The sequence below is a fragment of the Sprattus sprattus genome (assembly GCF_963457725.1).
Source record: "Sprattus sprattus genome assembly, chromosome: 7".
Taxonomy (NCBI): domain Eukaryota; kingdom Metazoa; phylum Chordata; class Actinopteri; order Clupeiformes; family Clupeidae; genus Sprattus; species Sprattus sprattus.
The window spans coordinates 13,077,125-13,149,213 of record NC_137926.1 but is presented as its reverse complement, the minus strand read 5'-3'; the positions used below and the strand labels follow the sequence as shown (position 1 = coordinate 13,149,213).

General features: G+C 41.6%; 3 protein-coding genes across 5 annotated transcripts; 2 read left to right on the top strand and 1 right to left on the bottom strand.

The window, feature by feature from the left end:
• The first annotated feature begins 16,201 nt into the window (after nucleotides 1–16,201).
• On the top strand, nucleotides 16,202–24,405 carry polg (polymerase (DNA directed), gamma). The gene is made up of 22 exons (XM_080842791.1): nucleotides 16,202–16,809; nucleotides 16,945–17,140; nucleotides 17,300–17,467; nucleotides 17,736–17,882; nucleotides 17,972–18,051; nucleotides 18,358–18,540; nucleotides 18,775–18,917; nucleotides 19,101–19,224; nucleotides 19,379–19,603; nucleotides 19,728–19,845; nucleotides 19,945–20,025; nucleotides 20,110–20,226; nucleotides 20,338–20,498; nucleotides 20,671–20,724; nucleotides 20,837–20,954; nucleotides 21,274–21,409; nucleotides 21,523–21,769; nucleotides 22,472–22,594; nucleotides 22,710–22,878; nucleotides 23,178–23,386; nucleotides 23,854–24,014; nucleotides 24,278–24,405. The coding sequence occupies exons 1-22, from the start codon at nucleotides 16,238–16,240 to the stop codon at nucleotides 24,367–24,369; spliced, it is 3,624 nt and encodes a 1,207-aa protein (XP_080698917.1). The 5' UTR covers nucleotides 16,202–16,237; the 3' UTR covers nucleotides 24,370–24,405.
• A 16-nt stretch (nucleotides 24,406–24,421) lies between these two features.
• Nucleotides 24,422–40,750, bottom strand: fanci (FA complementation group I; the record flags this gene model as incomplete). The annotated part of the gene is made up of 37 exons (XM_080842792.1): nucleotides 40,653–40,750; nucleotides 40,465–40,537; nucleotides 40,239–40,369; nucleotides 39,998–40,151; nucleotides 39,723–39,780; nucleotides 39,564–39,605; nucleotides 39,224–39,347; nucleotides 38,979–39,064; nucleotides 38,501–38,633; nucleotides 38,290–38,379; nucleotides 38,014–38,150; nucleotides 37,367–37,547; nucleotides 37,044–37,131; nucleotides 36,775–36,905; nucleotides 36,509–36,579; nucleotides 36,239–36,353; nucleotides 36,027–36,149; nucleotides 35,834–35,902; nucleotides 35,627–35,728; nucleotides 34,783–34,974; nucleotides 34,554–34,675; nucleotides 34,265–34,423; nucleotides 33,388–33,567; nucleotides 32,836–33,002; nucleotides 32,374–32,450; nucleotides 32,163–32,279; nucleotides 31,663–31,714; nucleotides 31,350–31,477; nucleotides 30,865–30,930; nucleotides 28,887–28,983; nucleotides 28,061–28,242; nucleotides 27,212–27,268; nucleotides 26,882–26,941; nucleotides 25,101–25,172; nucleotides 24,880–24,975; nucleotides 24,596–24,703; nucleotides 24,422–24,484 (listed from the first exon to the last, which is right to left on the bottom strand). Exons 1-37 carry the CDS (start codon nucleotides 40,743–40,745, stop codon nucleotides 24,422–24,424), a joined length of 3,996 nt encoding a protein of 1,331 aa, XP_080698918.1. The 5' UTR covers nucleotides 40,746–40,750.
• Nucleotides 40,751–45,231: 4,481 nt separating this feature from the next.
• Nucleotides 45,232–53,700, top strand: fbxo31 (F-box protein 31). Of its 3 annotated transcripts, none has more exons than XM_080841874.1 (10): nucleotides 45,232–45,710; nucleotides 46,593–46,664; nucleotides 47,452–47,538; nucleotides 48,452–48,528; nucleotides 48,667–48,834; nucleotides 49,208–49,282; nucleotides 51,256–51,365; nucleotides 51,593–51,746; nucleotides 52,061–52,346; nucleotides 52,491–53,700. In XM_080841874.1, exons 1-10 carry the CDS (start codon nucleotides 45,278–45,280, stop codon nucleotides 52,628–52,630), a joined length of 1,602 nt encoding a protein of 533 aa, XP_080698000.1. In that variant the 5' UTR covers nucleotides 45,232–45,277; the 3' UTR covers nucleotides 52,631–53,700. The 3 variants fall into 3 exon arrangements, with proteins under 3 accessions (XP_080698000.1, XP_080697998.1, XP_080697999.1); XM_080841872.1 differs by having other exon boundaries at nucleotides 52,061–52,392; XM_080841873.1 differs by lacking the exon at nucleotides 47,452–47,538 and having other exon boundaries at nucleotides 52,061–52,392.
• The last annotated feature ends 18,389 nt before the right edge of the window (nucleotides 53,701–72,089 follow it).

Genomic DNA, 72,089 nt, shown 5'->3' with positions numbered 1-72,089 from the left:
GTGTGTGTGTGTGTGTGTGTGTGTGTGTGTGTGTGTGTGTGTGTGTGTGTGTGTGTGTGTGCGTGTGCATGAGTGACAAGCTTGTGGAGGGAGGGGGCTGATCGTGCATCTCTTGGATGAGGCCATGAGTGTGAGAAAACAGCCCTCCGAATGGAGGTCCCACAATGAGCATGTTAACGAGGGGGCCAGCCGCACCCTGCCCTCCCAGCCACACACAGCCCTCCCAGCCGCACACCCAGCAGTGCCCAGAGCAGTAGCCATCCTGGGGGGCTTTCCTGGAAAAGAGGGGGAGCCGCTGAGGACATGCAAATGAATGCATGAACAGAAAAGGAATGTTGTCAATATATAGGATTGGAAATGACTTTGTAGAGTATGTTTAAGTTAGAAGAGTGTGCTCTGACATTCAGGCTTTTTGTGATTCTTTGATATGGTAATGCACTAATATGTATTTATTGAATTGTCCATGGAATTGCCATTGATAGGAAAGAATGCAATCATTGCTAGTAAATAGTTTGAACTTCTAATTGAGTTTATTTGCTCTTTTGTACATTTTCAGAAAATACTTCTATTTATATATATTGCTGTTATATGTCTTATGCACCAACTACACTAAGTCAATTTCCTGTATGTGAAAATATACTTCTTATAATTCTGATTCTGATTCTAAATTCTGATCTCTTGCTGGTCCTTACCAACAAGATGGGAAAGGGTGCATATTATAAGTTTGCATTTAAAGCCCTTGGTACCTTCTTCCCTGCTGTTGCTGACATGCTCGTAAATGCTACTGAAGTCTATAAAAAACCTAATGGACTTAAGGACTTTACGTATATGCTACAGAATCTGTTACTCATGTAGACTATTATAGTATGCCACCTAAAGAGAATGCCAGTTGTTTGTATAATTGTTTTGTTTAGCATAAGCTTGGAATTGTTTTTAATTTGTTTAAGTACAGAAGCATTATGTCCCCATCAATGTCTGGGCACAGGTCAGCCAGTGGTCCACTGTAGGCAGGGCTGAAAGTGCCCTTTCGACAGGATTCTGGAGCTCCATCTCTCTGTGGCCTGTAGGGTGTGCTGTGTTCATGCGCTCAGCCTTCCACTCCACCCTTCACTGTCCCCTTCTCTGACCTCCATCTCTCATCTGTCACCCACAGACCCATCATTGCCCAAAGGCTCTTCTGCTCTCTTTTGTACATTACTGGGTAATGGAGAACGTGTTTGCAGATGTTATCTGCTGTATAGTGCATGGTGAAATTCCCTTTCAAGATATGTTCATCCATTAGCTGCAGTGTGAGAAACAATTCTGTGTAAAAATCTAACTAAATCTCTAGTTTGAATGGGAAATGGAACAGCAGGTTTAAGGCATGGGTGCTAGAACATCACGCATTCCAGTCTTTGCAAAACATTTCCATCAGTATCTGTATTCTTAAATTGAAGATTTTATTAGTTATCTTTATTAGAGACTTTTACAGTGAAGCGCCAAAGATATGCTGGTTACACAGTGTAAACAGCTATTTGCAAAGAGTAATGTGTGCTCTATGAAAATAGAGAGAGATGAACCTTTTTTTGAGGCCATGGAGTGGCAAAAAGGGGTTGAAATGTAATTTCTACATAAATTAATACATATGTTGTTGAACATAGTAGTTCTGTGTGAATCAGTATAAGTGTTCCCTTAAAAGAAGTTGCCTATTACAATAATGAGTTAGTCCAAAACTGAACGGCGTAGAAGAGCCTATATCAAAAGGTTTCCGTTGTATTCATCTGTATTTGACATAATTTACAGACTAGACTATGTAATCTGAAGCTCTGTGGTCTGGCCTGAACAGACCCTGTGTGAACATAGATGTCTGGTGTTATTGTTATTTTCTCCAAACAGACATTCTGTTCTATCTGCCTCTGTTCTACTTCTCTCCCCGCCACAGGAGGGGCCAACAGATGACCTTGACCTTCCATCACACAAGGCACCCAGACACCAGGGTCAAAGGTTGTTTTGACACTGAGGAATTCAAATGAGACTGGGTGCGTGTTGGAATGTGATGTCTTTACTAAAATTCCCATAGCTACACAAATACCAACAAACTGACAAAAAATGTGGACAGACAAAAAAGTGTAAACCCTTCATATAATCTCTAGCTGGTCTTTACCAACGAGATGGGGAAGGGTGCATATTAGAAGTTTGCATTTAAACAACTTTCTTCCCTGCTGTTGCTGACATGCTCGTAAATGTTACTGAAGTCTATAAAAAACCTAATGGACTTACTCGTAAGGACTATAATGTTGGATTAAAAGATATAGACAGGTGTCTGATACTATCACTGACCTAAAAGACCTTTTTTTGCGTAAGCTTGGAATTTATTTAGTTTAATGATGACACATACAGTCACAATATTAATCATAAAATTGCACAATGTAATATAGAGTATCTGTGTGTACAGTGTCTGTGAGTATGTGGGTTTGAGCTCTGTGCACTTTTCAAATAGCTGAATACGTTGATGAGGAAAGAGAAAGAAAATAAAACTATTTCTCTTCTGATAATGGTACAGCTTGATAAATGTTGTAATGGAAAAATAATACACATAAACTAATGAAAGTATCTACAGATATTAAAAATAAATATATAAGTAAGCATGGAATGAAAAACTAAAGGAAAAAAGTAGGAAATCCACTATTCCTTCAAAACATCTAAGAAAACAAAGAAAATCTATTTGTATCTTATTGGTAACCTCATTCATAATTAACTCTTCGATATAGAGCTACTGTTACTTTTGTCTTCTTGTATGTTATTATCATAGGCCCTGTAAATCCAATATTTGTGTTCCATAATTTCATTTATCAAATGGATAGTACTTTAGAAGACATTTATCCGTATTCCGTGTATAAATAAATCTGAAAAGATGAATCGATCCACTCGGTCTTTTTAAGACACTTTATGATGTCATTATACGCCAATATTTTCCATTGTAAGTATGACAGGCCGAACTTATTTAGCCAATATACATCAGTCATTCAGGACGAACTCGGAGATACTGATGAACATGTAATTTTGCACAAAACTCGAATTATTGTATGCACCATCAGGTCATAAGGCTACAGTTCGGGTTACAGTAATCGTTACCCTTTTTGATCCTCCGTTCACAAGTTTGCACTCACTGAACAGTTTATTTCAGGATTCCAATAAAGCAGATATAAATAAAGCAGAAAGTATATAACATTCAGAGACTCATCAAAGTGTGGCGTTTTGTTTGTGGCTAGCGAAATATTTGTGGATCATGCTTTGTGGATTGTCTTCTGTGGGTTACAAATACTTAAATCTAATCAAAACTTCCATAGTTTGAGTTGAAGTCCATCGTACTTGATTCTTAACGGAGGGCATGGAGGTCTAGCTCGAATTTCTTAACAACAAGCCTGACTGAACTCTCTATTTTGTTCAATAAACCACCGCACACATACAAATAAATAGTTTTAAGTTCATGAAAAAAGCGGAATAGGCTACGCAGACGCATTTTTCATGCAATACAGAAAGCATCATCAAATAGCATATTTACATAGGCCTTTATACAAGAAACAATTCAAATTGAAATTATTGACGATGTTCATGCTAAAGCCAATGAGTCATAAATTATATTTGAAACATTAACAAATTATTTTGCCATAGACTAAAATAACTAGTACAGGATGAAACACCAAGAAAGACATTTTTCAGTGATAAATACAGTTTTATTACATCACTTCGACACACCGGTGAGAGAAAGAAAGGAAGATGGAAAGAAAAGATATATATATCTTTCTTTATATATAAGATAGATAGGTGGAGAGAGATTCAGAGAGAGAGAGCGAGAAAGAGAGAGAGAGGCGTATATGGTCAAACGGATATCCTTAGCTTTGAATACTAAGCTTCAATAGCCTACTTTACATTATTTTCTCAATAACAAGTTCTTGGCTACACGCAGGGCTCCGTGCAGACACTGGTCATAACGAAGTGTAACGGATTAGCCTACTTATTATAGGATATGCTTGGACAGGACCATACATTTTGAAGCAAAGAAAAAAAAAGATAATCGAATATTTGCGAGTGACTGAAGTTTTTGCCTTCACAGCAAAGGTGCGGACACAAATATCTAATGTTAAAACGAACGAAATAATTAATTAATTTATAAAGAATCTGGTGATTGTTGCCAAGTATTGTGAAAAATAGTTTTACTATTGGCTTTAAAAAGATAGCAAGTAGATGAGTCTATTCAGACATATTGTATAGCTGTAGAATATATGTTGTAGACTATAGCCTACATATAATTGGATTCGACCTAAAACATCATGCTGGTCACGGATTTAGAGGACAGTCACATCCTATTTCATTCATTCAGTGTTTCCCTTAAAAAAAGTTGCCTATATGACAATAATGAGAAAGTCTAAAACTGAACGGCAATGAAGAGACTATTCAAAGGTTTCCGTTGTATTCATCTGTATTTCACATAATTAACAGACTAGACTATGTAATCTGATGACCCAAATTTATTATCCAAAATCAGTTGGTCTAATCCGTAACTTGAGGTCTAGCCTGGAAGTCATTAACGTGGTCAGAAATTAAAGACTGAATCGAGTGGAATAAGATGCTGTGATGAACACCTCGCAAACTAATTTACTCAAAAGATGACTACCAAAACCCTTGAAAAGCGGTCACCGGGGATTAAGAGGGCATTGTCTTTTAATCACTGGCTCTTGACCTATAACTTTGGCCTATGGCCTGATACTCCCTTCGGTTGTTTATTGCGCTTTGACCATCTGTTAAGAGAATGACCTCTCCTCGTCTGTCTTCGAAGGAAGTTGTAGCTACTGTATTTCTCTGGAATTCTTAAGAAATATGACTATTATTACTATTATTATTATTGTCATTATTATTGCATCCTGGCCTTAAAGCGTGAAGCCTATGTGATGCATAGACCATGCATCCAAGATCCAACAATATAAAAAATAGGCCTGGATTATTAAAAATGTTCCACTTCCAGTCTCAAAATATTCCAACAACAACAAGAATATTATTATCATTATTGTTGTGATTATTATAATTGTTGTTGTTTTTATTATTAAAGTACTATTGATGTTATAATTATTACATTTGCATTATTAATACAAATAGGAAGACAAAGAATCACACACATCAAACTTCACCATAGCTATATCATCTTCAGGCATGTGTCATTTGATGGAACTGAGAAATAAGCAGGATACATTTAAGGCCTTTCAGACTTAGAATGATTGATTTTAGACCATTGCTTTCTCTCTCTCGCTCTTTCTCTCCTACTGCCTTTTTTGGAATTATGACCATATTCTATTTCTACGCATTTATCTGTATTTGTTGGCTTAAAGTTTCTTACTCTCAAAAGTATCATTCCCTGCTTATTGGTCTGTGTGGTCATGGGCTGCACACGGATCAAGGGACCCAGGGTCAATTAACTAAATTGTCAAACATCAATGTTTCCACTACCATGAGATAAGACTCTCTGTGATCACCAGAACCACCAGATCACCAGTTTTGCCTCTCTACATTGGCCTATTATAATTCATTTGGGTTGTGACCATATGAATTCAGAACATATAATAAACACAAAACATTTCCATATAAAGTTTAGTAAATTATAGTGTTGCCACAATAATTCTATAATTCCGTCTCCAGAAATGCTTCTTCCGCTGTTTGCTTTGAAGATTGTTATGCTGTAATGTGACCAGGGGTGATTTATATAATAGGCTATGTTAACATTTACCCCATATTTACCCCTGAATAGATTTAGTTGTGTAGCAAAGAAAACCTTTGATTCATGGTTCATAGTTTTTTTGATTCATAGTTTTATTATACTTACATCATTTTATACATGTATACAAGTTTTATATAGGACATTTGTGGCACATTACATACTCCCACCACAGTTGAAATTACACATTTTTAGGACTTCATGTGAAAGGATGGTTAACAAAGTCTCAAATTTCATTTTATTTTTTATTTTCATAAAATATATGCTAAAATTATGCATCAACACATCATAAATTCAAGACATTCAAGACACTGCAAGTCTTTAAAAGGCTATGACAGAAAAGGACAAAGAACTTCAGTTCCCTGCTCTGTTCTTAATACTGTAATCGCCGTGGCTGAGGATGCAGGTGAAGAAACTTGTTGTCCCTTCTTGCCTGTTCGTGTGCACCATACCACACAGCCAGCATTTCCAGTCTCTCTTCAAATGTCATATTCCACCCCATGGAACGCACCTAAGAAAAAACAGCACAAAAACATTAACTGCGTTAGTATAACCGATCACATGAACTGGTTCTTCATGACAAGTACTTTAGAATAGAAGGTTCTTTGGATTGATGAACTGTAACACATTGCAGAAAAAAAAGCAGCTGCAAATGGTGTTAGTTCAGATATTTTTTCTTAACTTTAAGGCTTGAAAAGTAAAGGCAATGAATCTTTTCCTCCCGAAATCGACCCTAAATGGACCCTGTCAGCTCTTTTACACTCAGTGGGCAATATTGGCTTTTATCTCTCTAGGCGATCTGTTGAAAACTCCCTCAATTTCCATCCAGTTCCAAACGCAAAGTTTCCCTTTTCTCCCTTTCAGGGCGCACAAAGCATATTTGTCTCTCTCGCTTTGTTGTTCTCTGATATCTTTAGACTGCATGCAGCTTATGCAAATAGGCAGCCTTTTATTACATACCTCCTCTACAAAGACACTCAGACAACACACACACACTGAGAGAGAGAGAGAGAGAGAGAGAGAGAGAGAGAGAGAGAGAGAGAGAGAGAAAGAGAGACAGAGATAGAGAGAGACAGAGATAGAGAGACAGGCAGAGAGAGAGAGACAGACAGAGAGAGAGAGAGACAGACAGAGCGAGAGAGACAGACAGAGAGAGAGAGAGAGAGAGACAGAGCGAGAGATAGAGACAGAGAGAGAGTGCATGCCAATTCTGTATATTATTTAATACCTAATTACTGCAGGTGCAAATGGGTGTGGGTGCAGCTGTCTGGCACCGCTCCACAGGCCTGCTGTAATTGACAAGTGCTTGCAGGGCTGTAGATGTGCATTAGCATCTGATAGCATTAAACTACTATAAAAGGTGTGCTGCTGGCTGCTGTACGGCCCATTGTGTGGCCTGGATGAGTCTGTGATGGGAACTTGCTGTTTGGAAGTGGTAAGGGGTGCCACGACAGCCTGAGCCGCGGCTAGACAGGCCCCTCTGGGGGGGTGGGGGGGTGGCTAGACTGTGGGTGGGAACCAGAATGGAGACTGATGATTCTAAAAGTGCGCCCCCGAACTGAGGTTCCCACTGGCGGTGGGGGGCTGACGTTCCCCTTCACACAGCTCTGACAGCGTTGCCTTTTCACCCACACATTACTGAGCCGGCTGGCCTCCCCACCCTAGCAACCTCGACGGGGGTCAAAGTTCAACACACCCTCCATAGAGACTGACGGGAGAAACTTCAGTGACAGACCCTGTCTAGACATGTCCACAGCCATGAACTTGAACTTGACTGGAAATGTTGAAATGTTGGATTCTCCACTGCACAGGACGTTTCTCTTCTACTTATGTACATCCACTTTTGGTGATTTCCAACTGCCAAAAATCAAATGATTAAATTAAGTAAATAAGGAGCAACCTCTCTATACCGTTCTCTTTTCTCACTTTCTCATGCTTTCCCACCACCAAACTATTTAGAAGTGGAACTGAATCTGACCTACGTTTACAGTACTCAGGAATTCCTCCATGATTTCACCATAACACACCCCGCAGATTTAATGATACCAGAACTTAACAGAGCAGAAAATTATCAGTTTCTTATCGTTCTTGCTGTAGACTGAACGCAAAGGAACACCGATTGAAAAAATATATTGAGTTAATGTTAACTCTGGAGCTGATTTTAAGCCAGAGGCTCTAAACCTTGCAGTGTAGTCAAACGAAGGCACTTTATTCAACCCCTGGGAAATGTGAAACAATTCAGAGTACATGGATCACACGCCACTGAATCAGCTTAGGAATGGCCCCTCTGAATCTCCATCCAGCCCAGACACACATTACAAACACAGCAGACTAATTAGCATGATCAGGTGGCACTCTGCATTGCTTATTCTTGTACATACGCACACAAAGGGCCTCTCCCACCCAACAGTCACTTTGGCATGCGCGTGCGTCTGCTCAGCCCGGGTTTCCCACCCTGCCCCCTGCCTACCCTGCCCAGCGCTAGCACTCACAATGGTGGGAACACAGGGCCCTAAGTGTGTGAGTTGTGTGTATGGGGAGCGGAGGGGGTGGGGTTGGGGGGGTGGGGGCACCATTGATGGGGAGCCGGCGCGAGTGGGGCAGAATAACAATGTGACACCGTGCTCTGTTCATCGCAGCGCAGGGTGCAGCTGCACATGGCGTGCCTCAGCACAGACAGCCACTCACACGCTCCCTTTCAGAGGGGAGCTCACAGGGAGACCGCCTGGGCCACAGAGCCCCCTTTCAGCCACGCCAGACCTCAGTAATGTCCATGAATCCCATCCCATCTCATCTCATCCAAGACAAGTTGAACAGGCTTGGATTAGGATTTTCATCTGTATGTATGTTACATGCTCCGACTGACACATAGTGGATGCGTGTACATCCTTCTCCATTGGTAATTGAAGTCTAACAGTATCCGACAAAAGCTGTATCGCAGTTAATAATATTACAGTACAGTGGTCTGAAAATAGGCAATGGTGACTGATCATTAGCAGCTAGTTGGTATGTCGGCAGTTTACCTTATATCACATGCCGTAGTGTAAGAGATACAGGGGTACCCACCACCTTAAGAATAGTGAACTTGTACGAGGTTTAGACGTGTTAATGGAACAGTGTTGCTAATCACTAACATACAGTGATAGCCACACTGAGGTCTCCCATGACCACATACTGGCACCCAAGATTAGAAGCTTACCATGAGCAAAATATAAGATAACACTGAGTTATATGCTGTAAATATAAAAGTTTTTTAAGGTAGTTGTGAAACCATTACAAATTTAAATATAGCATTGATATCTCCATAAACACTAAGTATATAAACCTTTTGAACAATGCTGTGTAACAGCCAGGGCATACCTCCTCCTGAGTACATGCATATTTATAATCACTGTCACGAATGATCATCACATAATGATTTTCATGATGATAAAACTTCTGCCGTAAACAATTATTGTGCACAAGTAACAGATAACAGATTTTGGATGCTTTACAATAAGATATATTTCTATGATGCTCTACATTAAGATATATTTCTATGATGCTCTATATTAAGATATATTTCTATGAAGCTCTTCTTGCTGAACCTTGTATATACTCTTCCTCCCACCTTGAATATCTTCATAATTGTCCAAATCATTTGCTGTAGCAGGTTACCTCAGAAAGATGACCAGAAACATGTTGACTGCGTATGTATATGGTGAAGAATTATCTAAACGGCTAACTACTGGAACTCTTGGAGTCAAACAAATGTTTTTCCAACTCTTCTCTTTATCAAAGCCTTGAATAAGGTTTTCTTGGTGAAATAACCAAAAACAGAAAACAAATAATGTAAACGTAACTTCACATGTGTCTCTCTGTCTCTGTCTTTCTGCATAGTGACTGGTGGTAAGACATGTTAAACTACAAAATGCAGGCAATGCAATCAAAATGGAGGTATACACAGGTCAATGTATGGGTAGGTTTGGTAGGCTACTCGTTGCTGGATCATGACAGTTTAAAGATCTTTATATGGAAGTCATATATAGAGAGTTCTGTTGAATATTTGAGCAGTAATACAACAATTCTAACCCACAACAAAAACTGAAATTAAAGAAACCATTGAGATTCTATTTCAGTGTGTAAACTGTTGGTAGTCCTTGTAAACACGCAACGGATTTTCTGCTGTCTTTCTGGAGTCAATCACACACTGACAGTAAAGGACACATGAACAAAGACAGGCATATACAGTATGATACTGGAACAGACATGAGTCTGACATTAACTGGAGGGTTTCATCAAAACACATAGAAGTTGAATCATATTTACATGGCCATCCTTTTTACTTGGCCAACGTCTCAAATCATGTTGCACAAAGGAACTCTTTCAATTCGTACCTCTCTCGGAAGTTTACGTAGCACGTGGCGATGTTGAAAATCTATAAGTATAAGCTACAATCAACATTTCTAACCACTGCCACTACCACAGAATGACCACATTCTAATTTATATTTGGCAGTGTTTGTAGGGTAGTATTCATGTCAACTGTATAAGACTATAAGACCAGAAGCACGAGGCCAGCCAAACAAAGGAAGATGGCTGCCTTCACTGTGATCTGTGCTCTTCCCATTACTTGTCCTCTCCTCCTCAGCACCCTCACGGAGGACTCCTGACGTAATTAGCACCATGAGATAGGGAGGTAATGAAAACGACATATAATGTAATGGCGATTAAATTGAGATTGGGCGCAACCCCCAACAAACACACACACACACACAATTACACCTTGGCAGAGAAGACTATGAAGCCACGCACCTCGGATGCCAGCTCAGCCATCTTAGATGCAGCAGAGACATTCCCGGATAAGATGGCCTCCTTGCCCGCACCCACATGCCCGCGACCCAACAGGCTCTATCTCCAGCCGTTGGCAGTGGCATGGCTTCTCTTCTCTCAGATGGCACCCAGGGTTTTCTGGGTAGGGAGGGGAGAGCTGAGGGCAGACATTTTCTCCTTCTATCTTTCCTAGCACTAACGGTGCCTCTGCCAGGGAACTCCTCTGGGTAACACAGCTGTGAGAAAGGGGAGAAAAAAGCCAAAACATCACAAATACTGCCATTTCTAACAACGTAAGGTCATGGCAACCTCTGCATTTGTTTAGTACAATAATGTACTTAATGTACTGAAGTCAGCTGACTGAATTACTAATAAGCATGGTGTGAATATATAAATACAATGTTTATCTCAGTACACTTTGTGCAAAATCGTATCATTCCTTATACATAAAAATAAATGAAACACATTCATGTGATAAATTAATACATATTTATTGTCCAACAGTAGCATATTTATAAGTGGTAATTTTATCACAAGGACTTTATGCATGTAAGAATGAGGCACTAAAATGCTAAAAAAAAATAAAGCAATAAGCAATGCCCTGAACATAGGTGCTAAATAACTTCTTAATGGACTCAAAAAGAGAATTCGAACCTACATTATTACATTTTGCACATTTAATTGTTTCAAGTATTCGAATATTTCAGATGTTACTGAAGTTTTGTATGAAGTACATATAATTGTAACCTGTAAATATGTGATAGACAAACACCATATGTGGTCACATGGTGGACATTCCCACATCATGTCTGAGTATTTTGTGATTTCCAAATTAGCATTTCATTCTAGTCTTCATTTCTGCAATTCTTGGGTTCTTTCCCATGATTGCAAGCTTCCTTTAATTATCCAAACAATTAGCTTGGTTTGGACAATTAATAGGCAACCTATTGCCTATTATGGTAGAATGTTTTTTGTATACTTGGTTGGTTTGCCTATCTCAGTTTGGAATACACAGCAATAGGTTTTTTATAAATTAAGTCACTTTATGACTTAAAAGAATACTCGAGAACATAGGCCTATTCACTCTAAAAAAAAGTTCGATTTCAGAAGAGAAAATGCTGGTGACCCACGTGAGCAACCTGTTTAGCTCTATCCCTTAATTTTGGGGATCACGTTGTGGATGGAACATATCTGGGATATTTTGACTGCCCAAAATCATTTGGACTATGTTATAGGCTATACTTGGAATATAGCCTACTTCGCGCATAAACGAAGACCTATACAAGACACAATGCAATTAAAAAGAATACAGCTCTGTATGAAATAATTAATCTGAGGTCATGAGCTAAATTGTTTCATTATATTGCTTACGTTACTTTAATCCAAGCTTTCGGCCAAAACCTAACTGAAGTTTTACATGGTTCACAAAGCTTGAATCCGATTTAAAACCCGGTTTCGTCATTACTAATCTGATGTTGTCAATTTTTAAAAGCCATCCTACCTTGAATGTGCAAAGGAGATTTTCGTCGGCTGCATTTCCAGTAGAACAAAGCGAATGTGAGGATCATTCCTACTTTCGGTTGTCTAGCTTTATGAAAGGTTCTTAACACTCATACAGCTAGAAAACCAAAGATAGAAACCACTCTCGGTGCATTTTCTAGCCAGTTCGCTGACACTGGCGACTCCATCCATGGGCCCTCTTAGCCATCTACAAGATACGACAAGGTATGGTATTAATGAATGCAAATAACGACAACATAAGACCTAGACGACGTGTTCTACATTATTAAACTAACGCACTGCATAAGATACAGGATGAAAGCCCACATCGATTATTATATTATCTATTATCCTGTGCTAGCAAACGATGACAATCACCGTTATTCTTTTTGTGTACAACAACACACCTAACCATTAACAAAGTTAACTTGTATGCGCAAGTAACCTTATCTGCTTTAGGCTACTCTGTCTTGTCCAGACATTTTAAATGTCATGGGCCTAGGCCTACATTTCGCACGACATACAGCCTAATGGCCTACAATTAATCGAAAATCCAGCAGCATAACCAGTCTATGTCAGAGAACGATAGCCATGACTTCTTAGATATTAAATTACGGACATGATATAGGAAAGTAGAAAAACTGGAAGAACAATATGGGCATGGTTTACCACTTGTCTAGGCGACCACTATTCCACTGAGCTACTAATAACTAACAACTCTTACTGGTCTACTTCTGGTTTTGCTACAGCAAATAGAACATCAATAATAATCATAATAATAATACATTCGTTATAGCTTTTCTCTTGTTGAGAGAAATGAGGTATGAAGTAGATTAGGCTAGTCCCGCTTAAAGTACACTGATTGTGTTTTATGGCTGCAACTTGTCTGTGCAATTCTGTCTAGTTTGTTTTAGGTTGTCGACAACTGGTACAAGAGGATCTGTTTTCACTGCATGCATCTAATGCCATTAGGCCATGATGAGTAGCTGATCTTTGAGTAATTGTATTGTTGTAGTCTTCCTTTTAGTCTGTATTCAAATGTAAAAATAGCCAACACACATTTTCAATTTCTAAACCATTTTAGAACGTCAGGTAAGCAGGCGCAATATAAAGTGTATCCTAGGATATGACTAACTGACTAAAACAATATGGAAACAAGAAACGTACAGGGCCTTGTTCACAGGCTGTGATTATTGGCTTTCATTTAGACTGGATATTCGTTTTCGCTCGTGTTCATAGGCCTTTTACAATATTTGCACTCGTGAACTCAGATCATCCACCGGTGACTCGCTGTAGGGTTAACATCATTAGACACCAAACAGCTCATAGCCTACCCCTTTCTTTAGCTTTCTTCAAATTATGATATTCGCAGTATTTAAATTGTACCGGTCATCAATGAAAGACCTCCGGTGCCCTTCAAACCTGAATTATTTTAAAGAGCATTATTTTTCTTCCAAGAATAGGATACACTGAACATTTTTTTTTCATAATCCCGTAAAATAAAACATTCTGTATAACGTACCAACTTTGTGCAGGAGGATGTGTATTCCTTGCAGGTGTCCCAACTATAATGAAAATCGTAGGTATGATTAGTGATCGGTGACAGACGCGCTACTGGAATTCGTTCGCGCCCAGCGGAATTGGTGTGTCTCCAGCAGCAGCACGTGGACTTGTCTTGTGAGGTGCAGTCCATCCTCTGTGCACAGGGTGCGTCTCTCCTAGCGGAATTGATGATTAATATTCGTAGGAAAAGGAAATCCTCAGTAACATGCATATACTTGCTACAGGTTTGGAGACAGAGTCAGCACCCTCGCAAAGGGTGCCTCCAGTGTCTTGCCACTCCAAGTTCGTTTGTGTCTCTGCCTTCGGAGTTGCAAGCTCATGGGCTCTTCTGCGGACGACCCCAACCTTCCTCCTCTGATAGTTCTAGCCTGTTGTGACGTCATTTTAGTACAGAGGTTCGTTTTGGCCAATCAGATTCACAGAAATTCAAAGATTAATTCGACTAATGTTACGGGCACAATGTTTAATGAGACGATATCACTTAATTGGGGATATACAGTCTGTGTATAGCCAACCAATGTTATTTCCACTTTCCCCTTTGTCTTAGTCTATTAATTAGGATACACGTTTGCCTAAATATATATTGCACACATAAAATGTAGCTCAAAAGCTATGCACATAGCCTGTGATGCTCTCAGATTACTCAGAGCCTAAAGTTATGTAGGCTATGTGTGTGTATAACAACAGGCTACTATCACTTTTGCTTCCCTTTCATTATTTGTAATAGCAATACAGGTCACAATGCTGTTTCATTTTATGTATTTATTCCATTTGGCTACTGAATGTAAAATCCACCCACCCATTTTCATATTCTGAATGGACCAGTAGCTTTTTTTAATTTTTAGTAGGGTAACCCACACCAGAAGGCTGAAAGAGCCCAAAGCACACTTAATCGATTTAGTCTAAGTTATATCTATGCAAGACTATTCAGTTCAGAAATGAAATGTATGCTATGTAATATAGGCTACTATAATATGCACGTTTTTCCGTTTGTTTGACGACTGAGAATTCCTCAAAAGAAGGCAAGACAGACAGAAATAAAGGAAGCAAGAAAGCAACAGCTGTTTAATGACATTTTGATAAAAAAAATATGTATAGCCTATACGTCGCTCATAATAATATTAGTAACATGCCAACATGCCTGCTTACACCTCAAGACTCATACCCTCCTGATTGTAATGCTATTCTGTTGTAAATTGTGTTTTCTGATGCAATGTCAAGACATAGACCAGCCTAATGACGTGCGTGTAAATATAAGTATTTTTGCTTTTAATTGGTGTGAAATTTGACAGTTCAAATATTTTGTGACTAGGCCTACTCATCTGCTGTCTGATCTATAGGCTATAGGCTACTGAGTTAAAAGAGTCTACTGCAGCAACACAACATCTTCCCCAGTTCAAAACTTCGTTCATATTATCATATAAAAAATACAATATACTTAAAAATAAAGCAAATATACTGGCCGAAAGAGTATTAAAAGATATCTTGCCCTCACGTTTTTAATAACGGTGAATGGTGAACCGCAATGCGATAGAACACTCCCCCCTAGCGACTGACAATGCAATTATGGGCAAATTGTTCATGTTGTAGGGTATAATTGGCGTGGCATCAAGGCAGGAGAGGCTCAGTTAAATCTGAAGATAGACATGAATTAGAACATTATTGTCATAAATATCTCAAGTAGCGTAGCACTTGTCTCTCCATTTACGATTCAACATGAACTGTTCGAATTAAGCCTTGCATTTACTGCCCTCTTGTGGTCGTTTTTACATGTTGACTGTGGTCGTTTTTACATGTTGTTAAAAAATGTGTGGGTTTTGTGGCTGCATTGGCCAAGTCAAATCCTTGTCGATAAAACTGACGTTTTACAAAACATCCCCACGGTGTAGGGGATACAGTAGGCCTAAGATAAAGACGTTTATCTGCGTTTTTGTTCTAAGAATAAACAGTAAACTTTTTCTAAAACACAACTGGCCCATTTTGAAAGAAATTAACATAACTACAAGGTGGACAATAAAAGGGTATGTGCAATCGTGTCGCTGACCAAGAGACTATAATGCCTGTCACAAGATCTGGATGGATTGTGAAAAAATATCGACCACGGCAGGACTCGAACCTGCAATCTTCTGATTCGAAGTCAGACGCCTTATCCATTAGGCCACGCGGCCGGCCAATGGATGAACTAGAAATTAAACTCTATTTATTACTACAAAAATACACAAATGTCATTCTACTGAGAGATATGAAAATATTTAAAGATGCCGCTCGAGTATCTTTTTGTGTTTAAAGATTATTTGACCGAAAGACAATTTCATATTTTTATTTTACAACCTACCAACTTCCTGGTTCAACCAGCTTGAACATCCGCGCCGTAGAGTGTCGCTAGTGAGCTAGGCATACTCTGTAACAAGTGTTTATGGTTATTGACATTTCCAACGTGTTTCTGTAGTGAGCGGAAGCCTTCCCTGTCTCTCATTTGTCCGTGGTGATATTAGTGACAGCGGTTATTCGAGGGTAAATTATAGTTGGACACAACGCATATTTTTAGCGCATGAAGTTCTGAAATGCACGTGGAGGGCGGGCGCTGTTTTATATCAGATAAAACTGAAGCGAAATGTTGCGGTTATGGTTACTCCAGTATCGACCACGACGGTACCCTGCACTGGAGCTCAGGAGGTTGCGAAGTTCCTCGGCAGAGCCTTACCTGGAACAGGCGCCCAAATGTCCACAGAGAAGAATAAACCCACTCAACATCCAGATGATGTCTGCAAACCTGCACAAGCAGATATTCCGCGGATTGGAGCCAGTATACATGCAGGAAAACGTGGAGCGGAGTATCAAGCACCTACAGAAGCATCAGCTTTGGGGCAAAGAAGCCGCGCTTCTCCCCGACGTGGAGCTGAAGTTGCCAGAAATGTATGGCAGCGACATTGACGAACACTTCCGTATACTGGCTCAGACGCAGAGTTTGCCTTACCTGGAGGCGGCCAGTCTGCTTCAGCTTACACAGCTGCCCCCAATGCCCCAGACCTGGGCATGGGAGGTGGGATGGAGTCGCTATGGACCGGACGGGGAATGCAAAAGAGTGGATTTTCCTGAGGAGAAGGCCTTGGTTTTTGACGTGGAGGTGTGCATGGCAGAAGGGCACTGTCCTACGCTCGCCGTAGCTGTGTCCCCCTCTGCGTGGTAAAAAAAAAAAAAAAAACCAATCCATTGCAGTGGCACCTCTTTCTGTATACAGCTTAGGATTTGTTTTTGACTGAACTATATAGATCATTTGTATTATATTATGTCTGATGTGCTGGTCCCTTTGCTTTTCAGGTACTCCTGGTGCAGTAAAAGGCTGATTGAGGATAGGTACACTTGGTCTAAGCAGCTTTCACCAGCTGACCTTATTCCTTTGGAGACCACTGGCAACTCCATCCGGCCCCCAATGGGTACATGGCTGGAACGACTGGTAGTGGGACACAACGTTAGTTTTGACCGTGCTTACATCAAGGAACAGTACATGTTAAAGGCAAGTCTTACTTGTGAGAACCACACTGACTAATGCATGTATGCCTGCTAAGTGCTAACACATTTGCCATCGTACATGAGAAGTTCAGTGTGATTTACTTTTAACCATCCCTACCCTTGATTGAAGTGGATGAATTACGCAATATTTTCAACCACGTAGGGCTCCAAAGTTCGGTTCTTGGATACCATGAGTCTTCACATGGCGATATCTGGACTGACCGGGTTTCAGCGGTCCCTCTGGATGGCCAGCAAGTATGGAAAGCGCAAAGGCCTGCAGGAAGTCAAAGAACATATGAAGAAAATGAAGAGGCGGACTGAGGGGCCGAAGGTTTGTCCACATCCATTTGATCTGATCACATCCACTAACATTTTAGTCCGCTTCTTTCCCGTTAACCCAAAAATAATTAGATAAACTCCTGCCTCATCTGCTTCCTATCTGCAGTACTTAAACATAAATTGAACCTGAGTCATTTGCTGTTTCATACCTGCTTGCACCTTAAAGTACCCTAAAGTTAGTATATTGCGTGTATCAAAAAATGCTGCAATAGAGTGAAGACTGTGTGCCTCACTGGTCTGTGTATATGTCTTACCCTTAGATTGGCTCCTGGGATTGGGTTGATATCAGCAGTATCAATAACCTGGTTGATGTCCATGCACTGTATGTTGGTGGAGAGCCCTTAAAGAAAGAGGCCCGTGAGATATTTGTGAAGGGCAGCATGACAGACGTGCGAGACAACTTTCAGGTAGGTGTCCACTGTCCACATGCAGAATGAATCTCAGACATACAAAACAAAGCCCCTCAGCTAAGACTGTCGTGTCTTGTCCATGGCAGGAGCTCATGCAGTACTGTGCCCTGGATGTGCTGGCGACTCACGAGGTGTTCACTCAACAGCTGCCACTCTTCATGGAGAGGTCAGGACATTTAAACATTACCTGTGTTGTTATGGCATTTCTTGGATCGTTGGGGTGGGGATTGGGTCGAGTCAAATTGTTGTGGTCCCTATATTTTTTCAAAATTACATAAATTCCCATTGATTATATTTGATTCTGCTATCAGATCCCTCTCTCTCTGCCCTTACCAGGTGCCCTTACCCAATCAGATCCCTCTCTCTCTCTCTACCCTCAGGCGCCCTCACCCAATCAGTTCCCTCTCTCTCTCTCTCTCTGCTCTCAGGCGCCCTCACCCAATCAGATCACTCTCTCTCTCTCTGCCCTCAGGTGCCCTCACCCAGTCACGTTTGCAGGGATGCTGGAGATGGGTGTGAGCTACTTGCCTGTCAATCAGAACTGGCAGCGCTATATAGAGGACGCTCAGGACACGTATGACGAACTGAAGCAAGAGATGAAGAAGTCCCTGATAAGGTTGGCAGATGATGCCTGCCAGCTTTTGGAAGGCCAGAGGTGGGGGCCTTTTGGTTTATGTAGTTTGTTTCTCTTACGTAAACTCTACTTACTGCAGTTCTCACTGATATTTTACTGCCCCCTTGTGGTGTATAAGAAGTCCCTCTTTGATGACCAATGTTTTTCTTGTTAATCAATGGTATTCAATGTATATTAAAAAAATCAGTAAAAAATCAATGTACTTAATATTCCTTTTAAAACCCCATGGGGTTTGGTTTAATTTTATCCCGTCAGATACAAGGAAGACCCCTGGCTGTGGGACTTGGACTGGGAGGTTCAAGAGTTCAAAAAGAAGAAGGTGACGCAAAAAAAGAAGGCGGCAGATAAAGCAAAAGAGGACAAACCACCTGCCATTCCATCAGATGACTTAAATGTGGGTAAGTAAGAGATAAATAGAAAATAACAGAAAACGCATCAACTCTAGTTTAACAGCTTCAGCATTGTGCCTGTTTAGAGCACACCTTATGCTCAGTAGAGTGCAGTAGTAATGACACGTAATACATGTTTTAAGAAATTCATTGGGATTGAGATTGAAAATGATCTTGTCTCTGGCCTGGCAGATCCTGGCCCCTTGTCTGAAGAGGAGTTGAATGGTGTGGACCCCAGTAAAGAAGTGCTGGAAAGACTGAAGCAGACAGTCAGCTGCTTACCCAAGAGGAGACAGCACCTGCCTGGTCATCCTAGGTGCGTTCTGCTTGACCTCCTTTTCACACTAACGTATACAAAAATATCATCAATAATAAAGATTTTCCTTGATTTGAACTAAACAGTCTTCATTTCATTGGTTTAAAATGAGATAATTACCTTTTGTCAAATGTCATCTTCTCTTCACACTCAGCTGGTATCGTAAGCTGTGTGTGAAGCTGTCAGAGAGCGAGGACTGGTCACCGGGGGCTAGTCTGATCAGCCTGCAGATGAGGGTGACCCCCAAACTGATGGGGCTGACCTGGGATGGCTTCCCCCTGCACTACACGGAGCTGCACGGCTGGGGCTACCTGGTGCCTGGCCGCAAGGACAACCTGGACTCCGAGGAGGAGGAACTGGGCCCAGTGTGCCCACACAGGTGAGCCATGGGCAAATATTATGTTCAGCAGAAGCTCCTATGTATGGTCATGGCAGGGATTGTTTTGTTTTGGGGATTTTGAAGAGCTGTGGTTCTGACCTTGAAAATAAATGCTGACTCACAGGGCTATCGAAAGCATCTATAGAGAGTACTGTGAGCAGAAAGGCAAGGAGCAGCCACAATGTTTGGACACCCCCTTGCCTGATGACCTCATGCTGAGTAACAGTGCTGTGTGGCAGCAAGTAAGCATTTCTGGACATATACTTAACGTTTCAGGTAGAGACTGTTGTCTCCGTGTCAGCTGTGACGTGGTTTAAGCTACCTTGTGTGTGTCTGAGCAGGCGGAGGAGTTGGGTCGCCTGGACGATGTGGCTGAGGATGATTTTGTAGTCAAAAGCAAGTCAAGGGTCAAGAAAGTCAAGGTACTGCAACCGTTTGCTAAACTCTCTTTAAGTGTGATTTGTTTTGTGGCTTTTTTCATCTAGACACTTCATGTTGTGTTTTAGGAACTCAATGAACATGATGGTCCACCAGAGGAAAGCCAGTGCCCTTATCACCACGGGAACGGTCCATATAATGATGTCAATATCCCAGGGTGCTGGTTTTTCAAACTACCTCATAAGGTATATTTCTGTTAGGCTGAACTGGTGTGTACATAGACATTGTACATTTTACAAATGCAATAACGAGTACCCAGTAGCATGTCCTCAATAATAATGTTTCATCTGTAATAGGATGGGAATGAGAACAATGTGGGCAGTCCTTTCTCCAAGGATTTCTTGAGTAAGATGGAGGACGGGACCCTTCAGGCAGGCAGAGGGGGCACAAATGCCACTCGGGCTCTGGAAATTAATAAAATGATCTCATTCTGGAGAAATGCCCAGAACCGCATCAGGTACCTTCCCGTCAAACCTTGTTAGCTACCCTCTTTAATGTCCTGATTACTCAACTGAAGAGAATATTTAGGCACTAATCCATATTAATTTATGTCTTAAATGATGTAATTAACATGGGTCATCTTTCTTTTCTGTTTTAAATTGATGTCCTCTCTCACGTAACTCCTCTAGTTCCCAGAAGGTGGTTTGGCTGCGTAAGGGAGAGCTTCCTCGCACTGTGAGCAGGTCTGTCAGCAATATCCGTCACGATGTGGCAGTGCAGCAAGCTTGATATTACCTAAATAGTGGTGTGTTTTAATCACAGTCCATGAATAATCCATCTCCCCTCCCTCCACAGACATAATGACTATGATGATGAGGGACAGTATGGTGCCATCTTGCCACAGGTCATCACTGCAGGAACAGTGACTCGTAGGGCTGTGGAGGCAACATGGCTGACGGCTAGCAATGCTCGGGTAATGTCTGCCTACTCGTGTATTGTAAAATATACTTAGCACAGTATATAACCATTCATTTTCAAATGTTCAGTCCAAGCACTAAAATAATCTCTTAATATAAGAACAACCCCAGTCCTAATCCTACCTTGTACGTTACGTTTATGTAAGAACAGTTGCTCTTGATCTATTGCTATAGATGTTGATATGCTATTTCATACAGCAGTTACAATATATCAAGGACCATGTAATAGAAACTGTCGCCTTATCTCTCTGAACTCTGATGGCCATTTAGAGTTCCTTTATTGAGTGTGTGTGGTGTCTTATGTTTACCCATCAGCGTGACCGGGTGGGCAGTGAGCTGAAGGCCATGGTGCAGGTGCCTCCAGGGTATCACTTGGTGGGGGCTGACGTGGATTCCCAGGAACTTTGGATAGCTGCAGTTTTAGGAGAGGCCCACTTTGCTGCCATGCATGGTGAGATATAAGAAGTGGACAGTGTACCTCATCTCCACAAAGTCTAGTTAAGTTGTTTGCTTCCATGTGAGTGAAGTTAAATTATTATTTGTTGTGGTTGGTCATGTTTCCAGGCTGCACAGCATTCGGCTGGATGACCCTCCAAGGCAAGAAGAGTCAGGGCACAGACCTGCACAGCCGCACCGCAGATGCAGTTGGCATCAGCCGCGAGCACGCCAAGGTCTTCAACTATGGCCGCATCTATGGTGCCGGCCAGCCCTTTGCAGAGCGTCTGCTTATACAGTTCAACCACCGGCTCAGTCAGCCCGACGCCGCCAGCAAGGCCCGGCACATGTACTCGCTCACCAAAGGATTACGCAGGTAGGGCTCCATCCTCCATTCCTTATTCGTCCGGAGGCTTTGGAAATGGTCCAGCAAACTATAAGAAACTCATCTACAATGGCTATGAGTGACAAGTGGGGCCAATTTTATTAACTCAAGATAACAAGCCAAATGATTTTCTTGAAATTGAGAAACCATTCTACATTCTATCATATTCGACCCTTCCAGCCTTCCCTTGCTGACTTAGAACAGGTACCATGGTTTGTGGTGTGATCTCTGAGTCATGTGATGACATACATTTTCATTTTGTCACTTAGCAGACGCTTTTATCCAAAGCGACTAACAAAGGATAAAACAATCAAGCTACGAGACCTAGTTTAACAATAAATACTACTTTACGTAAGGTAATGTCAAAGGTAATAAGTAATGACTAAAGTAATGAGATACATTTCTCCATGAGATTTATTAACTCAAGATAACAAGCCAAATGATTTTCTTGAAATTGAGAAACAATTCTAATCTGATCCTTCCAGCCTTCCATTGGTGCCGAGTCATTTGATGAAATACATTTTCAATTACAATTTTTGTCACTTAGCAGACGCTTTTATCCAAAGCAACTAACAAAGGATAAAACAATCAAGCTACGAGACCTAGTGTAACAATAAATGCTACTTTACGTAAGGTAATGTCAAAGGTAATAAGTAATGAGATACATTTCTCCATGGGTGACCCTGTGCTCAGGTGCCAACTGAATGAGGATGGGGAGTGGCTGCTGAAGGAACTGGGCATGGAGGTGGAGAGGGCCGATGACGGAAGTGTCTCCATGCAGGATGTGCGCAGGATACAGCGGACAGCAGCTCAAGGGTGAGGGATCCGCGTCTAACAAGAGACTTGATAGAGAGACCAGACGGTCTTGACTGGTGATTAGCAGGCGGTTTGCTTATGAGAATGTTTACAGGAGTTTCTCTCTGTCCTGCAGTTCCCGCAGGCGCAGGTGGGATATAGCTGGGAAACGTGTTTGGGCAGGCGGCACGGAGTCAGAGATGTTCAACAAGCTGGAGAACATCGCCCTCTCCCCTGAGCCAGCCACCCCTGTGCTGGGGTGCAGGATCTCACGAGCCCTGGAACCTTCCGCAGTGGGGGACGAGGTGAGACCTATTACAATACCAACAGCTTCCTCATTCCGTTCATCTACCTAGAGTTCACTCTACAACAACTATCCTACCAACTGACTAATGAACAAAGAAAACATTGCTTTGAGTCTCTCACTAGCCTTAAGAATATTATACTTATGAGGGGTTTCAGTAATATAGGGTACTTTGCATGTATAATGTATTTCATGTATAATGTAAAACTAATGTATAATACCATGGCCTTATATAGGTCAATTGTATTACATGGTACCCAAGGCTTTTTAAAGTGTTATCAAAACTGATTGTGTGGTCAGTTCATCACCAGCCGAGTGAATTGGGTGGTGCAGAGCTCAGCGGTGGATTATCTGCACCTGATGTTGGTCGCCATGCGCTGGCTGCTAGAGGAGCATGACATTGATGGACGATTCTGCATCAGCATCCATGATGAGGTGCGCTACCTGGTGTGTAGCGAGGACCGCTATCGAGCAGCCCTAGCCCTGCAGATCACCAACCTGTTGACCAGGTCAGACCCTGGCGCACCTCCTCTCCTAACTTGTGCTTCCTCTCCCTCTCCTTATCTTTCCTCTAATGCGTTCTTCTCTAACTAGCACTGAACTCGCACTTACAGTAGTTATATTCCTGCACTTTTTATTCCTTATGTAAAGTAGTATTTTTTGTTACACTAGGTCTCTATTGCTCGTAGCTTGATAGTTTTCTCCTTTAAACGTTGCTTTGGATAAAAGCGTCTGCTAAATGACTAAATGTGAATACGCAATCACAAGCCTTATCCCAAAGTGTGGGAGGCCTGATAGGCATTGTTGGGCTATTTCTAGGTACCATGTAAAGTGTGTTTATCAGTAATGTTATCCAATATTTCCCTGAGGGTTTCTTAGAGTTCCATCAACCTAAACTTCAACTCTCTCAAATCAACCCACTTTGCATCAATGTGCTATAAGCACTGAAGCCTGCAATGTCTCTTTTTATCTGTAGATGCATGTTTGCCTACAAGATAGGCCTGCAGGACCTCCCTCAGTCTGTGGCCTTCTTCAGCGCTGTCGATGTGGACCAGGTTCTGCGGAAGGAGGTGACTATGGACTGTGTCACTCCGTCCAACCCCACGGGCCTGGAGCGCAGATACGGCTTTGCCCAAGGTGACCAGCATCAAATTAACAAAAGTGAAAATTCTCCCAGTTTATGCTGTACCCCAGTAGGTTTTCCTTAAGTGGTAATAACACAATGAGTTCTGCACACTTTTAAAAGTAGGGTGTTTTTAATTAATCAGTTAAAGTGAAAACACACTTTCTTCTTTTACAAACAATAAAATATTTTAAATGTTCTACACTGAAAAAAGTCACCATTTCATGAATGAAACGAACAGACAAAACATTAATAGTGTGATACAATCCCTCTGCAGGGGAAGCCTTGGATATCTACCAGATCATGGAGATCACCAAGGGCTCACTGGAGAAGGGCAGAAAGCAGGATGGAGCCAGGACTAGATCCTAACCTGACAAAGCTGCAGCAGGGTGGACTGGTAAAGAAGACGACACAAGCATCCTCACACCTTCCTCTTCTTCTTCTTGGGCTCCTGAGTCTGTTCGGGGGCCTGGGTGGCTGTGGTCTGAAGGAAGACGCACATTAGTGAGGCAGCCGTCATACAGCCTCTTCACATTTGTTTACTAGGAAGAGACCCTGGGAGGGAGTGTTCTTGGGGTCAGACCTGTGCACTTACCTGCTGACTGTCAGGGTCCTGCTGCTCCAGTAGTACGGCGTCCAGGGCTGCCGCGTTGATGCGGAAGTCTCTGGAAGTAGTCAGTTTCATGTACTGCATCAGATTAACCTGAAGGGGGAAAAAAACATACATCTGATGTGTCCATCTGATACCTACACACACTCTTACTAAGTAAGCACTGACAGTATATCCAGGTGACAGGTGTATGACCTTCTGTGTTTGTTTGCCACTACACTGTTAAATAATGAAGACGTATGACGCAAGCTGATTGTAAAAGTGCCTACCTTTGACTTCTTGGAGAGGAGAATGAGGAACTTCTCGTACTGCTCTATGCTGAAGATGAGGTTGGGGACGACTTTGGTCTGACGCAGGACCTTAGCCTGGAAAGGGAGGGAAAAGTACACAGCTTGAGAGAACGCAGAGACTATACGAAGAAGTAGATTCAGTGCCGGAGCAAGATAGGACAGCCATATTGAAAACAGAAGTGAAGATTCAGGGTCCTTACAGATGCTGCCACCATAGCATCCTCTTCCTTCTTTTTCTTTTTCTTCTCGGCTCCTCCACTTCCCTCACCACTCTGGAAGAGACAGTAGTCATGGAGATTTCATTCAATCTCAATCGGATACATTACAAAAGACAATTGTGTGTGTCTGTGTCTGAGAAAGATGCAGAATTTAAAGAAATATATATTTGAACTTTTCCATTTTGGAGTCAAGTCTATTGTGAAATGCACCACTTATGTTTCCTTTCTCACACATGCAGACCCACCCATTTATAAAACGTACTTACGCACAGAATTGATCTAAGACTGTGGGTGCGATCAAATCCACGTCTAAGTACAGATTTATAAAAACCGTCTTAGACGTAGAAAAGGACGTATCTCTACGTCTGGTTTCAGTTCGTGTAAGTACATTTCCTTGTGGCAATACTGGAGTACTGCAGGAATTTAGAACTCAAAGCGCCAACACGCAGTTTCATCAACGTCAGCACCACCGTCACCATTAGGGCTAATGTTTCGCTCAATAAAATCAATTAAACTATTAGAACAATTCACACATGAATGAGATTCACGTCTAATAGGTATTCCGTTTTAATTTCACAAGTGTGAAACATTTCGCTCAATCTATAGCCTATAGAAAGTCTAATAGTGGCTTAGTTTTCATTAGGAGATATGGCTGCATTGGCGTTGTTAGAGGATATTGCCAACTGCACAATAAGGAGAGAAAGGGTTTCTTCGTGATCGCGCAGACTTTTTGACACAAGATGTTGTTTGGCTGATAAGCAGGTACCGCTTGCCGAGAGCGTTGTGCCCAAATGGCCTCTCGTCTACAGAGGCCATACACGTTCATGTTTTGTCTGTTGGATTCCTGGCTACAGGAACGTTCCGAGGAGAAATTGGAGACCAGTCGAGCAATCCCCGTCATCATTAAGCAGAATTTAGCCCGATGTTCTTTGCAGTATTATCCCTCTATATGCCCGCATCCCCGTCATCATTAAGCAGAATTTAGCCCGATGTTCTTTGCAGTATTATCCCTCTATATGCCCGCATCTCCGTCATCATTAAGCAGAATTTTGCCCAATGTTCTTTGCAATATTATCCCTCTATATGCCCGCATCAATTAGAATTCCATACAGTGCCCAGGAACAGCAAATTGTGAAAGAGGATTTCCTGCGTAAAACAGGGTTGCCAATGTATTCTCATCCAGATTGTGCACACTCAAACAGCCTAGGAAGCCCACTTCAATACAGCACATGCCCGTGCGCGGTCGGTAGTGGAGCGCACCAAAGCCATGGTGCTGCTGCCGTAGATGTGGCTACTGGTGCTTCGGAGACGTGTCTACTACATTTCACATACTTTGCTTTTGCCATTACGCCACCAGACAGGCTTGCTTTCTAACGATGTTTTGGCCCGCATCTGCTGTTCCATCAGCTGAACGTCGATGTCAGCCTCACTTTAATTCTTCTGTTTACATGTTTCTTTCTTGCTTGCCACTGTCACAGAGAGTTTGTGCATTGAGGATGCGCTCTGTTTGTGCATTGATAATATGCTGATTAGATTAAATAGGGTGTTTTGAGGGCGGAGATTGCGCACAATTTCACGACCATTTGTGATTTATAACCGAAGGATTGGCGTACACGTGTTTTTTGTGTGTACGTCTGTTTACTGTGGATCTCACTTACGCTCATTTCAGGAAATGTCTTAGACAAAATGTAGGATGGTTTTTACGCAACGTTTTATAAATGAGGCCCAATGACTCGCAAAAAGATGCACTTAACGTTGCTAACCTGCACATAGGTGATGAAGTTGTAACACTGGGGAGTCAGATGAGACCCTGAAAGTTTGACCTGTAGGAAGAAAGCAACACATCAAGTTCAGCACATCATGGCTACCACTGTAGGAAATGTACTTCTCATTTCAGTTTCAGTGGGGTGGGGGGGAAGGCTGTTTTCCCCTAAAATTGTGAGAGGAAAGGGGGTTGCCAGAATAATGATTTAAACTTTTATGAATTAAATACAATGTTACGGTGAACTCGTGTGTTACATCCATTAGAACAAATTCATACTCAATGAAACAAACAAACAAAAAATGAAGATGGGCAAAGAGGTGTATAATACCAGTTTCTCTAGGCGTGATGGAAGCTGGCTCTGATTTGACGCACACAGCTGGATGTACTGCAAGGAAAGAGTGAGAGGAGACAGACCGGAATTGATCATAATGGACCTGATTCGATGAATAGTCCCAGTTGTGTAGACAGAATAAATGTTAACATTAATCAGTATTGAGGAGAGAGCTGTCAACATCTGTATTGAGTTTTCTGTAAATGACAGGATTAAGAGTGAGATGAGGATTATGGAGCTGGGTATTTTTGTTGAGATGCTCCCCATATATCTGAGCTGGACTAATTTGGTTTCGAAATGTACACCTTTTACATAATTCCACAAGTTTTATGAATATATTCAGGTCTATTATAATCTATTCTATCCACTGCATGATTTAGAAACATGCTTAAAGGTGGGTAAGGAGCTGAGACGGAGTGGTAAGGGGCTGTGAGTTTACTCCATTCAAATGTATGTACACATAGATAAGTCCCAAAAGGATGTCTCTGCATCGGCCTTGCAAGGTTCATGATGATTTTAAACAGTAGATACTGTGTTGAGCCATTTAAACCCATTAAAATGCCATGTAAAAACTTTGGTTTAGCAGTTCCCGGGAGAAGGACAATGTGGCACAGAGCAGTTTATTGTAGTTGCACTTGCAATGCGGCACAGCGCAGCCAAGAGTGGTAATGGAAAATTGTATTATTGTTCCATATACAGTATATATATATATATGTGTGTGTGTGTGTGTGTGTGTGTGTGTGTGTAAATAATATATTTTTTTTTGAAACAATGCATTTTTTGCTTGCAGCCTGAGGAGAGGGGAGGTGTCGGTCTAGAGCTCTATAAACAGGTGACGTGACTGACGTATTTGAGCAGGGAGGTGAGAAGGCCGTAGGTGCGGCTCAGGTCGCGCAGCAGCGTGTCAGTGCAGGCTCCGGGGGGCAGCGCCGACTGCAGCAGCTCATGCAGCGCCGTCAGCAGCGTGCCCAGCTGCAGCGTCACTGCCTTCAGCACGCGGTCCTGCTGCCCAGTCGCCTGCAAGAGATCTGACACACACACACACACACACACACACACACACACACAATGTTAAAGTCCTACATACACATATCGACACCCACATACACACAGAAGCTAGGAAATAAATTAGCATTTGCACCACCTGCTCATGAAAACTTAAACTCTCCTTTTAATCATCTTTCAACATCATTATTCAATATCTAGATAACAACACCATTCTAAAATCCCCACTCATTAATAATATTCCTGTTCATATCAGAGACATACATCTAGCTACCTTACTAGGCAAGAGATTGATCAGTTAAAGCAGCAATAAGAAGTTCTGTTCCAAAACTAGCATGCTTACTACCTAAAAGTTATGCAAAAACCTTGCAAACACCACCAACAGCCCAGTTGACTGATATAAGCTTACCAACAAACTAACTGGTGTCTTTTGGCAATATAGCTGGCAATGTCATGCTGTGAATTTTTTTTTTCATTTTTCAGCAGGGTGTACCAGCCCGGAACACAGAACTACATAGGGCATATGCTGGATGGCTAGTGGGAAAGACTAAGGTGTTTATCTGTCCTTCACATGACCATATACCTCAAAAAATTATTCAGAATAATGGTGAATTAATAATGCTACCTGAGATCAAATCTAAGCAACTCTTGTGGTCATCAGACTCACCTGCATTGCCCTTGTCCAAGGCTGCCTGTGTTTTCTTCTGGGTGATCAGCCAGTCCACCTCATCCAGCAACCGGCCCACCTGCACCAACACCAGCAGCTGCAAAATAATGATAATAAAATGGTCTGAAACACTGAAGCATTAAGAATATGAGTGAGAGAGAGAGAAGCGTCAGATTCGTGACATATACCATACATCTGACGCTATACATACAGAAGTAATTGTTGATGCCATTTACCCACTTAATACACATATTAAAGCGCACATACAGTGGTGGCCAAAATTATTAGAACACCAGACATATCTAAGAGTTTTCAGTTGTTTTTGTTGAATTGGCCATTAAAATACCCTAAAAACTAATGAAATATCTACAAAGTCATCATTATGCTCTATAAACCATAGAATAGAGCCATCATAATGAGATTTAGGTCATTTTCCGTACAAAAACAAGCTAGGCCTATTTCACTGTCAATTCACACAATCATGTTCCTGCACAGAAGAAGCCAAATTACTTGCGTAATCATTGTCAGGTGTTATTGTGGTTAAATGGATGGTGATGCAAGAGTCTTAGGACACAGCTCGGCGATTTTTTTGAATGTACAAGGCCTATCCTGCTCATTAAGTGATTGGTAACATCAGGGTTTTGTCACTGAGGCCACACCACCAAATGGTATAGATCCAAAGCCTCTATAAGCAGTCTTGAAGCACATGATGCTCTTTGAACATGGCTAAGGTGAAGAAGGAGCTAACAAATGAGCAACGGGTTCGAATAAAGGCTTTTTTTTATGCTGGCTGGAGTTACTGCCGCATAGCCAAGGACTTGAGATGCAGTCCAAGCACTGTAAAGTACACTTTAGACCACCATGGCACCAGAACCGAAAGGGGAGAGGTTTCAAAAAGAAACTCTCAGACACACAAGTGAAGCATCTCAAAATTCTCAGTCTTCAGGACCGAAGAAAGACTTTACAAGAACTGTGTGACGAGATTAACATCACAATGACTAATGGTGCAACAGTGTCTTCAAGAACTGTCCTTCGGAAACTGGGAGAAGAAGGACTTTTTGGCAGAATAGCAGCAAAGAAACATTACTGAAAGAGAACAATTGAGTGTAACGCCTGAAATTTGCAAAAGAACACAAGAAATGGACAAAGAAAGATTGGTTTAAGTGTTGTGTACTGATGAGTCCAGGTTTTAATAGTTTGGCAACAAGCAAAGCGTGTATGTTCCACGAAGTGAGGGGGAGAGATATAAAAATTAGTGTCTCTTGCCAACAGTTAAACAAGGAGGGGGTAGTATTATAGTGTGGGGTGCAATTTAAGCCTCAGGAACAGGTGACTTTGGCTAAATTGATGGCATCATGGATACAAAAGTATACCACAACATTCTGGTGAGGCACGGAGTTCCTTCTTGGAGACATCTTATTGAGCCTGGATTCATTTTCCAAGAGGACAATGACCCTAAACATTATTTTAACTATTGCCGGATCTACTGGCGACAAGGAATCTGCTGGAACATTGATAATGATGGACCGGCCCTATCAAAGTCCGGACTTCAAACCCATCAAGCAAATTCGGGGCAAGTTGGAAAATAAACTCGACAGATCTATTGTAAATTCCAAGGAAAGCCTTTGGCTTGAGTTGCAGAAGGCATGGGATAACATTTGTGTTGAAGTTCTCAAGAAATATATTGACTCTATGCCAGAGAGATGTGCTGCTGTAATTGCTGCAAAAGGTGGACGTACCACTTATTAAAGTTAAAAGTGGTTAAAAACAGTAGGACTCACTTCATCTGATATTTTTTTGTGCTCAGAACAGCCATATGCATGTTTCATGAACATTATGAAATTAAATCATGTTTTGGAGGCAAAAAAAAGCTAATTATTCTCAGATCTGTCAGGTGTTCTAACAATTTTGGCCACCACTGTATATGTACAAGAACAAAGCCTAAGGCAATTGTGATAAGGTATGCATGTGTGCTTACTGTGGTTGGGGCTGCGGTCTTCATGCAGACAATATTAAAATGGGACTGCTTCTCCAGCTCTACGTCCTGGAAGACGAAAGACCACAATCAATCAATCCCACTACAAAATCAATACGCACGCCACAAAATCATCAAGCACTCGATGTTACATATGGGAGTCTTAATATATGGGCTCATCATGGCAAATACTCCACTTTCACACTTGACTTCAAGTCTTTGTTGACAAATTATGACATTTTAACAGTAACTCCCAGTAACTGGGCCAAACAATACAAGAGAAAACTATGACATCACAAGCACTAAGAATGCATGGGCGTGTGAGGGGTGGGTGTGTGTGTGTGTGTGTGTGTGTGTGTGTGTGTGTGTGGGACAGCACACATCAATATCCAGATAAGTGTCTAGGAAACGGTGTTACAGAGCAGCTAGGATGTGTGTATAGTGTATAACATGCATGCGGTGAGTGGGAGAGAAAGCGGTCCCCCCACCTGGTCAATATCTCCCAGCTGACTGTGAATGTCCTGGCAGAGTTCCCAGAGCTCAGCCACAGGGCTCCTCTGAAGGGCCAGCAGAGAGAAGAGCAGCGACAGAAGCCCCTTCGTCAGAGCCACGTCCTCTGGGGACAGAGGAAGAGAGAGCAGAGTTTTAGTCCACACCACTAACTCCAACACTTCTACAGAATTATATGTAATTATATGTAATGAGGTATTGAATGTACAATACCACACTGAACAAGGCAGTATATTTAAAAAGAATCTCCGATGACAATATACCTTCCCTCTCATCTGGTCAAGAACTTACCAAAACTGGTCTCCTTGCAGATTTTAAGTGTCCAGGTAATCATCTGCTCCAACTGCGAATAAAAAAAATCATGATGAGGCAAGTTACATGAAGTACCTATTTTCGGCATTACTGAGGTCATCTGGAGCAGTACACTTTCACAGCTACTAAAAAACACCTTCAGGGATCACTGTATTCACTGGTAGAGGTGAGAAGTTCAGAACACACGTAGGCTTAATGTTAATTAAGTGTTAAAGTAAGGGCCACCCTTGTTTTAAGAAGGACAGGGTTGAATGACAGAGGACAGGGTTAAATGACAGAGGACAGGGTTAAATGACAGAGGACAGGGTTAAATGACAGAGTACAGGGTTGAATGACAGAGGACAGGGTTGAATGACAGAGGACAGGGTTAAATGACAGAGGACAGAGTTGAATGACAGATTTCCAAAGGCTTTCCATTAGTGAGACGTGTCAGTGATCGACGGTTATCCTTAATTGAAGTGGGAGAGCTGTCCCGGTACCTGTGGGGAGCCAGACTCTAACCGGCATGACAGCACAGCCAGAACCCCAACTAACAGCTGGGCCTCCCGACTACTGAAGTCCTCTTCACTCCCACTCAGCTGGGTCATCAAGGAGCGCTGTTGAAGGTCAGACAAAACACAATTCACACACTGGACACTCACCGAGCATGCCTCAGCTTCAAGAGAAGAAAGCTGCCGTGTATGGCCACACCTGAAACTGGCGCAGGTAGAAAGAAAGCTTCTCTACTAGGCCGTCGCCTGCCTCGCCTCCCTCTTCCTCCATGACATCTGATGTGGAGAAAAGAAATGTACTACGTTACCACCACACGACTTCTATCCGCTGGATTGCAGAAGGTTAAGAAGAATTGGGATGGCTTGTGCCAGTGGTGATGTAGTTCAATCAGATTTAGTCAGACCAACAGTCTGCCCTGTTCGAGAGTGTCTAAGTGCATTGTGTTCTCTTGGTATGAAATGCGCTTTATAAATAACGTTTCAATTATAAAGTTTAAATATAAATAAAGTTTGATTGGCTTTGACTAGAGGGTGGGAGGACTAAGAGGATTAATGGAGGGGTTGGGTAAAGGTCATTTGAGGTGTAAATCAATCTAAGATTATGATGGTGAGAGTGTCCACAGGGACACAAAGGTGTGAAAAGGCTGGAGGCATCTCTCACCGATGGCACCCAGTAGCTGTGCCAGCCTGGTGGGATGGCGCTGCTGCACGGTAGTGAAGACCCTAAGGAGCCCCTCCAGGCACAGCACGGACACACTGCGGCTGCCCGTCTTCTTCCCAGCATCCTCTGCAGCCGGCGGGACATTGGTGTACCTCCACATCAGCACACTAACCAGGGCAAAGGGGAAACAACCGTCAGCTTAACCGTCCCCCCCCCCATTATATTCTCTGATAGTGTATCCAGTCTGTCCTTGTGGTTTTGGTCTGTCAGTGTACCTCTGTTATCTTCAATCTAGCATTGTTCCAATGGTCTTGGTCATTAATTTTTGTTGTTCCTAGCTAAACTCAGGTGGTGGTATGGTGTTTCAATCTGTAATCAAAATCCTAAAACTCTGGTGGTTTATACTGAAGGGACAAAAAAAAAAAAAAAAACATTGCCAGTGGTACAGAGGCAATCTATTACAAATTTGACTATAGATTTCTTTGTCTTGTATATCTATGCTGTATGTGTGTGTGTGTGTGGTGTGTGTATGTTTGCAGATGTGAGTGAGACCTGGTGATGTCACAGAGGTGGTTGAATGCTTTGTCAGCATGATGTCCGTCTGGTCCATCTGTGTGTCCCGTCTCCTCCAGCTGCTGAATCTTGTGCACGGTCACTCCAACGGCGTAGCGCATGAAGTCTGTGCTACCCCGCAGCACCGCAAGACTCTCCTCTCGGCTTTGAGTGCTGTCTCTGTATCACACACACACACACACACACACACACACACACACTTTCACTTGCCAGTATAAAAATATACATATACAATATATAACACTACAACCTTAGTCTGGGAAGTCCCGCCCCTCTTCTCCGGCCAATTTGATTTAGCCTCTGAAGGGGGTCTGGCAAACTTAGGATAGCAGTTCACTTCAAGATTTCCAGAATCCTTTGAGCCAATCACAAACTGGCTTTTGGCTACCTGGCGCGCCATTGGCGGATTTAAAATAACCACGTCTACCGTAACAAAAGCGAAACTTAAGCGAAAAGCACAGTAAACTATATACTGCTCTCGCGGCTGTCTTGGATGATTTCAAAGGCAAGTTTTCTTTGAAAATAGAACAGAAACCTGCTCTGGAACAATTCATACAGAAAAAATATGTGTTTGCTTTATTACCGATCGTTGTATCGTTGTATAGTATCGTTGGTCTGATTGGTTAAAGGCGTGTCCAATTACGTGAGTGAAGTGGACCTCCATTGAGGAGTTGGCCAGACTAACTGAGCAAATGAAATGCAGTGAAGGGGCGGGGAATTCCCAGACAACTACAACCTAACAGTAAACATACAATCCCCTCAATTGTATGTATGTATAATTACAGATTCGGCTTTGCAAGTATAGTGCTTCCACACAGAGACACGCAGTATAATACATAGCAATGGAGGCACATACCTAAAAAGTGCATACAGCAGCGAAGAGATGAAGCCCAGAGATAGCAGACTGCGTGGGGCTTTGCTGGAAGCCCTGCTCTTCCCTGCCTTCTCCTTTACAATCTCACACAGCTTCTGGTGCCTGCTGAAGAGCTGAAGAAGCTCCTCAAATCGGTTCTTACTGCCCAGGAAATAACACACACACACACACACACACACACACACACACACACAATAAATAAATCATCATCATCATCATCATCTTGGGTTGAAAGGCTCATCTTGACTAAATTAGAAGAGGAAGGGGTTACTTGTAGTTGGCGGATGTGAAGTTATACTCTATGAGAACCTCGTAGAGGCCCATCAGCAGGGCAGCGAAGATGCTGTTCCTGACGCCCACACTGGAGGCCATGGAGAACTCAGCCAATTTGTCCTGCAAACATTTCACAAGTTCCGTTCCGTTATGGTGAGCAAATGTCAACACTCAATTTTACTACTGACCAACTGACCACCTCCTGTCTCTCCGCAGTTGCTACACACCAGCTCAAAGTCTTCCAACTCGCTCTTCACCATGCGTCGAGTCACGCTCTCAAGCATAGTCTGCAGCTCTGTCTGGAAACCTCCTTCGTCTTCGTCGTCATCATCATCATCCTCATCCCCTGCATTGGGTCGTCTTGCGTGCTGCCCTTGGTACCAGAGCAGGCAGTGCACCGTGCAGGACAGCAGGTGGGACTGGGCCGAGACAAAGACACAAACTCAGCTGCCTCAGAGTGCAAGTCAGCTGCCTTAAGGGCCAGATGCATGCCAGCGAAGCCAAATTCTATATCCCATTTATTTCTGTTGGACGCAGGCGATTGTGACGTAGACAAGCGAATTGGGCAAATCGGCCGGAAAAAAAGTTGGGGAAAGTTGAATCCTATGCAAATGAGGAGCAAATTTCACCGGGGGTGGCCAATCAGATTATTAGGTGTTGTGTCTGACGGTTGGAAAATTGCAGGACTATGGCACGTTTTGTGGTTTAGTTTGCTAAAAAGAAAAGCTTGGAGGGCCTTGTAAGGGGTTGTTGTTATTCCTGGTATGTTAGATATTTAATCCTGAGCTCACTTTGTGTTTCGCTTCGATGGCATGTATCCGTACCTTTACAGTTCAAACTGGGGGGGATAAAGTGGCCTAGTGAACTGCATACATATCTCCCTCTGCTGATGCAGACAGTGCAACACAGGAGGGAACTATGTTATATAGGGAAAAAGACTTCATGTCATAGATTTATGATATAATTTATAATATAATAACTATATTAATCCACGTAGGGAAATTCAGGTGTAACAGCAGCAAAGTTATAGGGATAAAATACATAAATAGGAATAAGATATATAAAGATTACCAGGGGTTCTTGGAGGAACACATGGTCTCCTTGTGCACTGATGCAGGGTTCCAGTTTCAGTGGCGGAAGCAAGTCCTGCTCTGGCTCATAGTAGCGTCTCAGCTGAAATACAAAGTCATGGAGATCAAAAGACCCGTGGATGACGAGGACAGGACAGCAATTACTGTGAGTTCTTCTCTCCAATTTACAACGGAGGAGCGGACACACCTGGGACAGAAGAGTCTGCATGATGGAGCTGTCCAGCTTGGAGTTGCGTCGCAGGACGTCATGAAAATCCTGAACAAGGAGACAGGCACAGACACTATGAAGCAGAGCTCCAGGGAAGGAAGTGTAGAGTTCAAAGAGGGGGGGGGGGGGGGGGGTGGGGTGGGATTTGGACTATATGAAAAAAGGTCATGACCTCATACAGCATGATGCGCACATCAGCCTGCTGACTGAGGCAACGCCGCAGACTGCTGAGGATCTCCAGGCAGAAGGCTTCATTGGCCGCTGCATTGTAGCGAGAGTGGACATCTGCCTGGATCTAAGAGGCACAGGAAAGTACAGTGAATAAAATGGGAGTCAAAGGAGCAAAGGCATGCAGAAGCGCCAAGCAAAGCCACCATTTCTCACCTGGCTGGACGTGATGGCCTGGCTGGCCTGGCTGGAGGAAACGCTGCCAAGAACCCGGAAGTTCTTCAGCAGTAGGAGAAAACCCAACACGGCAGATTTCCTCCCATCCAGCTGACTGTAATGGGAGGAACATTTCGAGAAAGCAGGGAAGACAGATCATGAGAAGGACACACAGTTTCCAACTAATGAGTTAACTGCTGAGAGATAAAGCTGATATGAAGGTAAAGGATAACGACAAAACTACAGATGTACAGAAAAACAGGGCAGCACCTAGAGAACATGGCCTTCCTGAGCACAATGATCAGCGAGTCCTTCAACGCCATGCTCACTTTCAGAAGTGGCTGGGGGAAGGAAGAGAGGAACCACATTAACAAAGAACTGTCAGCATTGATGGCAACCAGGTCATGAAGTTAATTTTATCTTGATCAAATCTAACCTTCTCCAAAAGGCAGGAAGTAAATGCGAGGATGTATGGGGAATCAGAATGCGTGGACAAATTGGTCTAGTAATATCGCTTGGCCGGTCTGAGCTCTCACCTGCACAGCCTTCAGGAGCCCCTCCACTGTGCTGAGAGGAAGGTAGGACAGCTGGTCAAAGGTCTCCATCACCTTGGGGGAGGACTCCAGGAGGATCATGGGTGCAGAGGTGACCATGCTGGAGAGAAGATCTGGGAGGTTGAGAGATAAGGGGATCAGAGGTGCAGTGCAAGAAAATAATCTTAATTAAATAATCTGCCCACTTAAGAGCCACACAGTGTACAGCTGCAGAACCCATTTGAGAGAAGCATGGGAACCAGATCCCTTACCGATGAAATGAGTGACTGGAGAAGCTGTTTTCGTGACCAGCCGATTCAGAACCTGCTCAAGAATTTCCCCTCTGATTTGCTCATGCATCTGAAAACGCACAGTTTGGTCCAAAACACATGAACTTATACACAAGACATGTTTAGTTCTGCATCAATGAAGAAATGAATTTGACACATACAAATACAATAGCTAACTCTTTTGTATTATTGAACATAACATAATCCGTAGACTCTAAGGCGTAACCTATTCTATCAATGCTGAATGAGTTGTTCAGTGTAGGAAGTGTGATTCTCCACAAGGAACACTGGAGGGTGAGCATTACCTTGAAACCTTCCAGGAGGATTTGGCCACCAAGCTGACATGCCAGTTGAGTTGGGCTCCTTGCTGAGGAGCTAGGAGCCTCTGCCGTCTTTCCAAAGGGCCCAGGCTTCGGCCCAAAGGAGTCCATGAGTATGAAGCCTAACTGCACCAGTCCTTGAGTGACATGGTCCCAACCAAACACACTGAAAACATGAAGAGATCTGACTTAACCTACTGTCCTAAACAGACATTTTGAAACCTGCCTATATCGCTATACAAATTACTAAAGCTAAAATAATCTGGAAATGAAACAATAATTACATTTCATGTCAAGTTATTACACTGAGACAGAAGTTGTAGAAAGAGGGTTTGAGGATTAATTGTGATAACATGTCATGAATCATGAAACATTGAAAAATGACAATTAACATTTCAAGGACCAGTGTGTAGGATTCAGTGACATCTGATCAGATTGCAACCAACTGAATAAATACCCCATGGCCCCTCACTTTCCAAGTATTAGGAGAGTGAGTGTGTGAGCTAGTGGTGTGAGAGTGCGAGTGGCTTGAGAGTGTGCGCGAGTGAGAAAATTATGAATACCCTAAATCCTACATCCTTTAAATTATCTAAAATTATGAGCTTCATCATGATATGCATTCAAAATATCACCTGTTTTTTACAGTCTCCAGAATCATACTGGAGACGCTACAGGGTGGAGCCACCAGATCCTGCAAGAACTTTGAGCCCTGCTGCACCTGCTCGTCCTTGAAGCACTTTATGATGGAACCTTTCAAGAAGTCAAACACCTGACCAGGAGAGACAACAGAGCTTATCAGACGAAGAAATTACTTCTATAAGCCACCGTAGACTGTTTATGCAAGACCGTAATTGGCAGGAATTCACTTCACAGAACACAGGAAAACATTTTAAGATGAGAATCAGTACCTGCTCCTCCAGACGCTGGATCCGAGACAAAGACAGAAGCTGGGCAATGCTGAAGGAGCAGAGCACACGCGACGGCTCACCCAGAGATGCCTGCAGAAATTAGACATTTAACCACCGGCTCATTGACACCTCAGAGCACGTATCAAAAGAATGAGGGCTTCCGGGATAAAGGCTCAGTAGTAATGACCGAAACTTTAACAATGAACCCAACCTTCATGGTTTTGAGGAATTCCTTGCCAAGCTCATGATCAAGACGAACAGCAAACACGATATGCAAGATGGCCGTTCCCTCCACGTGCCGCAGCTGGTCCTGAGGGATGGATTGAACCTCGACATCCAGGTTCCTGTAACATCGGAGTTACACAAGTGTGAGCTTAGACATTTGCCTGCTCTGCCAGTGATTTCGAAGGCCAGAACATCAAAACCTTGGGTTCAGACCCTGGGCTCTGAATTTTACAGATATCCAACAGTATGACGTATACAACAATAACATTGCGCTGTTCATGAACAGCCGAAACATACCATAGAGATTCAATTTAACGAGCTACATTTAATTGAAAAGGTATGCGACTTAAAGGAAAGCACTTGTCCTCACAGCTCACAAAACAACACTATTATCACCATCCTGTACGGTCACAGTATTCAAATGAGGGCAGCTTTCATGAGGGTCACACAGACACAATACTCACTCCCCCTCCATCTGCTCCGATTTCTGCTGTTCATCCTGCTGCTTGAAATATCGTATAATTCCCTCAAGCATCTGTTTCTTACAACCCTGAAAAAAGGACAGAAAGAGACCTTTTGTTTTATCATTGCAAGAAAAAAAAGTCAGAGAGAGGGGGGGGGGGGGGGGGGTAGAGAGAGAGAGAGAGAAAGAAAGAGAGATATATAATTATTTTGACTATATTAAATAGCTAACACACAATTTGCCAACCTTGGATGACAGTAGCAGGAGCTGATAGATCAGTGGGGGGATTTCCTGAAGCTCCAGCTTCTCAAACATCCTCAGCACCTTCTCTATAACAAACTGCAGCTCTTCTGGTGACAAGGGCACATCCCTGACAATAGGACAGGTCACCATTTGTTTTTGGAGTTATAGGTGTAGTTTGCAAGGGCAGACCTAGGATTCTCCAGTGGGTCAGCCATTTTAATACAAAAATTATGTTTATGACACACCATGTTACTTTGAACAGTCAGTTTTTGCCTCCTCTATGCATCACGTTGATTCAAACACCATTGGAGAAAGAAATCATACAATACCGGACTGCCCTCACCTGAACATGGTCGTCAGGTGAATAACATACTGGGGATCCCACCTTTTCAAATTTCAAAGATGCGTAGATGCATAAAGTATATTCTATTGACCAATATTTTATATTAGTTTCTGTACATACAGTGTATCAACACAGTGTTTTAAATGGGGAAGTGCTCACCTGCTAGAGCAGAGAGTGTTGATGAGCTGCTTCTTGTACTCCTCTCCACTCAGTTCTCCTACAGGCGCACAGAAGAGCAAAAAGGGCCAACAATCACATTTAATCATTTGACCAAATGATTGCCAAATTGCAACACCGTGGCAACCTCAGGCATTTCTATTGGTGATGTCTAAGAAGTGAATCAATAACCTTGTGATCCTTCTGTGCATAAGCCAGTTGGCTGAGCTACAGGATTGGGTATGTCAGACAGCTTAATATGAATGATGCATTCTTACCTTTACCATAGGCAAGGGCCTTGGTGCCTGCGAGTGCAGTTAAGATGGTTGGGAAGAGCTCCAAGGATTTTCCATTTCCCATCTTCCCTGCCTTAATGGCATCTACATACAGAGATGCCAGCTGTGCCAGGGAGGGCCCAGGGAGGATGTGTGTCTAGGAAATCCATAAAACAGAGGCCATGTCTGTTAACTTTAACACATGTGAACAAGGTGAAACAGCAATAGTCCTTCAAACACTCACCTCCAACATTAGCAAGCCCATTATATCTGAAGCCACCTCTGTCTGTAGGTCCCCTGAGTCGCACAGAGAGATACAGTGCTGGTACAGCAGAGCCCGCCGAGACACCCCATCAGGAAGGCTGGGTGGTGAGCCTAAATAAAACAGTGTCGGGTATGTCATAGATTAATTTCCCACAGCAGCTGTATGTTACACAACATAGCTAGGGCACCAGCTGATGTATAATTACCTTTAAAAAAGGCTTTGATTAGACCTCCAATATCTTTGCCTTTAAGTGCAGTGTTTGTTAACACTGTGGTGAGCTGAAAAACATGCCACAGTTGGGGGAATTAAGCAAAATTAACCTGCTGACCAGATGAATGCACACACGTAAAGTAAGCAACTTGTGATAAGTGTAATCAGTGTATGCGCACTAACCTCCTCAGGAGTCACAGAGCTCAGGTATTCCTGCAGTTCGTGCGTACTGTCCTTCTCAGACAGACTGATGATATTCTCAGTGTCAACTCTCATCCTGAATTTCTATGGTTTTAAATGTTAGCTTATCACTGCGATGATTTTGTGGTTCATCTGTGCGTTCTCACGTCCCTTAGCCAGCTAACTAGTAAACATACCATACCTCGACAACTGAGAAGTAGGCTAATGTTAAATGAACAGGCAACACTGAGTGAAGTTGTTAGATATAAAGACTAGCCTTATTCTCTAATTCTATGACCTGCGAAATGACACATTTCGGTAACATATAATGTTAGCTAAAACGTAATGTAGGTGGTCAAGAATGTTAAATAACGTTAGCTAACCTGCCTATAAGTAACGCAAGTCGAGCTATTGCCTTAGTTAGTTAAGTCAGGACAAACTAGCTAAACGGTGTACCATATTAGTCACAGATTTATCGACATGAAATGTGGAAATAATTTAAGAATTTTTCATTGATAAAAATGTTACATAAATAAAGCGAATTTACCTAGTGGTAATGTCTTCCTACTGACTCTAATTCCCGCCAGCGTTTCAAAGTAAACACGCCCTTCCTTTTCCGGGGTGTGCGTCGTTGGCTGAATGTTGTCGCTGCCGAATGTGAGTCACTGCCGAATGTGAGTCGCGCATGCTCAAACAGCATAATGTGGGTATATTTACTGGTTTATTTAATTGTGTTGTAAACGGTGAACAGCTCAGGCTCAACGCCAACATATGGGGCTGCTTTTAACGCACAATACTGGTACATTTAATGTTATATTTAATTGTGTTGTAAACGGTTAACAGCATAAGGCTCAACGTCAACATATGGGGCTATGTTGTATTACTGTTACTAGTAATGAATGCACTGCTTAACTAATAATTCAACACACATGAAGCTTGACATCATAAACCTTGGTGTTAAAACCAGCCCCATATGTTGACATTATGCCTTTGAGCATGCGCGACTCACATTCGGCAGCGACAAATGTCACAGATTTAAAATATTTAAAACGCGTTAGCAACACACCTATGGATTAAAATGGTACCGATCAGTATAAATAATTTTATAATAATTAATCTGCGTTATGTTAAGTGCGAGAGTAACATATTTTACTCCGAAATGAAGCATTACACATAATGATGATACAAAATATAACAGCCTTCGATGGCACTGGGCAAACAGGGCTAGTGGCGCAATGGACAACGCGTCTGACTACGGATCAGAAGATTTTAGGTTCGTCTCCTGGCTAGCTCGTAATCTTTGGAGTTCATATGAACCTATACCTGACTGAGATGAGAAGGAGAGAAGAACATCCGACGAGTTTCACAGCCAAAGATTCACTGGACTTCAGTAACAGTCTGGTTTGGCTCAGCCACCCAACTGAACAAGAACAGACTCCAACGGACAGTCAGATCTGCTGAAAAGATCATCATACCAACCTGCCCACCATCCTCCACAAAAACCTCCAGACACAAAAACTCTCTTCCCCCTCGCCGTCTTACTATTGAACAACTCAAAGTAACATACATATTTATCCATGTAGCATATATATTTATCCCTGCACTTCTTGCACTCACCACTTTCTTCTTTGCACTATTGTAAAAATTCACAGCTCCTGTGCATACTTTGTCAAACTTCATAGACCATTGCACTGTTTGTTTTTGTTCATAGACCATTGCACTGTTTGTTTTTGTATTGTATTGTGTTTGTTTTGTATTGTGATGTAATGTATATTATGTGTAATATATGTGTAAGCACATTGAGAGTCAGTTCACCAGGTCAAAATCCTTGTTTGTTCTAACTTACTTGGCAAATAAAATCTGATTCTGATTCTGATTCTGATTCACTTTTATTACTTTAAATCAGTGCCACCTATCTTTGAGCTACGCAGAGTAACAATCAAGGAGCTCTATAAAGCTAATTTCCCATGTTTACTTCCAAAGCTCTCATAGAATGGCGCGCTACTTGGCTCAGGCTTGTCGGCCCTCTTCGACCAATCCTCGCCTTCTAAATCCATTAGCAACCCATTAGCCTAATAGATTTGGGCCAATTAGCCAAGGAGTGCTAGTGGACGTTGGCCAATTGCGGTGCAACTCTCCATTAGCGTTAACTTGGATTGAACTTGGATGACATTACTATGCTAAAGATAACTGAAGCTAAGACAACTCGTAAAAGTAAGTAACCACTACATGTTTTTATTTTTCTCTTAGACAGTCACAACGTTGTATTTCCATTAGTAACTTCAAGTCGTTTGATGTGGTTGTACGTTTACGTTATATGGTATATTACTTCAGTCAGCGTAGCAAGCAGTCGCTAATGGAACTGTCTATTTCTCTGACGAGCTTTCCTTTTCTCTGAAGATTTTGTGCCAGTTGGCTGGCTGTTCGAAAGCCATGCCTTGTATATGTTATACATATTATATTGATGGACAAGCTAATGTTCACGCTTTCGCTGAGGTTACGTGCTACATAGATATTTCGTCTAAACAAACTAAACCAATTTAACTTTTACATTACAAACTATTTTACGTGTAATAATCACAATATTGCTATGAATTGAAACAGCCATGTGTCACTACTATAATGTTACTCTGAGCTGAAACTACACCAGAGAGAGGTCAACATGGAGGTGTCCATCTATAAACCCTACAATATATACTGAAAGATTAGTTAAGCGCAGTGTTTACAGAAACACTCCAAAGATGTCCATTGGCAACAAGGTTATGGGATGTTATTAAGCTGTGAAGATGTGTGTGTGTGTGTGTGTGTGTGTGTGTGTGTTGTGTTTGTGTTTCTGTGTGTGTTTGTGTGTGAGTGTGTGTGTGTGTGTGTGTGTGTGTGTGTGTGTGTGTGTATGTACCTTAGTGCAACTCATCAGACGGGTGAAGAATTCGACAGGTTGTGAAGATGTAGGTGGAGCTGGTGTGCGCCATGCACTTGCCAGGATAATACACTGCAAGATGAACACACACACACATCTACAGCTCGTTGCTTTTGCTGTGCTTTTTCAGCTCCTCGACCTGTAAAGTTCCTTACGCCTGTTTGGCTGTAATTATCAATTAGTTAGCAATTCAAGAATATCCCAAAAAATCTCTATGTACTACGCATGCACATACACACAGCTAAAAAAGGCACATGTCCAAGTATTCACAGTTATTCAATTTAGTAAGTAGTTGCAGAAGGATTGTATCAGATAGCTAAGCATTTAGTTAGTTTGCTATCTGTATAAGAAAGCTGCAGTGTCACAGTGGATTGTTCAAAGCATGCTCACATTCAGTGTTTACTTGCTTATTGTACCTGTTGTATTGTTCAAGTAAGTTAGCTAATAGTAAGTATAAGCCCTTATTATAAATGTGTGCTGTGTATTTAATCTGCATTATCTAACTGCTGTAGATAATGCATGAAAAAGAGTACACAACACTGTTATCAAATTTCAGATCACAAAGAACTTTGGGTGACCTCCATTGGCAACAAGGTTGGCTAGATCCTGACCATTGTCGAGACGTTGCAGGAGGCCTATGGACCGGATTGGATGGTGTCTGGCGTGATGGAGCGGTACAAGCAGCTGTTCCACCCCTAGTCCATCTATACGTGGACTGTTGCCGCTGCATAAGTTAGGGCGCAAGCAAGCTGCCGCTCAGGTTTGCGGAGTGGCCAGACCTCCACAAATTGGTTTAGACATCTGGCACTTCATGAGGTGGCTGGCTCTCGGCAGCACCTCTGCCGCTCCTTCTCCTGTTCCAGTCAGAAAACGGACCCGCAATGTGCTACACAACACGTGCAAGAAATGCGACAGTTCAGGACAGGGGAGACTGGACACAGCCAATATTAGGGCATTATATACTGCCCCTCTGGAGGATATATAAAAAAAACAGAGGCATGGACATTGGACACTTTAATTTCTGTATATAGTTCTGTATGTTTTCTATTGTCTATAGTTGTTGTTGTTGTTGCTTATTGGCAGATTGAAGCACACAAATGTGTATGTGTCCTTAGTTTTTTTGTCTTTTGTGGATATAAGGATGTATTAACTGGATCACAAATGTTTTGTGAAACAATTAAAGTACCTCACACATTACTGTACATGAACTTTCATTGAAATATTCAATGTAGGATTATCAATATCTCACTAATATAAGGTTAATAAAAAGTAATATTCAAACAAATTCTGATTTTCAATAAAAAAAATTGAACTAAAATCATGTACACTTTAATTTCTGCTAATGGTGGGACTTGAACCTGAAACCTTGGGGTCAACTTCTCGCTCATATAAAAGCATAGGCTATAAAATCAGAAGTATAAAGTTTGAAAAATAAAAGATGTACATAAACATTAAAAAACTTCAATCATTAGACAATACAAATATCTTCCTAATTTTTTTCTCTCCTTTTTGCCTTGTTTTCCCTCTTTTTTAGTTTTTTTCCTTCTGTTTTTTTTTTTTTTGCCTTACGCATTGGCCGTGACGTTTACAAAACGTCTCTGCGTCATTGAAACACGCCCGGGCACGCACAGATCACAAAACCGAAGCAGAAGACTGCAGCCTTGACAGCTGTTGTGGTGATGTAATGGTGCCCCTTTGGTGACTACGGATGGCGGTGTGTGCCAGGCTCTGTGGAGTGGGGCAGTCACGGAGGTGTCGGAGGCGACAAAGGCCAAATCACCAGGATCAGGGAAGCGATTCTGATTCGGATATGGACGAGGAAGAGGAGGAGAGAATCGTCGGCAAACTGAAAGCCGAAGCAGGGAAGGACTGCAAGGAAAGCCTGGGTGCTGTAAGGCCTAGGCTGGAGCTTGACGCCTCAGCTAAGCTGTGCAGCGCAAATGTCAACAGACTTGGATATGAGGAAACAAATTGTGCTGTTCGACAAAAACCTCAGTCATTATTAGATCTTCCTCCTGAGCTTCTCGTTGAAATATTCTCATCTTTACCCGGTACTTCGCTGCCAAATCTTGCCCTTGTATGCAAGAAATTTAGGCAAATACTGAACACGGAAACCATTTGGAGAAGGAGATGCACGAAAGGTACATTTGGCCACTTGCATAGTCTAAAGATTGTGTGTTCCGATTAGAAACATTAATAATTTACAAATATAGGGCCGCAGTTAGGCTATAGGTGAAATTCACTGGTTACAATGTAGGTTACATGTCGTGGGGAGGGTTGTGCTGCTGCAGCCAAGGACGCATTTGACCTTAATTTGAGTTCGCAGTTGTTGATTACCAAGGACCAATTAAAGCTGCTTATGCCATTTAAAACTTGAAAACAGTGCTTTTACCTCTTTACCATTTCCAGTAACATATTTTTTAGTTATACACAAGAAAATGTGTTAATTTTCACGTGGTATTGGTTGCAGAAGTCTTATCTTTGGGGAGAAGAGCAGGATCACGTTACCTAAATTGAGTTATGAAGAAAGTCTTGGCACGTGATGTGGGAAAAAACTGACTTAGACAACACCAGCTATAGGTTGTCACATCTCAGATGCATTTGGAACCTACACATTTCTTTTTCAGATTCCTAGAGTTAAAATTAGAGTAGGAACTCTGTTCTCCACATAAACCCACAGTACATGTGCTTTGTGCAGCATCAGTTTTCTTCTGTACAGGGTTATGAGATTATATCTAGGAACATGTTTTTGACATCCTCTATCCACTGCAAGGCCCATGTCCAGAGGGTGCAGTGTTTACAGCTTTCCACCGGGTGTGTATGTAATGTGAACAAAGGGGATGCCTCAGATGCCTATAGATCAGTCCAGTCCAGTTATCTGTTGACTTGGTATCGTGTAACAAAAGTATGTATTGGTTAGGACCATAATGCCATGAAGAGATCAGTATTGTGTTCAAAATAAGATATAATGTATAATATATATCAGATTTTTGTGGTTGACTTCTCTCTTCTTCTGCATGCAGAGTTTGGCATGAAGGAGGACCTACGCAAAATGGAGCTGGTGGGGGTGTCCAGCCGGGAGCTTTATGTCAAACGTAAGTACATTGATGGCAGGAAGCCAACAAATTTGCACTGAACTGCTAACAGGTAGTGTGCATCCTTTGCACTTATTCTTATCTACCTTCATTCTATGGAAATCGTTATGACCAGGTCTGCAGTTAAGAGATGGTTTATTTTTATGTTGTTGATACATTCATCATTTAATAGTGGGTTTTAACCTCTCACGCAATCTGAAGAAGGATACATCACTCTTGTTGGTCATGCTTGTTTGGGCTACTCACTGGCAAGGTGATGAGAATAACATTAAGTGTCATGGGCAGATTGTGTGGGGGTAGGCCTTATCCCATTTGGAAATGAAAAAGCCAATGACTGTCATAGGTAGATGACTACAATCTGTTCAGCGGCAATACAATTATTTTTGTTACGGACAATGGGAGCCCTAAACAGCAAGTCAAGTTTGGTCTGAAGATTGGACAGTGTATAATATCCCTCCTTGTGTTTTAAAAGTGTAGTGATTTTCTTTTTGGGTCATTACACGCTCAGGTTTTTGGTGTGCTCTAACAGCTTAGTCATCAAACCTTCCTTAAACCTGAATGTTACAGCAACAAACTCATTTCATGCCAGAAAATTGCAAGTCCTGAAACACCCAGCATTCAGATTTAACGGGTCTCCTGCTCATGTTTCCTTCCTGTAATCCTCTCAGTGCTCCCTCTCTCACCGCACAACATTTACACTCACACCACACTTTCTGCCCCTCCCCCAAGTGAACAGTCCACCATGTTCCTCTCCTCCTGTGGTGCGTCCACCTGTGTGCCTGTGCAGGTGTGTCGCCGCGCGTGAAGTCGGGACGTTTTATGAAGCTGCTCCCCGATTACGAGCACATGGACTATCGGGACGTGTACGCACGCTGTATGTACAGCACATGGCTCTGTGCGCTGCATGTGTGTGACTCTCAAGCTTTTCTTCACACACTGAAGACAAGTGGTCTTTGTAGGCCTCTTTTCAGTCTCTTAAATTATGTATTCAATTATGTATTCAATAATGACACTATGAGAACTTCTTAGTGTAAACATTTGTGTTATGTACTTATTTATCAAGAAGTATTGGAGTGGTTGTGGTTAAGGTTTTTTGATTGCTTGTTTTCCTGTATTGACTAATTCTTCTGTCTTGATTTGTTCTGAACTCTTGTTATTAACGTGTCATACACATACTTAGGACAAACTGATTTTGCCATGCAACCATGAATAGTTAAATACTTTTGAGACATCGATGAGTTTTACGACGAGAGTGTAGTATATAATATGTTGAAGCCAGACTTTGACTTTGACTACTCCAGGCCAGCCTAGGCTCCACACTGATTGCACACATTGCACCACACTGAGGATCATTGTACAATTACTAACAGACAAATATGACCTGCATGTCACACCTACCATGGAACAATCACGCCCATCAAACAATTTCTAATAGGTAATTTTCTGTCTAGTTACATGCAGCAAACAGCGCCAACATTTTTGTTATGAAGAATTCTTGGCATAGGTTAGTCTAGAATATATGAATATGAATGTATTCAGACACACTTTTTCATTGGATCTTCATGAGAAATATATTTAATACATATATAATACATTTATTTTCAAAATCAGATGATTACAGAAATCATTTAATTTAGAAGAGAATCATTCACAGTAGTTAAATTGAATAAAACTGTCAATGCGTGTCGCTGACTCAACAAGTAGCCGACCATACAAGCCGAAGAGGTCTAGTCACACCATTCACAGACATGTCTTCCCTTTCTCTCTTGTCTTACCTTCTTCTGCAGTGCTGCACCCATTCAGAAACATCCTAGGGCTTTGGCAGCCAGACATCGGCCCGTATGGCGGACTGCTCAACGTAGTGGTATGTTAATGCACCAGTATCCCTGCATGCATATGGATGGGCATTAACTGGGGCATATTGTTGCCTAAGGGCAGTGTGGTTGCAGTAGGTTTGTTGCATTTTACGAAGTGACATTTCACCCTTTTCCCCCCCTCACAGGTGGATGGGCTGTTTATCATTGGCTGGATGTATCTTCCCCCTCACGATCCCCGGGTTGAGGACCCCATGAGACGAAGGCCCCTGTTCCGCATCCACATGTGGGAGAGCAACAGGGCAAGTGTGGAGTGCATGTATGGACACAAGGGCCCCCATAAAGGAGACGTACAGGTGTGTTAAAGTGTACAACAGTAATTAAGTTCTTTCAAAAGATTCAAGAGTGTATAGGTGTATCTGTAGTCATTGGCATGAATGTTTCAAAACAGCTGCTCCACAGGAGTTCATCAAAATGTTTCAAATGAGTGCTGATCCATGCAAACACGATGATGCTGACCTCACAGCAGAGGAAAATCAAATGTATGATCACTCAAGCAATGTTATAGGATGACAGATCAGGGTTGTCTGCAGATCACACACATGTGCTCATGTCTGTGATCTTTATGATGTTTACCAGTAATTGCTGCATTGTTACAGAACTAATGTTTGTACAGCTTGAATACACTCCTCAGTCCCTCAGCCTTTGTGTATGTGTTTCTGTTTTCAGATTGTGAAAAAAGACGAGTTTTCAACTAAATGCAATCAAACTGATCACCACCGCATGCCCGGAGGACGCCAAGAGGTGAGCCAGTCTGTCATGAGATTGAAGAGAGATTTGAGCTCTAGTATTAAATATAGTTTTGATGAATGAAGCATTCATAACAATTATTACAGTATGCGTCTTGCTCTCTTCAAATAATAAAATGTTACTTTGCTTCAGGTCTAAACATAAAATTACACAATACACAAACACAATCTTGCATATGTCTTCACAAGTGACGACTGAATAGCACAAATGTGGTCCAGCAGAGCACATTTTAAGGCATCTGATTGCTTGTACCTGTCAAGCAGTTTGAATCTCAGCCGTTTGCAATTGCCTAAATTTCATTTCAGAAGTAGCCTTAAGCTGGGGTCTCAAACTCAAATTGTCCGTGGACCGATGAGCGGCCAGTCTGGTCCGTGGCTGGCAAGCTTTTTTCAATCTGTTGGCTTGCCCATCACAATACTGTAGACACCACTTTTGAGTGTGGCAAATTATGGATTTCTTTACATACTTAAAAAAAAAACTTCCAAAAATACCAAGATTCCCTTATACAGTGTACTGATGAGGCAAAAATAGATATATTTAGAAAAGAATAGGACAGTCCTAGGCTCTTTGATTAGCATTTAAAGATTCAGCAAGGCCCATCTGTGTCAGAAACCTAGAGATGGGCATTCTTGCTTGTCGTTCTATGTTATTCTGCATATAGTACAATTTAATTATGTCAGTCTTGTCTCTGACAACAGAACAGATATGTTGTTACAGATGCCATGTTGAAGATAAGAAAAAGATTTTAAAGGAATGCAGCATGTGGCAATTAGTTCAACTGTGACCAGGGGTTGCTGTGAAAACAAATACTCCAGGTTGAGAAGCTGTGGTATGCCCGCAAGCTTTTGACCCCTGGCCAAACTCCATGAATGATTAAATCCAGAAAATTCTGCCTCAAACCTCCAATTGAAAACCCTCTTTTGTCTGACCAGTAGGTCATGCAGGGGATGTAAAGTGTTGACCATTATGCTGAGCCGCTTGTGCCACATTCTTCTCTAAACAACCAACTCTAGGTGCTCCAGAGCAGTCCCCAGCACAGAGCCAGCTTCCTCAGTTGTTCAGTTTCTTAGTGTCACTGGCTCTGATGCTGCAGCCCCGACAGTGGCTTGCAATTCACTCAGCATGCTGGCTGGTTATCAAACGCAGCTAATATGAACCATACAACTTTACCAAGTAACATGCACCATGTTATTACAGTGTCTGTGCCACTTTTTTTGTTCACTGCAATGTCCCAAACCATGCAGAGGTTATTTAAGTATGCTAAAGTAACTCAGTCAAGGTGTATGTGAGAAGGTAAAATCCCCCCTTCTCGCCGTGGCACCAAAATGGTGGTGGACTCATATTTCCCTACAAGAGCAGGAGAGATTTGGACCTCTCCCACTACAATGGTTGGGTCCAATTGACTTGATTGGCCCAATTTAGCCAGGGTTTTCAGGCTATTTAAAGGGTGCCTCAATCCTAGCCAGGCATAAGCATTTAACTATTGAAGATGCATGAGAAAACACTAACTTGCTGTGTGAACATTGTGTGACTAGAATTTGCTTGTTTTTTTAGTACTCGACGAGTACTTTTGATTTATGTTTGTTTATTTTGTGTGTGGACATGTTTTGGGGTTGATATAGAGAAGCCCCCTGTCAATAAATAGACATCTATTTGTATAAGAAAACCAACATCTCCTGCACAGTGTTTGTCTCCTCATCTTCACCACCAACTCCAGTTGCCTACATCCCAAAAACATGGGGTGACCCCCTCAGTCCCTCACATTGTATATAATCTGTAATGTGTAACACTGCTTAATTACCTAATTGTCCTCAGGGTTGCTTGTCCGTAGCACTAGGAAGCCACAGGAAAATGGCAAACTTAATGATTAAACTCTGCTGTGAATAAGTATCTGTGAGAGTATGTATGTATGTATGGATGTATGTCTGTGGATGTGTTTGGGTTCACATGCCTGTTCAAATACACAGGAGTTCAGGACTTGGCTGGAGGAGGAATGGGGGCGGACACTGGAGGACATCTTTCATGAACACATGCAAGAGCTGATTCTCATGAAGTTCATCTATACCAGCCAATACGAGTGAGTGAACTCAATTTAATAGTGCTTGCCAGTCAACATGCGTGGGTTAACCAGATTTAATGTTTACCGTTCAAGAAAAAAAGGAAATCCAATACTGCCAACAGCAAGTTCAAAAAAACATTACCCATGGACAGTCTTGAGAAGTAGACTGGCATACAGCTATAAGAGGAACATTTTAATGATGGGGGATGGTTGTTCATAAACTGTATTTGTCTCTCTTTTCCCAGCAATTGCCTAACATACCGGCGCATATACCTCCCTCCACACCTCCCCTCAGACCTTCTGCGTCCAGGACTCTTCAAGGGCACCTACGGCAGCCACGGCCTGGAGATCATCATGCTGAGCTTCCACGGGTCTAGTGCCAAAGCCACCAAACTCACTGTGAGCCGTGTTCTCTTCTCCTGTGCTCACCCAGTCTGCCTCAGCAGTGTAACGCACAACGGAGGATAGATGTAGTGTTGAGTTAGCGCTGCCATCTGGGTCAGATTATAGCAGAGGTTGTTTGACGAAGGATTACAGCATAGTCTAGTGTTATGATTATAGATCTGTTTTTTCCCCCCAACTCATCAGACCAGTGATCCTGAAGCCCTGACTAATTTCCTCTGAAAGATACTTTGGCAGTGGCTCTAGAGACCAGAAAGAAGCTCTCATAGCCAAGACTGCATCATCAGTGTCTAATGCTGCCTTTACTTTAGGGGGACCCCAATGTGCCTGCTGGTCAGCTGACTTTGGTGGTGCACCTGAACCGGCCAGTACGCCTGCCCGACCTGGAGCGGCAGTGCAGTGTGGAGGATCTCTCGCGTCTTGTGCTCGGCCACCATGAGGAGGTGCAGAGGGAAGCGCAGGGTGAGGAGGCGCAGGGGCAGGGGGCCGAAGGAAATGAGGGGACAGCGGCAGCAGAGGCACCTGCTGTGGATGCCTCGTCGACCTCAGGGGCTGCCAGGGCTACCTCAGAGGCTCAGCCCTTCGTCCTGCCAAGCGGTGTGATTGCACGCAACAAGGAATATCCCCGATCCTGCACAAAGTGGTGTGGCTCGTCCCCCAAGCACTTTCACATTCAAGTGTTTCTGGTGAGGGTTTGTTCAATGGGACAAACATAATTAACTTGTATTCTTTTTTTTGCAGTTTTTATGGGACAGGCCTCATCGCGGGACATGGCTTTACTAGTCCGGAACGCACACCAGGCCTGTTCATCCTTTTCGATGAGAACCGCTTCGGGTTCATCTGGCTGGAGCTCAAGTCCTTCAGTCTGTACAGCCGCTTGACAGACCCACTGGCTCAGGCCCTCGCCCCAAGCATGGAGAGCTTCGAGGCCATGCTTCAGAACATGCAGTCCTGGACATCCTAATGGCTACGCTGCCCTCAGACTCCAAGCCTCCACTGCTATTCTATATATTTCTGACAGACACCCACACCCATTCATACACGCACAAACACACTCTTCCACACAACCTGAAACCTCCCAGTAGGCACAGCAAACCCCACGCCACATCACAAAGGATATCTGTATTACAGCATGGCCACACAGGATGTATTATACCAAGGCTTTCTTATCAGCTTTTTATTAATTTATTTTTGTAAACTGGAGACAATGATGATGACATCACATCCATAGACTCTGGAGAATAAAAAGACTATGTGTGCCTCTAATTCATGTTAATTATATTTAAATCAAGGAACTAGTTAGGTCTGTGTTTAAGTAATGCTCTTGAAACTGTCCTGTTCTGCTCAGTATATTGTTGGGAGTCTTAGATTTCAAATGATCAAAATATCGGAAATCGAAATTCACTTATTCCAAGTTTTTTGGCAGTATAATAAATTAACTAAGACTCTCTTCTTTCTGTATGTTATACTTAATCTTTATTTTTTACTCTTCCGTGACCCTGTTGGTCTGAATTCCAATCTATCACTTATTCTTTCTTTCACGACTTGATATCAGCAGTGGTGCTACACTGAAAGCTGCCATTTTCACTGGAATTGTTCTTATCTGCTGTGTTTGTGGTAAGCTGTTTCCCAGTTTAGAGGATCTTGACTTGAGACTTGAGAAATATTCACCTGCTGTGACCTCAGATAAATTAAGGAAAAACAACACATCATTTGGGAAGTTTAAGCAGAAGTCAGGTGTTTGTCATGAAAGTTGTCATATTTATATAGATTGGGTTTTTCACCTCTAGTTTTTAATATTACTTACTTTGTCTCCAAAACTTTCCAATCTTGTTGCCGTTTCAGTAAATTACCTCACAAGAACACAATTGCTGAAGTCAGCCTGCCCAGTATGAATCATGTATAGCAAAGGATTTCATTAACTATTCCTGTAATCTGACTTGACACTAGCAGTGCATGAATATTACCATGATTTTTTTTTTTTAGGAATTATACTTGACATGTTATGTAGTACATTTTGAGGCGTTTTAATGAAAATGTCTTCGCTTCTTTTGGATTAAATCTGCTTTATGTGATGTAGTAAACCTGGCCCCTTTAGCTATGGGTGTGACCTGTGATGTACCTTCAACATTGTGTCTTAAAGACCAAAGTCGACGCAATATGGTAGAAGATAGTGGAGCAAAAATTGTACCTTAGAGGATCTGAAGGCAGGGCACATTTGTTACAGGAAAGAAAGGGCACCATCTAGTGGAATGATAACACACAAGAATCACCTATGGACAGCTAGCCGTAGTAGGGAGCACTTGTATGATCCAACTATATTAGGTGCACAATGAGAGTTTGGACATTTTAAAAATGTAAAAGAGTGAAATGAATCCAGATGAATATCCTAGACGCAAATGTCAATTTAAACTATCCCAACAAATACCACACACCAACTTAATAAAAAGTGCTGGTTTGGGGGTACTCTCATCTGTGCCCTACACTGTTACTCAGTGTTGCGTCTACAGAACAACTTTTTTTTTCTAAGACGTACCATAGTTAATGTCTTCCTGTGAGCCTGTTATTCCCCAGTTGTCTTAGACTTGGCAGGTGACTTTACATCTCAGGATACAGGACATTGATCCTGAGGTCAAGCAAGATCTAAAAACTGGAACAGGCCAGTGTTGAATCAGTGATGAAGAAAAGATTGGTCAGATACAAACAACTTTGCAAAAACTGAATTTGGTGCAGAGAGCAGTGAAGGACATGCCTCAAGGAGTGACATACCTGTCGTGTTCACATCATCACCGGCATTGGGGAAAGGGGGTGGATGTTGACACCAGGCTGGTCCACATCACAAACAGCAATGCAGCAGGTGCTATTCAGCTTGAGCTTTATATACTTACGACACTGCAGCGTGTGCTCCTCACCATGGTCTTCACACACTCATGGCACACACACATACACAAGACCACTTCTCACATCTCGGCTGGACATTACTTTCTCCTTTAATACGGCCCAGACGTATAGATTACAGATAGTTTTAGCAAAAAATGGTTTATTAACAAGATTACACTGATATTAAAATAGATTTCAAAATGCAGAACATCATCCACATGCGCACTTTAAAACACGTCACGAGAAAACAACAGAGAAAAATACAAGTCCATATGATGACCCCGAGTTCAAAAAACGCTTACCCTGGCTGGAAATATCAACACAAGCCCTATACCGAAATATGTTACACTAAAGTTTCAGCATCAAGTGTGAGGAACATCTGTTTACGCTAAATGTGCACCGTTAACGCGACTATCACAACAACAATCAAACAGCATTAAACTTTTCTAATATATTGCACTGTAGGTCCGACCTATATCTTAATTTGAAACCCGTAGGCCTACTGTCAGTATTTCTGCATGTTGAAATATGATTATTAATGTGTAAGGTGAGGTTATGTGTCATGCTGCATGTTGTAATATGATTATTAATGTGTAAGGTGAGGTTATGTATCATGTTGCATGTTGTAATATGATTATTAATGACGTGTTGGAAGAGGTTATAATAATAATAATAATAACAAAACTTTATTTATATAGCACCTTTCATGCAAAAGAATGCAGCTCAAAGTGCTTTACAGCAAAAACATTACATGCACAAAGAAATTACATGCACATAAAAATAGACATCAAAGAAACATACAAATAAAAGTAAGTAAAAGTAATGATAATAATAATGACAATAGTTATTATTAAAATTATAAAATTGAACACATAAAATGCATAGCATAAGATAGAAAATAAAACTCTGTCGGGATATATTTACTCTTACCCCTTTATATCACAAGTAGATGAAAGAATTTAAATTAAATTAAAAGTATATATCTATTTCACCTGTTCTGGTATTGTCCTGTAGTATAGCACATTTTTGGGAGACTGTACATAGATGGATAGGTCCCAGCACTAAGAACTTTAGAACATCTCCTGATATAGTTCTGTTGGGTGACTTGAAGATGGCTGGCAAGGGGTTACATAACATTATAATACTTCTGGCCAAGGCATTCATTTTTAGATCTCAAAACATGAATGCGCTTAACTAAACTTTATTTAAGAAAAATTTTCAACAATATTATATATTTCTGCATGTTGTAATATATATATATATATATATATTCTTATTTTCTTATGGAAGTGTGATACTTTTTTTTTGTATTAACTTGTGTATTTATTTGGTTGTCTTCCTTTGGGTTCATACACACACATTCTCCTTAGTACTGTTACTACTTCTGTTCTGTTGTGTTTTTGTCACTATTTATACGTGTATGTTTGTCTAATTTGGTTTAGTTTCCTTGGTTTCTTTTTGTTATGTATTTTGCCCCCCTCAGTCCTGTCCTCGTATGCTACGAGTATGGTACTGCAGACAATGCATCTATTCCATTCTTTATTTTTGTAATTTTGTAATGTTGTTATTATTATTGTTGTTATTTTTATATATATTTTCGTATGGGTGTGTGCAATTTAATTAGGCTGTTAAATAACAACATGTCTTCGCTAGAATGCGGTATGCACTGATTTGAACAGATCGTTGTTAAGAAGTGCAATAACCATCTAAACTAGTCTCTATCTATCTGCGTTATGTTAAGAAAGCTTATTTTCAGGAGTGGTCCCTTTGTATATTTCACACCTAAAATGTCTCTGACTAGAAAAATGTTCACCACGTGACAATGTTTTTTGTTTTAGGTGGATGGCTACTTATTAAAATAATCAAATCGTGATGATGTGGTGAACGTGGTGATAATTTTTTTTAGCACTTTGTAGGACCATTTTTTTTTTATCTTAGCTTCTGCATCTTAGGATATTTGATTCTTATTAACTTTAGATGAGCCTACATGTCCAAAGATCCTGCTTATACACGCAAAATATATTGTTATTTCATTGGTTATCATCACATGCTTCATGAGGTTTGGCTAGGCCTTAGCTGTAAGAAAGTGTTGTGAATTTCGACATGTCCTTTGACATATCCTTTGACGTATACTTATTATCGTGTTTCCACTTATAATTAAACTGTTTTACACGCGGCATATTAGCTTTTACCACATTTGCTTGATGAAGTTTTGATACAGTTGCTACTGCAGAAAGTATTCTGGATTTTGATGCTGCGTTCCGTTCAGTACGTTTCAGGCGTTTCTGCCGTCTCCATAGTGTTTGGGCAACTCTGGCTAATTGGACATAGCAGCGACGAGGATTATTCTACAGTCAGCTCAGGTGTTTTGTTATAATTCTTCTTACTCACTTTAGTCGTGCTTGAATGCCCACAGATGCTGTTGTCGTGTTGTGTTTTGACGTGTCCTTATAGTCACGTTTCGCTGCCATTTATTTCCTTCATGGTTTGGTTGGGCAAGGTATTCTCTGTTTTCTTTGGAGTTTTAAACGTGTCTTTTCATACAAAAGTCAATCAAATTTGTCAGCGCGAGTTTAATTTTCGGTGTAGCTAGTTTTCGTCTTCCATTAGGATTGTTGCCTGCCCTATGCTGTAATGACCCCACCTGATAATCTATTGTAGCAGATTGAAAGTTCACCGTTTGAGAGAAAAAACGTTTGATGTTTTAACAGGCAGCTTTCTAATAGAGCTTTAAAGAGATGATGAGAGAGAGGTGACTGGGCCCCTCCTTCTGCACAGCTTTTAAAGCATACAGCAGAACTGCTCCTTTCCAGGTAATTTTGAATCACTTCTGAGATTAAAAAGAGAAGCACTTTCCATTGCATTTAAGAATTAGTGCCACCACTTGAAGTAATCGCATTGTGTTAGTTTGTATCTGTAGTACAAGGTTAGTAGTTTCCCACTTGAGAATGTCATCAAAACGACCTCAACAAATAGCACTTGACAAATATTCAACACAGGTCAGTGCCACTGTTAGGGTACCGAGCATGACTTAATTCTGTATAAATCAATCCTCATTTTCTTAGGTCATCTGTCTACTACATACCCAACTCATCAAAACACAGGCCAATGCCATTGTTAGGGTACTGATTGTGACACAGTGTGGGAACTTCTTTATGCCATCATAGTTTTTGCTTATGTCAATGGAGCCTTCATACTCAGCAGTGAAAACAAAGGGTCCCTGGTATGAAACTGAAGAATCATCTCTATCAAGCTACCCCAAAGAGAAGCACTTATTTATAAACTTTTCAAAATGAATGCCTCTGTTTGAGGAAACTTTACAGAAAAACTATTTTTAGCCTGGAAAGAATGGACACGTAGCATAGAATGTCTTTCTACCTGAGAGACTTGGATGACTTTAATCCAGACCAACACCCCAACTTGATAGCACTTTCTTTGACATTTGATGAGAGAGTTACTAGAGTTGAGGTATCAGTCTGTCTCCTTTCTCTGAAGAATCTTCTGCACTTACATGTAAATGCCTGAAATAAACAACCCCAGAATGCTGATCACTTCTGAGACTACCCCAAAGAGAAGCACTTTCCATTGAATTTAAGAATTAGTGCCACCACTTGAAGTAATCTCATTGTGTTAGTTTGTAACTGTAGTACAAGCTGACTAGGTTCCCACTTGAGAATGTCATCAAAACTACCTCAACAAATAGCACTTGCTATACTTGTATATACTAAACACAGGTCAGTGCCACTGTTAGGGTACTGAGCATGACTAAATTCTGATGCAAATCTTTTGTGCTATCCTCATTTTCTTAGGTCACCTGTCTACTACATACCCAGAGATGTGGCACTTGTGTCCCAGGCCAAGTTCTAGACTTCCTCCAAGCAGCAGTGCATTGTGGATGGTCCCATCGGCTTTGGTAAGTGTAGAAATGTTCCTTCTGCACAGCTTTTAAAGCATATAGCAGCCCTGCTCCTTTCCAGGTAATTCACAGCCCCTCCCTCAGACACACCCCAGAGACAGAGACATTGGTCAGCATTTCTTCTTGGCAGATATTCACACATTTCTAAAAAGCGTGAATGCTGGAGAGATTAAGGGAATCTTTGCATAATTGCAATCATGGACAGGCAATACCCTTTAATGGCCCAATATGTCCTCCATCAGAATGTTGACTCCAATTGACCATAGCAACATATCTCAGGTGGGCATCATATCCTGCTGGAATGGTAACAAAGGAGAATCACCTCTGCAGAGACATCCATAGATTGAGCACTTGTATGGTTTTCAATTCAGACATTTGAACTGACTACTAAGACTACACAGATGAGACTACCCCAAAGTGAAGCACTTATTGCCACATTTCAGAATTAGTGCTGCCATTTGAAGTGATCTCAGTGTGTTATTTAGTCAGAAGCAGGATTGGCCCCAACATGCTAGATCAGATGTATGTCCCAGATGAAAAAGTCACTTGAAACTACCCCAACAAATAGCACTTACCAACTTATCAACACAGGCCAATGCCATTGTTAGGGTACTGATTGTGACAGATGTGGGAACTTCTTTATGCCATCATATTTTTTGCTTATGTCAATGGAGCCTTCATACTCAGCATTGAAAACAAAGGGTCCCTGGTATAAACTGAAGAATCATCTCTATCAAGCTACCCCAAAGAGAAGCACTTATTTATAAACTTTTCAAAATGAATGCCTCTGTTTGAGGAAACTTTACAGAAAAAACTATTATTAGCCTGGAAAGAATGGACACGTGGCATAGAATGTCTTTCTACCTGAGAGACTTGGATGACTTTAATCCAGACCAACACCCCAACTTGATAGCACTTTCTTTGACATTTGATGAGAGAGTTACTAGAGTTGAGGTATCAGTCTGTCTCCTTTCTCTGAAGAATCTTCTGCACTTACATGTAAATGCCTGAAATAAACAACCCCAGAATGCTGATCACTTCTGAGACTACCCCAAAGAGAAGCACTTTCCATTGAATTTAAGAATTAGTGCCACCACTTGAAGTAATCTCATTGTGTTAGTTTGTAACTGTAGTACAAGCTGACTAGGTTCCCACTTGAGAATGTCATCAAAACTACCTCAACAAATAGCACTTGCCATATACTAAACACAGGTCAGTGCCACTGTTAGGGTACTGAGCATGACTAAATTCTGATGCAAATCTTTTGTGCTATCCTCATTTTCTTAGGTCACCTGTCTACTACATACCCAGAGATGTGGCACTTGTGTCCCAGGCCAAGTTCTAGACTTCCTCCAAGCAGCAGTGCATTGTGGATGGTCCCTTCAGCTTTGGTAAGTGTAGAAATGTTCCTTCTGCACAGCTTTTAAAGCATATAGCAGCCCTGCTCCTTTCCAGGTAATTCACAGCCCCTACCTCAGACACACCCCAATCAGAGACATTGGTCAGCATTTCTTCTTGGCAGATATTCACACATTTCTAAAAAGCGTGAATGCTGGAGAGATTAAGGGAATCTTTGCATAATTGCAATCATGGACAGGCAATACCCTTTAATGGCCCAATATGTCCTCCATCAGAATGTTGACTCCAATTGACCATAGCAACATATCTCAGGTGGGCATCATATCCTGCTGGAATGGTAACAAAGGAGAATCACCTCTGCAGAGACATCCATAGATTGGGCACTTGTATGGTTTTCAATTCAGGCATTTGGACTGACTACCAAGACTACACAGATGAGACTACCCCAAAGTGAAGCACTTATTGCCACATTTCAGAATTAGTGCTGCCATTTGAAGTGATCTCAATGTGTTATTTAGTCAGAAGAGGAATTGGCCCAACTTGCTAGATCAGATGTACTGTATGTCACAGATGAAAAAGTCACTTGAAACTACCCCAACAAATAGCACTTACCAACTCATCAAAACAGGCCAATGCCATTGTTAGGGTACTGATTGTGACACAGATATGATGCAGCTTCTTTATGCCATCATCTTTTTGCCTATTTCAGAGGAGCATACATACTCAGCAGTGAAACAAAGGGTATGAAACTGAAGAATCATCTCTATCAAGCTACCCCAAAGAGAAGCACTTATTTATAAACTTTTCAAAATGAATGCCTCTGTTTGAGGAAAGTTTACAGAAAAACAAGTTTGAGATAGCCATAGATTGAGCACTTGTATGGTTTTCAATTCAGACATTTGAACTGACTACTAAGACTACACAGATGAGACTACCCCAAAGTGAAGCACTTATTGCAACATTTCAGAATTAGTGCTGCCATTTGAAGTGATCTCAGTGTGTTATTTAGTCAGAAGCAGGATTGGCCCCAACATGCTAGATCAGATGTATGTCCCAGATGAAAAAGTCACTTGAAACTACCCCAACAAATAGCACTTACCAACTTATCAACACAGGCCAATGCCATTGTTAGGGTACTGATTGTGACAGATGTGGGAACTTCTTTATGCCATCATATTTTTTGCTTATGTCAATGGAGCCTTCAGCAGTGAAAACAAAGGGTCCCTGGTATAAACTGAAGAATCATCTCTATCAAGCTACCCCAAAGAGAAGCACTTATTTATAAACTTTTCAAAATGAATGCCTCTGTTTGAGGAAACTTTACAGAAAAACTATTTTTAGCCTGGAAAGAATGGACACGTGGCATAGAATGTCTTTCTACCTGAGAGACTTGGATGACTTTAATCCAGACCAACACCCCAACTTGATAGCACTTTCTTTGACATTTGATGAGAGAGTTACTAGAGTTGAGGTATCAGTCTGTCTCCTTTCTCTGAAGAATCTTCTGCACTTACATGTAAATGCCTGAAATAAACAACCCCAGAATGCTGATCACTTCTGAGACTACCCCAAAGAGAAGCACTTTCCATTGAATTTAAGAATTAGTGCCACCACTTGAAGTAATCTCATTGTGTTAGTTTGTAACTGTAGTACAAGCTGACTAGGTTCCCACTTGAGAATGTCATCAAAACTACCTCAACAAATAGCACTTGCTATACATGTATATACTAAACACAGGTCAGTGCCACTGTTAGGGTACTGAGCATGACTAAATTCTGATGCAAATCTTTTGTGCTATCCTCATTTTCTTAGGTCACCTGTCTACTACATACCCAGAGATGTGGCACTTGTGTCCCAGGCCAAGTTCTAGACTTCCTCCAAGCAGAAGTGCATTGTGGATGGTCCCTTCGGCTTTGGTAAGTGTAGAAATGTTCCTTCTGCACAGCTTTTAAAGCATATAGCAGCCCTGCTCCTTTCCAGGTAATTCACAGCCCCTCCCTCAGACACACCCCAGAGACAGAGACATTGGTCAGCATTTCTTCTTGGCAGATATTCACACATTTCTAAAAAGCGTGAATGCTGGAGAGATTAAGGGAATCTTTGCATAATTGCAATCATGGACAGGCAATACCCTTTAATGGCCCAATATGTCCTCCATCAGAATGTTGACTCCAATTGACCATAGCAACATATCTCAGGTGGGCATCATATCCTGCTGGAATGGTAACAAAGGAGAATCACCTCTGCAGAGACATCAATAGATTGAGCACTTGTATGGTTTTCAATTCAGACATTTGAACTGACTACTAAGACTACACAGATGAGACTACCCCAAAGTGAAGCACTTATTGCCACATTTCAGAATTAGTGCTGCCATTTGAAGTGATCTCAGTGTGTTATTTAGTCAGAAGCAGGATTGGCCCCAACATGCTAGATCAGATGTATGTCCCAGATGAAAAAGTCACTTGAAACTACCCCAACAAATAGCACTTATCAACACAGGCCAATGCCCTTGTTAGGGTACTGATTGTGACAGATTGGGAACTTCTTTATGCCATCATAGTTTTTGCTTATGTCAATGGAGCATTCATACTCAGCAGTGAAAACAAAGGGTCCCTGGTATAAACTGAAGAATCATCTCTATCAAGCTACCCCAAAGAGAAGCACTTATTTATAAACTTTTCAAAATGAATGCCTCTGTTTGAGGAAACTTTACAGAAAAACTATTATTAGCCTGGAAAGAATGGACACGTGGCATAGAATGTCTTTCTACCTGAGAGACTTGGATGACTTTAATCCAGACCAACACCCCAACTTGATAGCACTTTCTTTGACATTTGATGAGAGAGTTACTAGAGTTGAGGTATCAGTCTGTCTCCTTTCTCTGAAGAATCTTCTGCACTTACATGTAATACCTGAAATAAACAACCCCAGAATGCTGATCACTTCTGAGACTACCCCAAAGAGAAGCACTTTCCATTGAATTTAAGAATTAGTGCCACCACTTGAAGTAATCTCATTGTGTTAGTTTGTAACTGTAGTACAAGCTGACTAGGTTCCCACTTGAGAATGTCATCAAAACTACCTCAACAAATAGCACTTGCCATATACTAAACACAGGTCAGTGTCACTGTTAGGGTACTGAGCATGACTAAATTCTGATGCAAATCTTTTGTGCTATCCTCATTTTCTTAGGTCACCTGTCTACTACATACCCAGAGATGTGGCACTTGTGTCCCAGGCCAAGTTCTAGACTTCCTCCAAGCAGCAGTGCATTGTGGATGGTCCCTTCAGCTTTGGTAAGTGTAGAAATGTTCCTTCTGCACAGCTTTTAAAGCATATAGCAGCCCTGCTCCTTTCCAGGTAATTCACAGCCCCTCCCTCAGACACACCCCAATCACAGACATTGGTCAGCATTTCTTCTTGGCAGATATTCACACATTTCTAAAAAGCGTGAATGCTGGAGAGATTAAGGGAATCTTTGCATAATTGCAATCATGGACAGGCAGTACCCTTTAATGGCCCAATATGTCCTCCATCAGAATGTTGACTCCAATTGACCATAGCAACATATCTCAGGTGGGCATCATATCCTGCTGGAATGGTAACAAAGGAGAATCACCTCTGCAGAGACATCCATAGATTGGGCACTTGTATGGTTTTCAATTCAGGCATTTGGACTGACTACCAAGACTACACAGATGAGACTACCCCAAAGTGAAGCACTTATTGCCACATTTCAGAATTAGTGCTGCCATTTGAAGTGATCTCAATGTGTTATTTAGTCAGAAGAGGAATTGGCACAACTTGCTAGATCAGATGTACTGTATGTCACAGATGAAAAAGTCACTTGAAACTACCCCAACAAATAGCACTTACCAACTCATCAAAACAGGCCAATGCCATTGTTAGGGTACTGATTGTGACACAGATATGATGCAGCTTCTTTATGCCATCATCTTTTTGCCTATTTCAGAGGAGCCTACATACTCAGCAGTGAAACAAAGGGTATGAAACTGAAGAATCATCTCTATCAAGCTACCCCAAAGAGAAGCACTTATTTATAAACTTTTCAAAATGAATGCCTCTGTTTGAGGAAACTTTACAGAAAAACAAGTTTGAGATAGCCATAGATTGAGCACTTGTATGGTTTTCAATTCAGACATTTGAACTGACTACTAAGACTACACAGATGAGACTACCCCAAAGTGAAGCACTTATTGCCACATTTCAGAATTAGTGCTGCCATTTGAAGTGATCTCAGTGTGTTATTTAGTCAGAAGCAGGATTGGCCCCAACATGCTAGATCAGATGTATGTCCCAGATGAAAAAGTCACTTGAAACTACCCCAACAAATAGCACTTACCAAAAACAAGTTTGAGATAGCCATAGATTGAGCACTTGTATGGTTTTCAATTCAGACATTTGAACTGACTACTAAGACTACACAGATGAGACTACCCCAAAGTGAAGCACTTATTGCCACATTTCAGAATTAGTGCTGCCATTTGAAGTGATCTCAGTGTGTTATTTAGTCAGAAGCAGGATTGGCCCCAACATGCTAGATCAGATGTATGTCCCAGATGAAAAAGTCACTTGAAACTACCCCAACAAATAGCACTTACCAACTTATCAACACAGGCCAATGCCATTGTTAGGGTACTGATTGTGACAGGTGTGGGAACTTCTTTATGCCATCATATTTTTTGCTTATGTCAATGGAGCCTTCATACTCAGCATTGAAAACAAAGGGTCCCTGGTATAAACTGAAGAATCATCTCTATCAAGCTACCCCAAAGAGAAGCACTTATTTATAAACTTTTCAAAATGAATGCCTCTGTTTGAGGAAACTTTACAGAAAAAACTATTATTAGCCTGGAAAGAATGGACACGTGGCATAGAATGTCTTTCTACCTGAGAGACTTGGATGACTTTAATCCAGACCAACACCCCAACTTGATAGCACTTTCTTTGACATTTGATGAGAGAGTTACTAGAGTTGAGGTATCAGTCTGTCTCCTTTCTCTGAAGAATCTTCTGCACTTACATGTAAATGCCTGAAATAAACAACCCCAGAATGCTGATCACTTCTGAGACTACCCCAAAGAGAAGCACTTTCCATTGAATTTAAGAATTAGTGCCACCACTTGAAGTAATCTCATTGTGTTAGTTTGTAACTGTAGTACAAGCTGACTAGGTTCCCACTTGAGAATGTCATCAAAACTACCTCAACAAATAGCACTTGCCATATACTAAACACAGGTCAGTGCCACTGTTAGGGTACTGAGCATGACTAAATTCTGATGCAAATCTTTTGTGCTATCCTCATTTTCTTAGGTCACCTGTCTACTACATACCCAGAGATGTGGCACTTGTGTCCCAGGCCAAGTTCTAGACTTCCTCCAAGCAGCAGTGCATTGTGGATGGTCCCTTCAGCTTTGGTAAGTGTAGAAATGTTCCTTCTGCACAGCTTTTAAAGCATATAGCAGCCCTGCTCCTTTCCAGGTAATTCACAGCCCCTACCTCAGACACACCCCAATCAGAGACATTGGTCAGCATTTCTTCTTGGCAGATATTCACACATTTCTAAAAAGCGTGAATGCTGGAGAGATTAAGGGAATCTTTGCATAATTGCAATCATGGACAGGCAATACCCTTTAATGGCCCAATATGTCCTCCATCAGAATGTTGACTCCAATTGACCATAGCAACATATCTCAGGTCGGCATCATATCCTGCTGGAATGGTAACAAAGGAGAATCACCTCTGCAGAGACATCCATAGATTGGGCACTTGTATGGTTTTCAATTCAGGCATTTGGACTGACTACCAAGACTACACAGATGAGACTACCCCAAAGTGAAGCACTTATTGCCACATTTCAGAATTAGTGCTGCCATTTGAAGTGATCTCAATGTGTTATTTAGTCAGAAGAGGAATTGGCCCAACTTGCTAGATCAGATGTACTGTATGTCACAGATGAAAAAGTCACTTGAAACTACCCCAACAAATAGCACTTACCAACTCATCAAAACAGGCCAATGCCATTGTTAGGGTACTGATTGTGACACAGATATGATGCAGCTTCTTTATGCCATCATCTTTTTGCCTATTTCAGAGGAGCATACATACTCAGCAGTGAAACAAAGGGTATGAAACTGAAGAATCATCTCTATCAAGCTACCCCAAAGAGAAGCACTTATTTATAAACTTTTCAAAATGAATGCCTCTGTTTGAGGAAAGTTTACAGAAAAACAAGTTTGAGATAGCCATAGATTGAGCACTTGTATGGTTTTCAATTCAGACATTTGAACTGACTACTAAGACTACACAGATGAGACTACCCCAAAGTGAAGCACTTATTGCCACATTTCAGAATTAGTGCTGCCATTTGAAGTGATCTCAGTGTGTTATTTAGTCAGAAGCAGGATTGGCCCCAACATGCTAGATCAGATGTATGTCCCAGATGAAAAAGTCACTTGAAACTACCCCAACAAATAGCACTTACCAACTTATCAACACAGGCCAATGCCATTGTTAGGGTGCTGATTGTGACAGATGTGGGAACTTCTTTATGCCATCATAGTTTTTGCTTATGTCAATGGAGCCTTCATACTCAGCAGTGAAAACAAAGGGTCACTGGTATAAACTGAAGAATCATCTCTATCAAGCTACCCCAAAGAGAAGCACTTATTTATAAACTTTTCAAAATGAATGCCTCTGTTTGAGGAAACTTTACAGAAAAACTATTATTAGCCTGGAAAGAATGGACAGGTGGCATAGAATGGCTTTCTACCTGAGAGACTTGGATGACTTTAATCCAGACCAACACCCCAACTTGATAGCACTTTCTTTGACATTTGATGAGATAGTTACTAGAGTTGAGGTATCAGTCTGTCTCCTTTCTCTGAAGAATCTTCTGCACTTACATGTAATACCTGAAATAAACAACCCCAGAATGCTGATCACTTCTGAGACTACCCCAAAGAGAAGCACTTTCCATTGAATTTAAGAATTAGTGCCACCACTTGAAGTAATCTCATTGTGTTAGTTTGTAACTGTAGTACAAGCTGACTAGGTTCCCACTTGAGAATGTCATCAAAACTACCTCAACAAATAGCACTTGCCATATACTAAACACAGGTCAGTGCCACTGTTAGGGTACTGAGCATGACTAAGTTCTGATGCAAATCTTTTGTGCTATCCTCATTTTCTTAGGTCACCTGTCTACTACATACCCAGAGATGTGGCACTTGTGTCCCAGGCCAAGTTCTAGACTTCCTCCAAGCAGCAGTGCATTGTGGATGGTCCCTTCAGCTTTGGTAAGTGTAGAAATGTTCCTTCTGCACAGCTTTTAAAGCATATAGCAGCCCTGCTCCTTTCCAGGTAATTCACAGCCCCTCCCTCAGACACACCCCAATCAGAGACATTGGTCAGCATTTCTTCTTGGCAGATATTCACACATTTCTAAAAAGCGTGAATGCTGGAGAGATTAAGGGAATCTTTGCATAATTGCAATCATGGACAGGCAGTACCCTTTAATGGCCCAATATGTCCTCCATCAGAATGTTGACTCCAATTGACCATAGCAACATATCTCAGGTGGGCATCATATCCTGCTGGAATGGTAACAAAGGAGAATCACCTCTGCAGAGACATCCATAGATTGGGCACTTGTATGGTTTTCAATTCAGGCATTTGGACTGACTACCAAGACTACACAGATGAGACTACCCCAAAGTGAAGCACTTATTGCCACATTTCAGAATTAGTGCTGCCATTTGAAGTGATCTCAATGTGTTATTTAGTCAGAAGAGGAATTGGCACAACTTGCTAGATCAGATGTACTGTATGTCACAGATGAAAAAGTCACTTGAAACTACCCCAACAAATAGCACTTACCAACTCATCAAAACAGGCCAATGCCATTGTTAGGGTACTGATTGTGACACAGATATGATGCAGCTTCTTTATGCCATCATCTTTTTGCCTATTTCAGAGGAGCCTACATACTCAGCAGTGGAACAAAGGGTATGAAACTGAAGAATCATCTCTATCAAGCTACCCCAAAGAGAAGCACTTATTTATAAACTTTTCAAAATGAATGCCTCTGTTTGAGGAAACTTTACAGAAAAACAAGTTTGAGATAGCCATAGATTGAGCACTTGTATGGTTTTCAATTCAGACATTTGAACTGACTACTAAGACTACACAGATGAGACTACCCCAAAGTGAAGCACTTATTGCCACATTTCAGAATTAGTGCTGCCATTTGAAGTGATCTCAGTGTGTTATTTAGTCAGAAGCAGGATTGGCCCCAACATGCTAGATCAGATGTATGTCCCAGATGAAAAAGTCACTTGAAACTACCCCAACAAATAGCACTTACCAACTTATCAACACAGGCCAATGCCATTGTTAGGGTGCTGATTGTGACAGATGTGGGAACTTCTTTATGCCATCATAGTTTTTGCTTATGTCAATGGAGCCTTCATACTCAGCAGTGAAAACAAAGGGTCCCTGGTATAAACTGAAGAATCATCTCTATCAAGCTACCCCAAAGAGAAGCACTTATTTATAAACTTTTCAAAATGAATGCCTCTGTTTGAGGAAACTTTACAGAAAAACTATTATTAGCCTGGAAAGAATGGACAGGTGGCATAGAATGGCTTTCTACCTGAGAGACTTGGATGACTTTAATCCAGACCAACACCCCAACTTGATAGCATTTTCTTCGACATTTGCTGAGATAGTTACTAGAGTTGAGGTATCAGTCTGTCTCCTTTCTCTGAAGAATCTTCTGCACTTACATGTAATACCTGAAATAAACAACCCCAGAATGCTGATCACTTCTGAGACTACCCCAAAGAGAAGCACTTTCCATTGAATTTAAGAATTAGTGCCACCACTTGAAGTAATCTCATTGTGTTAGTTTGTAACTGTAGTACAAGCTGACTAGGTTCCCACTTGAGAATGTCATCAAAACTACCTCAACAAATAGCACTTGCCATATACTAAACACAGGTCAGTGCCACTGTTAGGGTACTGAGCATGACTAAGTTCTGATGCAAATCTTTTGTGCTATCCTCATTTTCTTAGGTCACCTGTCTACTACATACCCAGAGATGTGGCACTTGTGTCCCAGGCCAAGTTCTAGACTTCCTCCAAGCAGCAGTGCATTGTGGATGGTCCCTTCAGCTTTGGTAAGTGTAGAAATGTTCCTTCTGCACAGCTTTTAAAGCATATAGCAGCCCTGCTCCTTTCCAGGTAATTCACAGCCCCTCCCTCAGACACACCCCAATCAGAGACATTGGTCAGCATTTCTTCTTGGCAGATATTCACACATTTCTAAAAAGCGTGAATGCTGGAGAGATTAAGGGAATCTTTGCATAATTGCAATCATGGACAGGCAATACCCTTTAATGGCCCAATATGTCCTCCATCAGAATGTTGACTCCAATTGACCATAGCAACATATCTCAGGTGGGCATCATATCCTGCTGGAATGGTAACAAAGGAGAATCACCTCTGCAGAGACATCCATAGATTGGGCACTTGTATGGTTTTCAATTCAGGCATTTGGACTGACTACCAAGACTACACAGATGAGACTACCCCAAAGTGAAGCACTTATTGCCACATTTCAGAATTAGTGCTGCCATTTGAAGTGATCTCAATGTGTTATTTAGTCAGAAGAGGAATTGGCCCAACTTGCTAGATCAGATGTACTGTATGTCACAGATGAAAAAGTCACTTGAAACTACCCCAACAAATAGCACTTACCAACTCATCAAAACAGGCCAATGCCATTGTTAGGGTACTGATTGTGACACAGATATGATGCAGCTTCTTTATGCCATCATCTTTTTGCCTATTTCAGAGGAGCATACATACTCAGCAGTGAAACAAAGGGTATGAAACTGAAGAATCATCTCTATCAAGCTACCCCAAAGAGAAGCACTTATTTATAAACTTTTCAAAATGAATGCCTCTGTTTGAGGAAAGTTTACAGAAAAACAAGTTTGAGATAGCCATAGATTGAGCACTTGTATGGTTTTCAATTCAGACATTTGAACTGACTACTAAGACTACACAGATGAGACTACCCCAAAGTGAAGCACTTATTGCCACATTTCAGAATTAGTGCTGCCATTTGAAGTGATCTCAGTGTGTTATTTAGTCAGAAGCAGGATTGGCCCCAACATGCTAGATCAGATGTATGTCCCAGATGAAAAAGTCACTTGAAACTACCCCAACAAATAGCACTTACCAACTTATCAACACAGGCCAATGCCATTGTTAGGGTACTGATTGTGACAGGTGTGGGAACTTCTTTATGCCATCATATTTTTTGCTTATGTCAATGGAGCCTTCATACTCAGCATTGAAAACAAAGGGTCCCTGGTATAAACTGAAGAATCATCTCTATCAAGCTACCCCAAAGAGAAGCACTTATTTATAAACTTTTCAAAATGAATGCCTCTGTTTGAGGAAACTTTACAGAAAAAACTATTATTAGCCTGGAAAGAATGGACACGTGGCATAGAATGTCTTTCTACCTGAGAGACTTGGATGACTTTAATCCAGACCAACACCCCAACTTGATAGCACTTTCTTTGACATTTGATGAGAGAGTTACTAGAGTTGAGGTATCAGTCTGTCTCCTTTCTCTGAAGAATCTTCTGCACTTACATGTAAATGCCTGAAATAAACAACCCCAGAATGCTGATCACTTCTGAGACTACCCCAAAGAGAAGCACTTTCCATTGAATTTAAGAATTAGTGCCACCACTTGAAGTAATCTCATTGTGTTAGTTTGTAACTGTAGTACAAGCTGACTAGGTTCCCACTTGAGAATGTCATCAAAACTACCTCAACAAATAGCACTTGCTATACATGTATATACTAAACACAGGTCAGTGCCACTGTTAGGGTACTGAGCATGACTAAATTCTGATGCAAATCTTTTGTGCTATCCTCATTTTCTTAGGTCACCTGTCTACTACATACCCAGAGATGTGGCACTTGTGTCCCAGGCCAAGTTCTAGACTTCCTCCAAGCAGCAGTGCATTGTGGATGGTCCCTTCGGCTTTGGTAAGTGTAGAAATGTTCCTTCTGCACAGCTTTTAAAGCATATAGCAGCCCTGCTCCTTTCCAGGTAATTCACAGCCCCTCCCTCAGACACACCCCAGAGACAGAGACATTGGTCAGCATTTCTTCTTGGCAGATATTCACACATTTCTAAAAAGCGTGAATGCTGGAGAGATTAAGGGAATCTTTGCATAATTGCAATCATGGACAGGCAATACCCTTTAATGGCCCAATATGTCCTCCATCAGAATGTTGACTCCAATTGACCATAGCAACATATCTCAGGTGGGCATCATATCCTGCTGGAATGGTAACAAAGGAGAATCACCTCTGCAGAGACATCAATAGATTGAGCACTTGTATGGTTTTCAATTCAGACATTTGAACTGACTACTAAGACTACACAGATGAGACTACCCCAAAGTGAAGCACTTATTGCCACATTTCAGAATTAGTGCTGCCATTTGAAGTGATCTCAATGTGTTATTTAGTCAGAAGAGGAATTGGCCCAACTTGCTAGATCAGATGTACTGTATGTCACAGATGAAAAAGTCACTTGAAACTACCCCAACAAATAGCACTTACCAACTCATCAAAACAGGCCAATGCCATTGTTAGGGTACTGATTGTGACACAGATATGATGCAGCTTCTTTATGCCATCATCTTTTTGCCTATTTCAGAGGAGCATACATACTCAGCAGTGAAACAAAGGGTATGAAACTGAAGAATCATCTCTATCAAGCTACCCCAAAGAGAAGCACTTATTTATAAACTTTTCAAAATGAATGCCTCTGTTTGAGGAAAGTTTACAGAAAAACAAGTTTGAGATAGCCATAGATTGAGCACTTGTATGGTTTTCAATTCAGACATTTGAACTGACTACTAAGACTACACAGATGAGACTACCCCAAAGTGAAGCACTTATTGCCACATTTCAGAATTAGTGCTGCCATTTGAAGTGATCTCAGTGTGTTATTTAGTCAGAAGCAGGATTGGCCCCAACATGCTAGATCAGATGTATGTCCCAGATGAAAAAGTCACTTGAAACTACCCCAACAAATAGCACTTACCAACTTATCAACACAGGCCAAT

Excerpts from the sequence above, each read along its gene's own strand:
- polg (XM_080842791.1), top strand. The coding sequence starts at position 16,238 with ATGTTGCGGTTATGGTTACTCCAGTATCGACCACGACGGTACCCTGCA. Across the intron at positions 17,141-17,299 it reads AGGAACAGTACATGTTAAAG|GGCTCCAAAGTTCGGTTCTT; the intron begins GCAAGTCTTACT and ends TCAACCACGTAG. Across the intron at positions 20,955-21,273 it reads TGACGGCTAGCAATGCTCGG|CGTGACCGGGTGGGCAGTGA; the intron begins GTAATGTCTGCC and ends TTTACCCATCAG.
- fbxo31 (XM_080841872.1), top strand. The coding sequence starts at position 45,278 with ATGGCGGTGTGTGCCAGGCTCTGTGGAGTGGGGCAGTCACGGAGGTGT. Across the intron at positions 46,665-47,451 it reads CCGGGAGCTTTATGTCAAAC|GTGTGTCGCCGCGCGTGAAG; the intron begins GTAAGTACATTG and ends GTGCCTGTGCAG. Across the intron at positions 51,747-52,060 it reads CCAAAGCCACCAAACTCACT|GGGGACCCCAATGTGCCTGC; the intron begins GTGAGCCGTGTT and ends CCTTTACTTTAG.